General features: G+C 44.1%; 5 protein-coding genes across 5 annotated transcripts in view; all 5 read left to right on the forward strand.

Moving 5' to 3' along the window:
- LOC309622646 (protocadherin gamma-A3-like) overlaps window positions 1–2425 on the forward strand; it is a gene marked incomplete at its 5' end in the record, with an annotated part of 4009 nt that extends 1584 nt beyond the window's left edge. Inside the window, one exon of the mRNA XM_082378635.1 lies at window positions 1–2425. This exon is cut by the window's left edge and continues 1584 nt beyond it. Coding sequence (XP_082234761.1) covers window positions 1–909 — 909 coding nt within the window. The 3' untranslated portion in view covers window positions 910–2425.
- Window positions 2426–2522: 97 nt separating this feature from the next.
- Window positions 2523–7958, forward strand: LOC309622652 (protocadherin gamma-B1-like). The gene has a single exon (XM_082378647.1). It carries the CDS (start codon window positions 3713–3715, stop codon window positions 6149–6151), a length of 2439 nt encoding a protein of 812 aa, XP_082234773.1. The 5' UTR covers window positions 2523–3712; the 3' UTR covers window positions 6152–7958.
- An 11673-nt stretch (window positions 7959–19631) lies between these two features.
- Window positions 19632–22199, forward strand: LOC309622641 (protocadherin gamma-A5-like; the record flags this gene model as incomplete). Its single annotated transcript, XM_082378631.1, has 1 exon — window positions 19632–22199. The coding sequence occupies exon 1, from the start codon at window positions 19647–19649 to the stop codon at window positions 22197–22199; it is 2553 nt and encodes an 850-aa protein (XP_082234757.1). The 5' UTR covers window positions 19632–19646.
- A 3797-nt stretch (window positions 22200–25996) lies between these two features.
- On the forward strand, window positions 25997–28156 carry LOC309622658 (protocadherin gamma-B3-like; the record flags this gene model as incomplete). The annotated part of the gene is given in 2 exon segments (XM_082378652.1): window positions 25997–26872; window positions 26876–28156. Coding segments are annotated over 2 exon segments (2157 nt in total).
- A 10741-nt stretch (window positions 28157–38897) lies between these two features.
- On the forward strand, window positions 38898–46511 carry LOC309622654 (protocadherin gamma-B4). Its single transcript, XM_082378649.1, has one exon. The coding sequence runs from the start codon at window positions 41215–41217 to the stop codon at window positions 43624–43626; it is 2412 nt and encodes an 803-aa protein (XP_082234775.1). The 5' UTR covers window positions 38898–41214; the 3' UTR covers window positions 43627–46511.
- Window positions 46512–60948: the final 14437 nt, after the last annotated feature.

Raw genomic sequence — 60948 nt, forward strand, 5'->3', positions numbered from 1 at the left:
GAACTACTGGTGACAGCCAGTGACAGTGGGAACCCTCCACTCAGCAGCAACGTGTCTCTAAGCATATTCGTGCTGGACCAGAATGACAACGCACCTGAAATCCTATACCCCACCCTCCCCACTGATGGTTCCACGGGTGTGGAGCTGGCACCTCGTTCTGCAGAGCCTGGCCATGTTGTGACCAAGGTGGTGGCAGTGGACAGAGACTCAGGCCAGAACGCCTGGCTGTCCTACCGCCTGCTCAAGGCCAGCGAGCCGGGACTCTTCGCGGTGGGGTTGCACACGGGCGAGGTGCGCACAGCGCGGGCCCTGCTGGACAGAGACGCGCTCAAGCAGAGCCTGGTGGTGGCGGTCCAGGACCACGGCCAGCCCCCTCTCTCTGCCACAGTCACTCTCACAGTGGCAGTGGCTGACAGCATCCCAGACGTCCTGGCCGAATTGGGAAGCCTTAAGCCCTCAGCAGACCCTGACGACTCAGGCCTCACACTGTACCTGGTGGTGGCGGTGGCCGTGGTGTCCTGCGTCTTCCTGGCCTTTGTGGTCGTGCTGCTGGCGCTCAGACTGCGGTGCTGGCACAGATCGCATGTGCTGCAAGCTTCGGGAAGTGTACCAGTGGGCGTACCCGCCTCTCATTTTGTGGGCGTGGACGGGGTGCGGGCTTTCCTGCAGACCTATTCCCACGAGGTCTCGCTCACCGCGGACTCGCGGAGGAGTCACGTGATCTTCCCGCAGCCCAACTACGCGGACACGCTCGTCAGCCAGGAGAGCTGTGAGAAAAGCGAGCCTCTCCTGATATCTCAAGATTTACTTGAAATGAAAGGAGATCCCAAGCAACTTCAGGTGAGCTTATTTCTTTCTTTGAACATTATAAAGAACAGTTATGCCAGTGTGGTTATTATAAAGCTTTAACACACATTTATTTGAAAATAAAGCAATGTGGTCGTCATTGATTCTTTTGTTTAAATATATGTTCCTCTCTTCTTCTGGGATTGTGATGGGGCTGCACTTCCTGATCTGGTATGGCTGAGTGGGCCTAGTAAATAGTTCTGACCAATACATTGTAAATGGAAGTATGTGAATCTCTTCCCAAACGAAGTTCTAGTTGCCATTGTAAGAATTACCAGATTTCTAACTTACTCTTTGAAATTGTGACTGTGCCATCTATCTGGGTCCTTGAATAACTACAGTGACAGAAGAGCCCTGTGGTTGACTCAACATTGATCTGTATACCTGCAATAAGTAGACTTTTTTCATTTTAAATCACTGTGATGAAGTTTGTCACTCCAACCTACCTAATCTATCCTGATAAACAGGCATATATATATATATATATATATGATATATATATATATGATATATATATAAACACACATATATATATATAGTATTTTAGGCTATAATTATATGATGCTTAACTCCTTCCAAGACAGACCAAACTCATTTCATCCTGATGACATAAAAATGATAGGGTAAAAAACACAGACGTTGGTCAAATTCTTTTACCTGGCATGTAGTCCCTACTTTGTATACTTAAAGTGTGTGTGTGTGTGTTTGTGTGTGTGTATCCATATGGATTTCGGCCTTTTCTCTGAAGGTGGGAAGCTCAATTGCCTAAACTGTTATGAGCCTTGGAGTGGCAGTTCTTGTCCTTTGGGAAGGATTTTAAAATGTAAGGAGATATGTCTTAACCTGTATGAGAGGTTTCCAGACCATCCACTTCAACAATGGAATAGGAGTCCTACAACTTTCTTGGGCTAGAAATTGTTGGCCCATTTTGAAATTTATGAAATTATTTTCACCCGTAAAATCGCACCAGAGAGTCATCCAAAATTAGGCCAAAATAGATTTCATTAGGTCTCAAACAAAGGAATACAGCTCTCCTTCAGTGTGTTAGGAAGAGGTACAGTCAAAAGTGTGAGACAAAAGGGCCTGAACAAAATAACTGAAAGCAGAAAAGTGTATATTCTCACTCAAACCTGCAAATGCATCACAGAAAAAAGGCACATTACCTTTGGAATATTTTTTAGGAAAAATCTTTACAATATTAATATACCTTTCCTTGTAATGAGGAAAAAAAATTAAATGGCTAGGGTCAGGGGAACTTTATATGTTCAAAGAGAATTTTCTAAGAATTTCATATAAAACATAGCCTAGGTGGCTCAGTCGTTAAGAATCCGCCTGCCAATGCAGGGGACACGGGTTCGAGCCCTGGTCCGGGAAGATCCCACATGCCTCGGAGCAACTAAGCCTGGCGCCACAACTACTGAGCCTGCACTCTAGAGTCCGTGCTCTGCAATGAGAAGCCCACGCACCGCGGCGAAGAGTAGCCCACACTCTCTGCAACTAGAGAAAGCCCGCGCACAGCAACGAAGACCCAATGCATCCAAAAATAAATAAATTAATTAAATAAATTAAAAATAAAAAACATAGCCTACATATACCCTGGGAAAATGCACAGAGTACAAAGGCATCTACTTGTATGGATTATAAGAAGTCTCAGACATCCCATTTTAACTAAAAAGGATTTTTAAAGGATAGGCAAGACTTCATTACATAAAAAGGGAGGAGGGTTTATAATAAAAGGAACAGAAAGTATAAAGGCATGAAGTAGGGAAAACAAGGGAAAGGATGTCTTCAGAAAACAGATAATAATCTGTCTTGACTGGAATGTAAGAGGAGTATGGATTAGCACTGCAAAATAACAGAATAAATTGTTGAGTTTGTATTTAATTTGGTAGTGCATTTGAAATAAAGGTGTTTGTTTTAGTTACCCAAGACTGGTTCAAGAATTACAGGTAAGTTTCAAAATGGAGTGTCTAAGAACTCTCAATTCCTCTCCAAGATTTACCAGTGATCAAATCAAACTCATTACACTTATTAATGGTATAAATTTACTAGAGCTGAGAACTGGCATTAAGGAGTATTTGTGTATTCAGTCATATAGTAAAGAAGCACTGATTTCAAAGAAATAAATAAGCTTACACAAGGTTCAGTTTTATAAAAACATGTGTGTGCTCAAATACTAGATTGGTCTCTTTAACAAAATATCAGGCTCCTCTGTACTTAATGGGAAGATTATCTATGTTTTAAAATGATGAGCAATTTATTAAAATAAGTCTAGGGCTTTGACTCACTCCTTTTTTTGCAAAGATTAGACCTTTTTATCCACTAGCAGTAACCTAATTGGTTACATCCATACTAGTCATGCCAGTGTTTATAAATACAGTGGAATCACTGAAGATATTTTTGCCCCCAAAACTGAAAAAAAAAAAGCTGTATGCCTTATGAAAAATATTTAATGAAGAAAGAAGAATAAAATGATGGCAACACTTCAAAGATTATGAAAAGCTAGAAAATATCAGATTTAAAGGGAAAATTTGAATAGTTTGTTCTTTCCAACAAATAAAAAGACAAGATGTATAGGTTCAAGAGCTTACAGTTTGAGGAATAAATAGTTGGGCAATATACAGTTTTCTCAGACAACTTCCGGGTGCCACCGTTGACCAAAGGGAACATAAGGGTTCTCAGTTCTGCAGGAGTGTTTTCCTGCTTTGTCCTGTGCACATCAGAACGCAGAGGCACCTCCTGTGCAACCTCAAGCGCCTAACAAATAAGTCCTACCCTCAAATCACAAAAGTCCAGGGAGCTGTCACTGATTTTTTTAAACATCCCAGAGACATCTTGAAGAGCAGCTTCCCAAAGAGTTCAAGAAATGCTTAGCAGCTCCAGAAAAGCTGAAACAATGAGAAGTCAGGTACTGCTTCTCTTCCTGCTGTCTTTGTTGTGGAGGGCACTCTCCCAGGAGATCCAGTACTCGATTTCAGAGGAGCTGGCCAAGGGCTCGAGGGTGGGGAACCCGGCCAAGGATCTGAGGCTCAGTGTCCAGGAGTTGCCAGCTCGAAAACTGCGGATTAGTGCAGAGGAGTTTTTCAGTATGAGTGCAGAGAATGGGGATTTGCTAGTGAGCGTTAGGATAGATCGAGAGAAGATTTGCATGAGGAAATCTGAGTGTGCACTAGAATTTGAAACGGTCGCTGAAAACCCAATGACTATTTTCCATGTGAGTGTTGCAATTCAAGATGTTAACGACAATGCACCAAGTTTCATTGCAAAAGGCATTGACTTGGAAATCTGTGAGTCAGCCTTACCAGGGGTAAAATTCCTTCTGGATTCTGCACAAGATGCAGATGTAGAAAGTAACTCACTGAAGATATATTCCATCAGCCACAATGAGCACTTCTCTCTGTCAACAAAGGAAAGTCCCAATGGAAGTAAATACCCAGAATTACTGCTGGAAAAATCTCTGGACAGAGAACAGCAGAGCTCCCACCACTTAATCCTGACTGCCATGGATGGTGGGGACCCTCCTCTAAGCAGCACTACCCAGATCCGGACACAGGTCACCAATGCCAACGATAATGCTCCGGTGTTCAGCCGGGACACTTACAGGGTTAGCCTCCAAGAAAATGTGCCCCGGGGAACCTCCGTGCTGTGGGTGATAGCTACTGACCAGGACGAGGGCATTAATGCAGAAATCACCTATGCCTTCCTCAGTGCCCCAACAAGTACCAGCCTCCTCTTCATTCTCTATCCAAATTCTGGTGACATCACAACCGATGGTACATTAGACTTTGAAGAGACAAGTAGGTATATGTTGAGTGTAGAAGCAAAGGATGGAGGGGTACACAAAGCTCACTGTAATGTTCAAATTGGAATTGTTGATGAGAATGACAATGCTCCAGAGGAGACATTCATGTCCTTCTCTAGCCAGATTCTGGGGGGCTCAGACCTTGGAACCGTAATAGCCCTCATTAAAGTGCGAGACCAGGATTCTGGGCATAATGGTATGATGACATGCTATATTCAAGAAGGAGTTCCCTTCAAATTAGAATCCACCTCCAAGAATTATTACAAGCTAGTGATTGATGGTGCCCTAGACCGAGAGCAGAGGGCAGAGTACAATGTCACCATCACAGCCACCGACAAGGGCAAGACTCCCCTCTCCTCCAGTACAAGCGTCACCCTACACATCCGCGATGTCAACGACAACGCTCCAGTTTTCCACCAGGCCTCCTACGTGGCCCACGTGGCAGAAAACAACCCGCCGGGCGCCTCCATCGCCCAAGTTAGAGCTTCAGATCCAGACTTGGGGCCCAACGGCCACGTCTCCTACTCCATCGTGGCCAGCGACCTGGAGCCGCGCGCGCTGTCGTCCTACGTGTCCGTGAGCGCGCAGAGCGGCGTGGTGTTCGCGCAGCGCGCCTTCGACCACGAGCAGCTGCGCGCCTTCGAGCTGACGCTGCAGGCCCGCGACCACGGCTCGCCCGCGCTCAGCGCCAACGTGAGCCTGCGCGTGCTGGTGGGCGACCGCAACGACAACGCGCCCAGGGTGCTGTACCCGGCGCTGGGGCCCGACGGCTCGGCGCTTTTCGACACGGTGCCGCGCGCCGCGCAGCCCGGCTACCTGGTCACCAAGGTGGTGGCGGTGGACGCCGACTCTGGACACAACGCCTGGCTGTCCTACCACGTGCTGCAGGCCAGCGAGCCCGGACTCTTCAGCGTGGGGCTGCGCACGGGCGAGGTGCGCACGGCGCGGGCCTTGGGCGACAGGGACGCGACCCGCCAGCGCCTGCTGGTTGCTGTGCGCGATGGGGGACAGCCGCCCCTCTCGGCCACCGCCACGCTGCTCCTGGTTTTCGCGGACAGCCTGCAGGAGGCGCTGCCGGACCTCAGTGACCACTCTGAGCCCACTGACCCCCAGGCTGAGCTGCAGTTTTACCTGGTGGTGGCCTTGGCCTTGATCTCGGTGCTCTTCCTCCTGGCAGTGATTCTGGCGGTCGCCCTGCACCTTCGACGCTCCTCCAGCCCCGCTGCCTGGAGCTGCTTTCAGCCTGGTCTGAGTTCCAAGTATGGACCCGTGGTTCCCCCCAACTACAGTGAGGGAACATTGCCCTATTCCTACAATCTGTGTGTTGCCTCGCATTCAACAAAGACCAAATTTAATTTTCACAACGTCACCCCGGAAACAGCTACCCCTCCGGATCTCCTAGGTGAAGATCCTTTTATGGGTATATGTGCCAGTAATGAAGACCCCCAAATCGCTTATGATTCCTCTTTTTCCCATCACGTGAGTTTTTGCAGACTTACTTAAATTTTATTATTGTATTTTATTCTCGATAGTGCATCATTATTTTTGGTCCTTGTTCATTGTTCTAGTGGTGGTAGTGGGAGAGGAGGTATATTGGATGGGTGGAGATTGGTCCCTTGATTGCTCAGTAGTCTTGGCAGTTATCTAATTACTACTCAATTTGTACTCCTGGCATTTCTGTATGGTCAACAAATCCTGCTAAAGATAGCTTTTTCTTGGATGTCACCACCCTTAGTAATAACACTGCCCTTACTTAGTTGATGTGTAATACTCCTTTTTTTCAAGATTGTAAATGTATTGACAGTTCTTTCTGCCTAAGTTAATGTTCATCTTCGTCAAATACATTCTAGTTGTTTATCTTTTTTTCTGCGATGTGTATTTTAATATAGCCTTCCAATAATTCTCTTAGCACTTTTTTGCCTTGTCACATGCAGCAAAGACTGCCAGGTTTTACATCTGAATCACTAACTTTGGGTCTTTTTTCCCACTTCAAAATCTGTCAAGAATAATGTTCTTGACCATTCTTAAATAATTTATTTTTATACCCTTTCTACTTTGTCACTAGTATAGTAAGGAATGTAACAAACATTTTTTGTATGCAGAGCCTTTTCCATATTACTTTTTTTAGTATAGGTTTCTGAGAAGTGAGTCAAATTTTTTCAAAATATTTTATTTTACCTCCCAATCCCCAGCAATTTGTGAGTCTTTTGAGGATTGTGAAAAATACCTTTAATCTATTCTCCCAATTCTGAGAATTTTAAAACTCTGAATAGTTAATGGACTTTTGTGTCTGGTCAAAATTTATGAGTAATTTCTAGAAACTAATTATTATGTGAGTAATAATCTAAAGAACTGAGTACTTGCTGCTTTATTTCAGGTTTTCTCAGATTAGTAAATTACTCTAAGTATTCATGAATAAGAAAACTATGAAACATGCAATGATTATATACAATTACTCAAATATTTCCTTTTACTGGTTATTTCTAAAATCAAAACTAAAGTAAACTTATATATAATAGTAAGATAATACCTTCTGGATGTGTCCTAATGTGGAAAAGATCACTGAAACATCATTTCCTCTTTACAGTGCTTCAGTTTAACTTTTCTGTCTTCTTACCTTTATTATTTCCTTTTAAGATCAGTTATTTACCCATTGTTTTAGGTTTTGCAGCTGCATTAATGACTCATTCGTTAAGCATTGAAAAACTATTTCAGTGTATACTCTAGGAAAGGTGCTGTTCTAGAGTGAGGACTCACTGTGAACATGATCATCACAGATATAACCTGTGGCCTAGAATCTTCTTATATAAAATTAATGAGCAAATGTCCTTCCCAAACCTATTATCATATTTGCCAAGCCCATCTGCACAGGGGTAAGACTAACTCTTTGAACAGTAGATATTTTCTTACAAGGGAATTGAAAATTTGCCCCAGATTCTAAAGGGTCAACCCATGTGAGAAAACTTGTTTCTGCATAGGTTGGGACTGGAGCCCAGACCTGTCTTTTCATCCATTTATTCTTTCAGTCTTCAAGTATAACCTTGTTCCTGGGAGGGATATATATGTCCCTTATGCAATACACAGTAGTGAAATTGGGCTATGAGAATAAATAATGCAAAAACTTAAAAAGAGGTAGAAAAATTCTTACCAAAAAAAAAATTGTCTCTGAAAAAATAAATTATTTTATAAGTCTTATTGTACAGGAATCTTTGGATCACTTCTGGATTTTCATTGCAAATTGAACAGCAGGTGTTTGACTTTTATCATTTTGGGGAAAATAGAATAGGGGAAAGAAATGGTGTACACAAGTGATACTTTATTTACCAAGAATAGACTGCAGTAACAGGTTAGGACTCTGAGTGTCGCTGTTCACCAATCGGGGGAAGAAAAGAACCAGGAAATTAATCCAAACCACAAGATTTCTGCATCACAAAGCACTAGCTCTGGGGCTTTAGAAAGCTTCGAACTGGACCCCCGAGAGCGCCAACATCCAACGGTGAAAGCACATTATCTTGGACCCTGAAGATCCTTGGGATCCTCAGGCCTCCACCAAGGGGACACCCAAGAGCAAGCTATTCCGCCGCGGGGCTGTAATGGCGGCTTCTCCTTATTGCCCAGACTGCAGCCGGCTGATCGGGATCTGCGTTCTCTTGGGGGCCCTGTGGGAAATCCGGGCCGAACATATCCTCTACTCGGTGCCTGAGGAGCTGGAGAACGGCTCCTTCGTGGGCAACATCGCCAAGGATCTGGGGCTGGAGCCCCGGGAGCTGGCGGAGCGCGGAGTCCGCATCGTCTCCAGAGGTAGGACGCAGCTTTTTGCTCTGAACCCGCGAAGCGGCAGCTTGGTCACTGCGGGCAGGATAGACCGGGAGGAGCTCTGTGACAGATCTCCAAAGTGTGTAGTAAACCTGGAGATTCTCCTAGAGGACAAAGTGAAGATTTTTGGAGTAGAAGTGGAAATAATCGATATTAATGATAACGCGCCCAACTTTGGGGCAGAGCAAAGGGAAATAAAAGTAGCTGAAAATGAAAATCCTGGGACAAGATTTCCTCTTCCTGAAGCTTTTGATCCGGATATAGGGATAAACTCTCTGCAGGGTTACCAGCTCAGCTCGAATGGTCACTTCTCCCTGGATGTGCAAAGCGGAGCTGATGGGATTAAGTACCCTGAGCTTGTGCTGGAGCGTGCCTTGGACCGCGAGGAAGAGGCGGTTCACCACCTCGTTCTCACCGCCTTCGACGGAGGCGACCGGGTTCACTCTGGCACTACCAGGATTCATGTAACACTTGTGGATACCAACGACAATGCCCCAGTATTCACTCAGCCCGAGTACCATGTGAGTGTACGGGAGAACGTGCCAGTGGGCTCCAGGCTACTCACAGTAAAAGCCACTGATCCAGATGAAGGAGCCAATGGAGAAGTCACATATTCTTTCCGGAAAGTAAGAGATAAAATATCCCAGCTATTCCAGTTGAATTCTCTGACTGGGGACATAACAATATTGGGGGATCTAGATTATGAGGACTCTGGGTTCTATGATATAGATGTAGAAGCCCATGATGGGCCTGGTCTCCGAGCCAGAAGTAAGATACTGGTGACAATTCTGGATGTAAATGACAATGCTCCAGAAGTCACAGTTACATCTCTCACCAGCTCTATTCAAGAAACTTCTTCCCCAGGCACAGTAGTTGCACTTTTCAATGTGCATGACAGTGATTCAGGAGAGAATGGCCTTGTCACGTGTTCTATTCCAGATAATCTGCCATTCACACTTGAAAAGACCTTTGGAAATTATCATCGGTTGTTGACACACAGGACTCTGGATAGGGAAGAAGTCTCAGAATATAACATCACTGTAACTGCCACTGACCACGGAACTCCACCATTGTCTACAGAAACACACATCTCACTGAACGTGGCAGACGTCAATGACAACCCACCTGCCTTCCCTCAAGCTTCCTACTTGGCCTACATTCCAGAAAACAATCCTAGGGGAGCTTCTATCTTCTCTGTGACCGCCCATGACCCTGACAGTAACGAGAACTCAAGGGTCACTTACTCTCTGGCTGAGGACACGCTGCAGGGGGCGTCTCTCTCCTCCTATGTCTCTATCAACTCTGACACAGGTGTATTGTATGCTCTGCGCTCCTTTGACTATGAACAGGTTAGAGACCTGCAGCTCCTTGTGACAGCCAGCGACAGCGGGGACCCTCCACTCAGCAGCAACATGTCTCTAAGCATATTCGTGCTGGACCAGAACGACAACACACCTGAGATTCTGTACCCTGCCCTCCCCACCGACGGTTCCACCGGTGTGGAGCTGGCACCCCGCTCTGCAGAGCCTGGCTACCTGGTGACCAAGGTGGTGGCAGTGGACAGAGACTCGGGCCAGAACGCCTGGCTGTCCTACCGCCTGCTCAAGGCCAGCGATCCAGGACTCTTCGCGGTGGGGCTGCACACGGGCGAGGTGCGCACAGCGCGGGCCCTGCTGGACAGAGACGCGCTCAAGCAGAGCCTGGTGGTGGCGGTCCAGGACCACGGCCAGCCCCCTCTTTCGGCCACGGTCACGCTCACGGTGGCCGTGGCTGACAGCATCCCAGACGTCCTGACTGACCTAGGCAGTCTGAAGCCCTCAGCGGACCCTAATGACTCGGGCCTCACGCTGTACCTAGTGGTGGCGGTGGCCGCGGTCTCCTGCGTCTTCCTCCCATTTATCATCGTGCTGCTGGCGCTCAGACTGCGGCGCTGGCACATGTCGCGTCTGCTCCAGGCTTCAGGCAGCAGGTTGGCCAGCGTGCCCACCTCCCACTTTGTGGGCGTGGACGGGGTGCGGGCTTTCCTGCAGACCTATTCCCACGAGGTCTCACTCACCGCGGACTCGCGGAGGAGCCACGTGATCTTCCCGCAGCCCAACTACGCGGACACGCTCATCAGTCAGGAGAGCTGTGAGAAAAGTGGGCCTCTCCTGATATCTCAAGATTTACTTGAAAGAAAAGGAGAACCCAGTCTTCAACAGGTGAGTCAGATCTTGCCGCACTGAAACGTAGGCAGAGAGCTGCATAAATGTCTCCAATTACATATAAAAGACACTTCTTTTTTAGTATTCTTTAAAGTGCTTTAAAGTGGAAGGGCAGATGATCCTTCAATAATGATCAATAACAGTTACTACACCTAGTAGTTATTGATTACTTATCCTTTGTAATCTTCATTCAGTTATAGTGTCAGCAGCAATTTCTTAATTTTATACTTCTAACCCTCTCACGTCTTTATTTTTTTATTATTTTTAAACATCTTTATTGGAGTATAATTGCTTTACAATGGTGTGTTAGTTTCTGCTTTATAACAAAGTGGATCACCTATACATATACATATATCCCCATATCTCCTCCCCCTTGCGTCTCCCTTCTACCCTCCCTATCCCACCCCTCTTGGTGGTCACTAAGCACTGAGCTGATCCCCCTGTGCTATGCGGCTGCTTCCCACTAGCTATCTATTTTACATTTGGTAGTATACATAAGTCCATGACACTCTCTCACTTCGTCCCAGCTTACCCTTCCTCCTCCCCATGTCAAGTCCATTCTCTACGTCTGCGTCTTTATTCCTGTCCTGCCCCTAGGTTCTTCATAACCTTTTTTTTTTTGAGTCCATATATATGTGTTAGCATACAGTATTTATTTTTCTCTTTCTGACTTACTTCACTCTGTATGACAGACTCTAGGTCCATCCACCTCACTACAAATAACTCAATTTCGTTTCCTTTTATGGCTGAGTAATATTCCATTGTATATATGTGCCACATTTTCTTTATCCATTCATCTGTCGATGGACACTTAGGTTGCTTCCATGTCCTGGCTATTGTAAATAGAGCTGCAATGAACATTGTCATACATGACTCTTTTTGAATTATGGTTTTCTCAGGTTATGTCCCCAGTAGTGGGATTGCCAGGTCATATGGAATTTCTATTTTTAGTTTTTTAAGGAACCTCCACACTGTTCTCCATAGTGGCTGTATCAATTTACATTCCCACAAACAGTGCAAGAGGGCTCCCTTTTCTCCACACCCTTTCCAGCATTTATTGTTTGTAGATTTTTTGATGATGGCCATTCTGACTGGTGTGAGGTGATACCTCATTGTAGTTTTGATTTGCATTTCTCTAATCATTAGTGATGTTGAGCATCCTTTCGTGTGTTTGTTGGCAATCTGTATATCTTCTTTGGAGAAGTGTCTATTTAGGTTTTCTGCCCATTTTTGGATTGGGTTGTTTGATTTTTTGATACTGAGCTGCATAAGCTGCTTGTATATTTTGGAGATTAATCCTTTGTCAGTTGCTTTGTTTGCAAATATTTTCTCCCATTCTGAGGGTTATCTTTCATCTTGTTTATGGTTTCCTTTGCTGTGCAAAAGCTTTTAAGATTCATTAGGTCCCATTTGTTTATTTTTGTTTTTATTTCCATTTCTCTAGGAGGTGGGTCAAAAAGGATCTTGCTGTGATTTATGTCATAGAGTTTTCTGCCTATGTTTTCCTCTAGAGTTTTATAGTGTCTGGCCTCACATTTAGGTCTTTATTCCATTTTTAGTTTATTTTTGTGTATGGTGTTTGGGAGTGTTCTAATTTCATTCTTTTACATGTGGCTGTCCAGTTTTCCCAGCACCACTTATTGAAGAGGCTGTCTTTTCTTCATTGTATATTCTTGCCTCCTTTATCAAAAATAAGGTGACCATATGTGCGTGGGTTTAACTCTGGGCTTTCTATCCTGTTCCATTGATCTATATTTCTGTTTTTGTGCCAGTACTGTACTCTCTTGATTAGTGTAGCTTTGTAGTGTAGTCTGAAGTCCAGGAGCCTGATTCCTCCAGCTCTGTTTTTCTTTCTCAAGATTGCTTTGGCTATTCAGGGTCTTTTGTGTTTCCATACAAATTGTGAAACTTTTTGTTCTAGTTCTGTGAAAAATGCCATTGGTAGTTTGATAGGGGTTGCACTGAATCTGTAGATTGCTTTGGGTAGTATAGTCATTTTCACAATGTTGATCCTTCCAATCCAAGAACGTGGTATATTTCTCCAACTATCTGTATCATCTTTAATTTCTTTCATCAGTGTCTTATAGTTTTCTGCATACAGGTCTTTTGTCTCCTTAGGTAGGTTTATTCCTAGGTATTTTATTCTTTTTGTTGCAGTGGTAAATGGGAGTGTTTCCTTAATTTCTCTTTCAGATTTTTCATCATTACTGTATAGGAATGCAAGAGATTTCTGTGCATTAACTTTGTATCCTGCTACTTTACCAAATTCATTGATTAGCTCTAGTAGTTTTCTGGTAGCATCTTTTAGCATTCTCTATGTATAATATCATGTCATCTGCAAACAGTGACAGCTTTACTTCTTCTTTTCCAATTTGGATTCCTTTTATTTCTTTTTCTTCTCTGATTGCTGCCTCTCACATCTTTAAAACCATTTTCCTTTAAGCATTACTGAAAGGATAGATTAGAATTGTGAAATAGGAGGCAATTGTATATATTTATATTAAAGCATTCTCCCTTATGAAGCTGTTGTTGTGTCTGGATTGAGTATTTTAAAATTTCCTCTTTCTACACCCTAATGTACTTTGCTTGAAATTTACTTTTCTTTCCTTTGGGATAGGTATTTTCCATTATGATTAAACAATGGCAATTTATAAATATTAGGGAATATACTTAACATTTAGATATAACTTTAACAGGGATAGTTTCTCAACTGGATTGGTACATTTCATATATTGTGTTGTTGCAGTTTGTGAGATGCACCAACGGTGACTATGTGTGATTCCTTTGGTGCACTTCTGTGATTACCAAAAATATTGCCCATTTAATTTCACTCTTATTTAATAGGTTGCAGGAGTGATTTTAATAATTTCTAAATTACCTATTATGGTATCACTATGAGACCCTTTTCGATTTCTAAGGAAAACATAGCTTTTAAAAATCTTTCCTTTTTCATCTTGGGGGCCTCTTATACAGGTTGGATGACTTAGATTCTAAACTGATGTGATTTATGCTATTTAGTAAGAATGTCTCAGCCCTGGTCCCAAAAATTGCTCATAGGTATCTCTGTCACCGTTGGGCTCTGGGATGATCTGACTTGGGGAAAATATTCATGAACGTCTAGGACTGCAAAAATTAGTGAACTTTGGATACCTGGAAATTGTAGCGATAGTTTGTGGACTATGCCTCAATTCAGCTTAAGAAGGAGAGTTTGAGTTTCTAAATGCCTTTGTCTTCATGGGAAATTGTGGTGCAATACATAGAGTAAAACAGGAATGTGGTATGATACAACTAGCTGGCATGAGGAGAGGAAAGAGAAAATAATAAATGAATATAGAGAAACAAATCGTATCTGAGGATAGATCATTTAAAATGCTGAAGATTTAAAATATAATTTGGAAATATCAATTGTCTTGAAACTGTGACAGACGTATTTGGGTGCTGGCATTAAGAATACATTCCAGAATCAGAGTGATATATATTTTTTTAAATGCCTAGGAGGGCAGTAGATAATTTATAACTAATATCACATGGAAAATACATTTTTGTTTGGGTGGACACTGGGTTTCTTTTAGAAAGTAATATTTCTGGTTAAATAAATTGTTGCACAATTATATTATGGGCTACTACATAGCTATAAGAAATAAAAAATGGGAAACCTTTTTATGTACTGTTAGAATATGTTATCTTCAAGATATAATGAGTGATATATACACTACTATGTATAAAATAGGTAACTAATGACAACCTACTGTACAGCACAGGGAACTCTACTCAGTGCTTGGTGGGGACCTAAATGAGAAGAAAATCAAAAAAAGAGGGGATATATGTGTACGTATAGCTGATTCACTTTGCTGTACAGCAGAAACTAACACAACATTGTAAAGCAACTATACTCCAATAAAAATGAATTTAATAAAATAAAACACACCAAAGTCTTATAGCTCAGATTTCAAGGAAACTCAATAGAAGTTTCCTCAAATTTGATAACAATCAAAAAATTACATTTTATTACTAACAAATGGTTGAGAATTTGAAAGAAACCTCTGCAAACTGTCAAAAAATAAAAAGCAAATTTCCATCAATTAAAAAAATATATATAATGAGTGAAAAAAGCAAGATGCAGAACATTGTATATTGTATACTTCCTTTTGTGTCTAAAACCGGGGAGAATATTTTTAAAAATCCGCTGAACTATACAAAACATACTAATGGAATGATACACAAAAAACAGAGCATTCATTTCTCCTGGGAGAAATATGTTGTTGAAAGCATAGAGGGAGAGCCTATAAAATATGCCATATGTGCCTTTTGAATTTCGAACTGTATGAATGTATGCCTATTTAAAAGCAAATAAATACTCCTTGTAAATCCCCCCCCCCAAAAAAAGAGAAAAAAAAATAGTTCCTTGCAAAACATTTACAAGACATTAGTGCAGTTTCTGGGGAAAACCTCTGGGCGTCGCTGTAGGTCAAAAGAAGGGAGAGAAGATAATCAGAGACGCATTTGGGAACCTCTGAAAGGGTAACTTCCTGCTCAAACAAACCACACAGGGGAGGCCAGTACAGGTTTGGATAGAGGAAACGAAAGCAGGAAAAGTGACCCTACCGCGGATTTTGCTTATTCCTCCTCCCGACCAAGGAGCAGAGCAGCAGCGGAGGGAGACAGGATGAGGCCGAGCGCAGAGACGAGCGGCCGAGCGCGGTGGCGGCAGGTACTGTTGCCCTTCCTGCTGTCTTTGTTCCGCGGGGCTCTCCCAGACCAAATTCGCTACTCAATTCCCGAGGAGCTGGCCAAGAATTCGGTGGTAGGAAACCTCGCCAAGGATCTGGGGCTCAGTGTCCGGGACTTGCCGGCCCGGAAGTTACGGGTTACCGCAGAGAAGGAATATTTCATTGTAAACCCTGAGAGCGGGGACTTACTTGTGAGTGATAGAATAGACCGAGAGCAGATTTGTGGGAAGAAGCCTCTGTGCATTCTGGATTTCGATACTGTCGCTGAAAACCCACTAAATATTTTCCATGTATCAGTAATAGTGCAGGATATAAATGACAACACTCCGCTATTCAAACAGAGTAAGATTGACTTAAAAATTGGAGAATCCACTAAGCCAGGTAAAACATTTCCACTAGACCCGGCGCTGGATTCGGATGCTGGTCCTAATTCACTGCAAAGGTACAGCCTTAATGAAAATGAGCACTTTGATCTCACAGAGAAACAGACTCCAGATGGACGTAAATATCCTGAGTTGATTCTGAAACATTCTCTGGACAGAGAAGAGCAGAATTTTCATCATCTGGTCCTGACAGCTGTAGACGGTGGGGATCCACCCCAAAGTGGCACCACCCAGATCCAAATCCAAGTCACAGATGCCAACGATAATGCCCCAGTGTTCAGCCAAGATGTGTACAGGGTCAGCCTGCAAGAGGGCGTGCCCCCTGGCTTCTTAGTGCTTCAACTGACAGCCACCGACCAGGACGAGGGCGTCAACGCAGAGATCATCTACTCCTTTCACAATGTGGATGAACAAGTGGAACAATTTTTTAACTTAGACAGAAGAACAGGAGAAATCACGACAAAGAATTATTTTGATTTTGAAATCGCTAATAGTTACACTCTCACTATAGAAGCGAAAGATCCTGGAGATCTAGCAGCCCATTGCAGTGTCCAAGTCGAAATTCTCGATGAAAATGATTGTGCACCGGAAGTGATTGTGACTTCAATATTTACTCCCCTACCAGAGGATTCACCACCAGGAACAGTGATCGCCTTGATAAAAACAAGAGACAGAGACGCTGGAGAAAATGGAGAAGTTTACTGCCAAATCTTGGGAAAGGCCGAGTTTATATTGAAATCTTACTCGAAGAACTATTACAAGCTAGTGACAGACAGGACCCTGGACCGGGAGGAGATCCCAGAATACAACGTCACTATAATGGCCACCGACAGAGGCAAGCAGCCCCTCTCCTCTAGTATAAGCATCACTCTGGGCCTCGCAGATGTCAACGACAACGCTCCAGTTTTCCACCAGGCCTCCTACGTGGCCCACGTGGCAGAAAACAACCCGCCGGGCGCCTCCATCGCCCAAGTTAGAGCTTCAGATCCAGACTTGGGGCCCAACGGCCACGTCTCCTACTCCATCGTGGCCAGCGACCTGGAGCCGCGCGCGCTGTCGTCCTACGTGTCCGTGAGCGCACAGAGCGGCGTGGTGTTCGCGCAGCGCGCCTTCGACCACGAGCAGCTGCGCGCCTTCGAGCTGACGCTGCAGGCCCGCGACCACGGCTCGCCCGCGCTCAGCGCCAACGTGAGCCTGCGCGTGCTGGTGGGCGACCGCAACGACAACGCGCCCAGGGTGCTGTACCCGGCGCTGGGGCCCGACGGCTCGGCGCTCTTCGACACGGTGCCGCGCGCCGCGCAGCCCGGCTACTTGGTCACCAAGGTGGTGGCGGTGGACGCCGACTCTGGACACAACGCCTGGCTGTCCTACCACGTGCTGCAGGCCAGCGAGCCCGGACTCTTCAGCGTGGGGCTGCGCACGGGCGAGGTGCGCACGGCGCGGGCCTTGGGCGACAGGGACGCGACCCGCCAGCGCCTGCTGGTTGCTGTGCGCGATGGGGGACAGCCGCCCCTCTCGGCCACCGCCACGCTGCTCCTGGTTTTCGCGGACAGCCTGCAGGAGGCGCTGCCGGACCTCAGTGACCACTCTGAGCCCACTGACCCCCAGGCTGAGCTGCAGTTTTACCTGGTGGTGGCCTTGGCCTTGATCTCGGTGCTCTTCCTCCTGGCAGTGATTCTGGCGGTCGCCCTGCACCTTCGACGCTCCTCCAGCCCCGCTGCCTGGAGCTGCTTTCAGCCTGGTCTGAGTTCCAAGTCTGGACCCGTGGTTCTCCCCAACTACAGTGAGGGAACATTGCCCTATTCCTACAATCTGTGTGTTGCCTCACAATCAGCTAAGGCAGAATTTAATTTTCTCAGCGTCACCCCAGAAATGACTCCCCCTCGGGATCTCCTCTGCGAAGATGCCTCTTGGGTGCCAAGTAGTAATCTTGGAGATGCTGGGGTCCCATTTGCCTCAGGTACTATTTTAAAGGTGAGCTTTAATTTAATTCACTTTTTAACCTTGCGGTTTCAATGTTTCTTAACAAATCACCTAACCCGAGTAGAAGTCTTCAATTCATATTTTATTGTTTTGTGGGTAGAATTTAGGTGGTTTTCTGCCTTAAATATCTTAATCATATTTAAACAAATCTTTGACATAGGTTTTTCTATCTGACAGGTGAGATTTATTTATCATAGTTACAAGCTTTTACTTCATAAGATACTTCTTTTTCTTCCTCATCTTTACATTCCTTCCCTCTGAAAGTTTATTACTGTTGAGACCTTAAGTTATTCCTTTTTCCTTCAGGGTCTTTATATTAGTTTTATTAATTTTAGTTGTACTTCCTCTTAGAATTATAGTATTTAAGAGTAAAGAGAGCTCCCCATCTCACTAGTTTGGGAAACTGGGAACCAAAGAAAGGAAGAATTTTACTCAATGTCATGGCCTGTCAACAGCAGAGCATGGGTAGGACTGACATGAGCACCAGCACTCTTCGTATCTTTACAAGCTAAGTGTCTTGGGATCCCGGATCTATTTTAAAAGGTTGTGAAAAGTTTGAGGAATGCAGTGTCTGCTATTAAGAGTGTGTTTAATAAATGGGAGAAATCTTTCTCTCTCAGGCACAATAACAAATTGCTCTTGTGAAAAATTGTACATTGAGAAAAATTTTGCAACCCATTCTCACATTGTTTCCTTAAAACTTTATTTTTTGAATTTTCTAGGTATAGATGTAAAACATCTTTATTTTCTTTATTTTCCTATGAAGGTGTCATTAAGTAAAAATTGCTTCTCTCAATGGACTCTCTATAATGTCCACTTTTTTTTTTTTTTTAGTCATGAGGCATTTCTTTTTCTGTTACCATATAAAGGTGATAACATTAAATATCTGTCTTAACATAGAAAGGCCAGTCACTGCCTGCTCAATGATAAGTATCTGGACTTGTTTTTCTGTAAGGGTGATGAACTAAAGCCCTTTCTGCCATAGTCACTCTACTGATTTTCCCCAGGTGTCTGTAACTGTAAAACATCTAACTCCAATTTAGACATGGTAATAGGAAAATATAAATAATGCATAGTTAATCCGACTCAAACTCTCAGTCTGATATAGTGTAGCTGCCATGTTCTTAGTGTGAAAACCTTGAAACTTTCTTGAAGACCTCACAAGTAACAAAAAGCAAAAAAAAAAAAAAAGTCCCTTTATTTCTCCTGCATATGACAGCTAATGCAATTTGCATAATTCAGTAGGCCTTTTTTCAAAGGTCTACTGAGAGCTAGAATTGTTTTCTTGACATTCTTATGTACAAATGGGCATATTTTCATAAATATATCCTAATTAAAAAATGAAATCTTAAAACCTGCGAAAGAATTCTGATGTCCTAATTAAATGGACTCAATATAGGTAAGAGGTAAACAAAGGGCATAGGCTCAATGGCACAGTAAATTAAACTTTTCTAAAGAAGTAAAAAATAATCTAATAATTATATTAATCTCAGAATTAATCTTGTGGAAGTCTTTTGCTATTTTAGAATTAAATCTTATTTAAATATAAGGAATGTCATGTGGTAATATATTAAGGATACAGAAAATTATTAGAAATAAAATATAATTAAACATATTTGAAATCAAAACAGAATTGATGTAGTAACTAGTTAGGACTCTGAGCGTCGCTGTTCACCAAAGTGGGAAAGAAGCTGCCGCTGATGCGATCAGACTCTGTTCCTTCCGCACTAAGCACGCGCAGACCAGACAAGCTCCCGGGAAAAGCCGCCCACCCGCGCCCCTCTCCCATTTCCGCAAGGGATTGTGTTCCCCTTGGCTTTAGATAAGTAAGGAAACAGCAGGTTGGAACCAGGACTAAGAGAAAACTGGTCGGAGAGAGGCAATGGCGGATCCACTGAGGGGTTGGGGCTGCAGAGAGCTGGTCCTGCTCTCCATGCTGCTGCGGACGCTGTGGGGAGCCGGGGCCGGGCAGATCCGCTACTCGGTGCCAGAGGAGCTGGATAAAGGCTCCTTCGTGGGTAACATCGCCAAGGAGCTCGGGCTGGATTCCTGGGAGCTGGCGGAGCGCCGAGTCCGCATCGTCTCCAGAGGTAGGACGCAGCTCTTTGCTCTGAACCCGCGAAGCGGCAGCTTGGTCACCGCAGGCAGGATAGACCGCGAGGAGCTCTGCGCTCAGAGCGCGCGGTGTCTGGTGAGTTTTAACGTCTTGGTTGAGAATAAAATGAAAATGTATGGGGTAGAAGTAGAAATAATCGATATTAATGATAACTTCCCGCGTTTCCGGGATGAGGAAGTAAAAGTAAAAGTTAATGAAAACGCGGCTGTGGGAACGCGGTTAGTACTTCCCTTTGCTCGAGATGCCGATGTGGGTGTGAACTCCCTCCAGAGTTACCAGCTCAGCTCCAATATGCACTTCTCTTTGGCCGATAAAAGCGACACAGATGGACAGAAATATCCAGAGCTGGTACTGGAACAGCCGTTGGACCGAGAGAAAGTAGTTGTTCACGACCTCCTACTCACAGCTTTAGATGGTGGAGACCCCATACTCTCTGGTACCACGCACATCCGCGTGATGGTCCTCGATGCGAACGATAACGCGCCCCTGTTCACTCAATCCGAGTACAGAGTGAGTGTTCCAGAGAACATAGCTCTCGGCACTCGGCTGCTCACACTAACCGCCACGGATCCAGATGAGGGAATAAATGGGAAATTGACCTACTCTTTTCGCAATGAAGAAGACAAAATTTCAGAGACTTTCCAACTTGATTCCAACTTGGGTGAAATCTCAACTCTGCAATCACTGGATTACGAAGAATCCAGATTCTATAACATGGAAGTGGTAGCTCAGGATGGAGGTGCTCTTCTTGCCAGCGCTAAGGTACTAATCACAGTTCAGGACGTGAACGACAATGTGCCTGAAGTGATCCTCACCTCTCTCGCCAGTTCCGTCTCTGAAGACTGTCTTCCCGGAACGATAATTGCTCTGTTTAGCGTACATGATGGTGATTCTGGAGAGAATGGTGAGATTGCATGTTCTCTTCCCAGGAACTTGCCTTTTAAATTGGAAAAGTCAGTTGATAATTACTATCACTTACTGACAACAAGAGCCCTGGACAGAGAAGAGATCTCAGATTACAACATCACAGTAACTGTCGCTGACTGTGGAAATCCACCACTGTCTACAGAAAACCACATCTCCCTGAAAGTGACAGACATCAATGACAACCCTCCCGTTTTCCCTCACACCTTATACTACACCTACATCCCAGAAAACAACCCCAGAGGCATCTCGATCTTCTCTGTGAACGCCCATGACTCTGACAGCGGCAACAACGCCCAGGTCACTTACTCTCTGGTTGAGAACAAATTTCAGGGAACGCCTCTATCATCCTGTGTCTCCATCAACTCTGACACTGGAGTCCTGTATGCACTGTGCTCTTTCGACTATGAGCAGGTTAGAGAACTGCAGCTGTGGGTGATGGCCAGTGACAATGGAGACCCTCCACTCAGCAGCAACGTGTCACTGAGCCTGTTCATCCTGGACCAGAACGACAACGCACCTGAAATTCTGTACCCCGCCCTCCCCACTGACGGTTCCACCGGTGTGGAGCTGGCACCCCGCTCTGCAGAGCCCGGATACCTGGTGACCAAGGTGGTGGCAGTGGACAGAGACTCAGGCCAGAACGCCTGGCTGTCCTACCGCCTACGCAAGGCCAGCGATCCAGGACTCTTCGCGGTGGGACTGCACACGGGCGAGGTGCGCACAGCGCGGGCCCTGCTGGACAGAGACGCGCTCAAGCAGAGCCTGGTGGTGGCGGTCCAGGACCACGGCCAGCCCCCTCTCTCGGCCACCGTCACGCTCACGGTGGCTGTGGCTGATAGCATCCCAGATGTGCTGGCGGACTTGGGCAGCCTCAAACCCTCTGCCGACCCTGACGACTCGAGCCTCACGCTCTACCTAGTGGTGGCGGTGGCCGCGGTCTCCTGCGTCTTCCTCGCATTTGTCATCGCGCTGCTGGCGCTCAGACTGCGGCGCTGGCACATGTCGCGTGTGCTCCAGGCTTCCCTCAGCGGGTTGGCTAGCGCGCCCGCCTCTCACTTTGTGGGCGTGGACGGGGTGCGGGCTTTCCTGCAGACCTATTCCCACGAGGTCTCGCTCACCGCGGACTCGCGGAGGAGCCACGTGATCTTCCCGCAGCCCAACTACGCGGACACGCTCATCAGCCAGGAGAGCTGTGAGAAAAGCGAGCCTCTCCTGATATCTGAGAAGATAAACGCAAAGGAAACAGAGCTAAGAGTTGTTCGGGTGAGTTTTCTTTTTTCTGTACCTATGCTTGGAGCAGTTTCTTCATTTGTTTCCATCATTTTTCTGCCCCATTCAAAATCGGTTAAGTACGTAAATAGTGAATCATTATTTGCTTTATTTACAGATTAACTTGATTTGATCATTGATGCTTTCTCCATTTGTTTTCAAATTATATTTTGGTTTTAATGTCTTTTTTCTATAATATGTGGATATTTTAGAAACTATAGCTGATATCCATAGGCTTAAGTGAAACAAGTATTTTAAAAGAAAGTGGTTATACATAATCACTGTATCCTAAGGCTTTCTTATACCAGAACTGTTTGTTAATAGAAGAGTTGTTTGATTAGAACATCCAAATTGTTAGATGTAATGTTCTCTTTTGAATATTTGCCTAAACACCAATAGCACATATGTTTTGGAAAAAGTATTGTGCAGTATTGGTGCTTTAGTACCTGCTGTTTTTGTAAGGGTACTAATAATTTGCATAAATCAGTGGAAGAATATAGAAAACTTCTGCGTGATCAATATCAGAAAGACAGATTAAATTTATAGTGATGATAATATCTGTGGCATTCTGAAATCTGGAAAGTTTGGATTAACCCATGTAATAATTGGACATGTGTAATTGTTTAGAGAAGAAATCAAAGGATCCTTTGAATTATGCTTTAGAATAAATTCTGTGATGCAGTTTAAAATCTCCAAATAATTAGATACCAGTTCATTAAATACATATATACCCTACACCTGGCATCTTCTGGTTACACATAACCCCTCCACTTTTCAGAATTAATATCGACCTGAATGTTTGCATTTCTGCAAGTGCAGCTACAATTCTGCTTTATTAGAAGAGTTTAAGATTTGTATTTGGAAAATCAATTCAACTAATGAAATAAAGTAAGGCAGGACAAGAAAAATTAAGGATAAAATTATCTGTGTTTGTTTGGGCCTCCTCCCTCCCTAATGTGCAGTGTACATCTGTATTACACATTAACCAGAGCTCCTCAGAGATGAGAATGCCTGCTTGACTGTATTTTTTCTTTCCATATTTTTTCTTTCTCCTGATGCTAGCACTGTAACTTCTTAAAAGAATAGTGTTCTTTTCCAGCTCTGTAGAGGGTCACGGTGACTTTCTGCTAACTTTGTACGTACTTACCTGGACTATGTATCCTTGGTGAACTTTACGCAGAATATCAGTATATCATTTTGATAAATGATCCTTTGTCTCACAAATGTACATGACTGTGCCTTCAACTTCTAACAGACGGAGCAGTTCTCAGAGCTTTCTGAGAAGCTGCTTCCTGGGTTATAGTCCTCAGTTCAGCTCGAATAAAATTCCCTTTTTTTCTTCTTAACTTGATAAGTTAATTAAATTTTCACTGACACAACTTTAAAATCGTTTGGAAATTTAAAAAACTATTTCTCAGGGATGTGCTCATCTTAAACTATGAGATTTTTCTTATGAAATGCTGGTCTGTGTGTCTCAAATTTCATGAATATGTCTTGTGTAATGGAAGAACTATGTACGCTATTCATTTTTGCATATGATTTGCTGAAGATGATTTTCAGATTCTTATTTTAAAAAGATTTTTCAATCTTTAAAATTTTGTACTTTCAACAACTTGAACATCAGCTGCAAAGTATGAATAAATGGGGAAAATGACAATAAAATATTATTAATGGAATAGTAGGTTACATTACTCAACCACATGAAAGGGTTACCATACATTTGGGAACCTAGGACCACTTAATTTTTATTTTTTAAACATTTATTTGAAGGGAATCTAATTATATTTATATATGGGCAATTCTGATCTCAGGGTACAATGTGCAGACTCACTGAATAGTGAATTCATCCAAAGAGTAACAAGAGAATCTGTATGATAAATACTGAATACTGATATCATTCACTCCTACATGAAAACTCACTTTTCCATTATTTTTTAAAGAAAAGATTACTGTATAGATTTGGATATGTGTTCTGGGTTAACTTTTTCATGCAATGGGAAAAAATACCTTTTATATCTCTATAAACTTCAATAGACTTTACATAATAAAATGCTTGATCTACACACCATGAGTGTATATACTATATATAGTATACTCTTAAATATTTGAATCTTTAACTTCATATGTGTTCTGAAAAGATAACTTTCCTGTACTAATTGAGGTGTTCACACAGTGTTAAAAAAAAAAAGGCACTTGCTCAGTCATATTTTGGAGCAGTCTTGAGTCAGTAGTGTTTTTTTATGTTTGTATAGAGATGCCAATGTGTTTCTGTCTAGAATCCTGGATAAATGTGCTTTTCCACTGTAAAATGAGTTCTACATTGTTATACATCTTCCAAGTTTTAGACTGACAATATATTATGTAGTTTAAAAAAAACAATTTCTGAATGAAGATTTCTAGTTTGGAAATGGAATTAATACTCTAAGACACCTATCAGAAACATGGAAACTGAAGTGCTTATTGCTAAGGGAAGAGTGTCAATAACAAAGAGTTGAGATGATCAGATAGTAACCCGGAGACCAAGGAAAAGTGTACAACATAGATTACTTTCTTCAGAATACATCATTATAAGGACTCATACTTCACCCCCAAAATCCAAGTAACTCACCATTGCTAAGCTACTTGAGAAGAAACAGTACAATTAAAGACAATGGTAATGTAGTGTGGACAAATAAAATTAGTGGAATAGTTTTAAATCATAGTCATTTAATTAAAAATAGACACAGAAAAGTGTCTATTTTTAATTAAATGACTATGATTTAAGGAAAAGAGAGTTTCTTGCTTCTTTACCATACTTCTATTTCATAAGGACAACCAATCGCCTTGCTATCTATCAGTTATTTTGGAGAGAAGATTATAAAGACAGGAGAAAGCAATGCATAGGATGAAACTAAAAGCTGTGAGATTTATAACTTTTATAAGTTGGAAGAAAGGGAAATAGAGTGAAATGACAATACATATCAAGCTGATATTTCAAGAATTTTCATATTACATTTTCTGCCACAACCAACACTTTCATTTGTATCACTTTCTACATATTACTTTATTTGGTCTTCAATTTTACTAAGGTACGCAGGGAAGATGTTATTATGGCCACTGTATGAAAGTGGAACCTAAAAGCATGACGATGCCAATAAACATCTTCAGCAAGATACCTCTGGCTTTGAGGAATAAAAATCACCTGATTTGGATGGATAAAGTTCAAGTTCAAAGAAATGACAGCGAGAACAAAGATACAGTACATTTTAAAAATGTTAAAATCCTTATAACATGGGACGAATGAGTATCTGTATGAAGACACAGTAGACTTGTCTTCTAGCCGGCTCTGTATTTGGAACCAATTTAGTAATCACTAGTGCAGTTCTGCAGCCGAGGCGCGGGGTGCAGCTGTTGGCTAGTACCGAACCAAGTATCCAGCTCCTCCTGACGCAAAGGAATCGCCTGCGGACCGCGGAATCGCGCGAACTGTGCACTCCCTGAGGTTTTCTGTGGCAGAAATATCTATCCTAGAATCTGCTTGCCAAGACGTGTCCAAGGAGTAGCTCCTGCTCAGAAATTCTTGGGATCATTTAGCGATCGCAGCTCTTCGGGATCAGAAAGGCAAAGGCGCAGAGAGCGGGATGGGAAACCGCTTGGGGTCAAAGTGCCAGGCTGGGCGGAGGCGAATTTTGTTTCTCTTCCTGCTGTCTTTGTTCCGCCTGGCGCTTTTGGAGCAAGTCTGCTACACTATTCCAGAGGAGCTGGCCAGGGGCTCGCTGGTGGGGAACCTCGCCAAGGATCTGGGGCTTGGCGTGCGAGATTTGCATACACGGAACCTGCGGGTTAGTGCAGAGAAGAAATTCTTCACAGTGAGCACCGAGAACGGAGACCTACTTGTGAGCGACCGTATAGACTGAGAGCAGATTTGTGGCAAGAAGTCGATGTGTGTTCTGGAATTCGAAATGGGCGCTGAAAAGCCTTTGAACTTTTTTCATATAACCGTGGTGATTCAAGATGTCATCGACAACCCACCGACCTTTAGCCGAAGTGTCACTGAGCTGCAAATCAGTGAACTGGCCCTAACTGGAGCCACGTTAGCCCTGGAATCTGCACAAGATTCAGATGTAGGTGTCAATTCCCTGCAGCACTACTACCTCAACCCTGACCCTCATTTCTCTTTGATCCAGAAGGAGAACCCAGACGGCAGTAGGTACCCAGAACTGGTAGTGCAGGCTCCCCTGGACAGAGAAGAGCAGTCCTGCCACCACCTGGTCCTCACGGCTGTGGATGGGGGTGAGCCAGCCAGAAGCTGCACTATGAAGATCAGGGTAGTTGTGGCAGATGCAAATGATAACCCCCCAGTGTTCACCCAGGACATATACAGGGTCAGTGTTCAAGAGAACCTACCCCTGGGTTCCTCAGTGCTAAGAGTGATGGCCACTGACTTGGATGAGGGCATCAATGCTGAGATCACCTACGCTTTTATCAATATTGGTAAGGCAGTGAGACAACTGTTCAAGCTGGACAGTAAAACAGGGGAACTCACCACTGGTGGAGGACTGGACTTTGAAGAGAGAGGGAGCTACACAATTGGGGTGGAAGCAAAGGATGGTGGACGTCACACTGCGCATTGCAAACTACAAATAGATATTTTGAATGAAAATGACAGTGCTCCCAAGATAACCCTGGATTCTGAATCTCAATATATACAAGAAGATGCTGAGCTGGGGGCTGTGGTTGCCTTGATCAAAACACATGATCTAGATTCTGGATTTAATGGGGAAATCTTATGCCAACTAAAAGGAAATTTCCCATTTTAAATAGTTCAAGATAAAAAAAACACATACAAGCTGGTGACAGATAGAGACTTAGATCGAGAGAAGACTCCGGAATACAATGTCACTATCACAGCTACTGACAAGGGCAAGCTGCCCCTCTCCTCTAAAAGAAGTGTCACCTTGAAAGTCGCTGATGTCAAGGACAATGCTCCGATTTTCCACCAGGCCTCCTACATGGTCCACGTGGCAGGAAACAACCCGCCCGGCGCCTCCATCGCCCAAGTTAGAGCTTCAGGCCCAGACTTGGGGCCCAACGGCCACGTCTCCTACTCCATCGTGGCCAGCGACCTGGAGCCGCGCGTGCTGTCGTCCTACGTGTCCGTGAGCGCACAGAGCGGCGTGGTGTTCGCGCAGCGCGCCTTCGACCACGAGCAGCTGCGCGCCTTCGAGCTGACGCTGCAGGCCCGCGACCACGGCTCGCCCGCGCTCAGCGCCAACGTGAGCCTGCGCGTGCTGGTGGGCGACCGCAACGACAACGCGCCCAGGGTGCTGTACCCGGCGCTGGGGCCCGACGGCTCGGCGCTCTTCGACACGGTGCCGCGCGCCGCGCAGCCCGGCTACCTGGTCACCAAGGTGGTGGCGGTGGACGCCGACTCTGGACACAACGCCTGGCTGTCCTACCACGTGCTGCAGGCCAGCGAGCCCGGACTCTTCAGCGTGGGGCTGCGCACGGGCGAGGTGCGCACGGCGCGGGCCTTGGGCGACAGGGACGCGGCCCGCCAGCGCCTGCTGGTTGCTGTGCGCGATGGGGGACAGCCGCCCCTCTCGGCCACCGCCACGCTGCTCCTGGTTTTCGCGGACAGCCTGCAGGAGGCGCTGCCGGACCTCAGTGACCGCCCCGCACCCCCTGACCCCCAGGCTGAGCTGCAGTTTTACCTGGTGGTGGCCTTGGCCTTGATCTCGGTGCTCCTCCTCCTGGCAGTGATTCTGGCGGTTGCCCTGAGTTTGCGACGCTCCTCCAGCCCCGCCACCTGGAGTTGCTTTCAGACCAGTTTTTGCTCCAAAACTGGACCCGGAGTTCTCCCCAACTATGGGGAAGGGACTTTACCATATTCCTACAATCTGTGTGCTGCCACACATTCTTCAAAGACTGAGTTTAAATTTCTCAATATAAAGCCTGAAAATGCTCCACCACAAGATCTGTATAATGAAGCCTCTTGGCTTGAAAGTACCAGTAATGACAATCCCCAAATTACTTGTAATTCAGTCAATTTGCAACAGGTGAGTTACTTCAAAACCTTTTCCTCCCATAAGTATAATTAGGTTTCGATTCACTATTTTAGAGGCCAAAAAGTATACAGGCTAAGTATGCCCTGTTTTTTGTGCGGTTTTTTTTTTTTTGGTGTTTTATTGATTTTTTCTGGACATAGAATGGGGATGGGGAGGCTGTTAGAAATTCTTTGTTCACTAATCTGTGTTGCAGTTGTTCTTTCATGGAATGTCGCTTAGTGATGATCTTGAAATTTCTGTTAATTCTAAAATAATATGTCCTGAAACATTTTAATATGCTAGTATCTCACATTCTCATTGTAGGACCTTATTTATATATAATCTAGACAATTAAGTGGTTTACATAGTTTCAGTGTAGTCAATCCTAAACTATGTTTTATATGTAATATAAATATAAGAATACTTTTTCACTGTAGCCTATATATTTTCACTTCCTTTCCATGTTCTTGAGGGTATACACAAATATTGGCTAAATTAGGGCAGTTCTTAATCTATATGTTGATAAAAATAGGTAATGACTTCTAAAAATGGCAACTCTTGTGACCTAGTGGTGGATTGGTCCCAAACATGTTTGTGGTTGTTGGTACCCTTATTGAAAATGAGACAAATATAAATGATGGTGGAGTGTGGATTTCAAGATTTATAGAAAAGTGTAAACGTATTTGTGTTCTCCAAGGCCATAAGAAGTGTCACAGAAATAAGTGTCATTCCAGGGAACATATAAAAAATTGCAAAATACGCTATTTTATTCTTCCAAATGCTTTTCATTCTTGGGGAGAGAAATATTGAGTGTCATCTATGCAGATTTAGCAGAAATAAGATCCTGTGTATAATGGTTTCCACAGAACCGTGCAGTATTAAGTTAGGACTCTAAGCGTCGCTGTTCACCAACCCGGGTAAGGAAAGCAGTGAGAACTCGAGTTATATCCTCAAAGCACAAAGCACATCTTACACCAAAGCTTTGCAGCTGCGCAACGCTTCGCATCTGATCGCTGCTTGTTTATGGACCTTGACCTCCAATTCTGAGAAGCCCCAAATTGATGCGAACCTGTTCACCCTACTCGTAATCCCCGGGAAGTCCAGAACGAGCCAGTAATGGCGGCTCTGCAAAGGCGCCGGCACTACAGCGTGTTGGTCCTGCTCTTCATGCTCCTGGGGACGCTGTGGGAGGCCGGGGCCGGGCAGATCCATTACTCCATTCCTGAGGAGCTGGACAAAGTCTCTTTCGTGGGCAACATTGCCAAGGATCTCGGGCTGGAGCCCCGGGAGCTGGCAGACCGCGGAGTCCGCATCGTCCCCAGAGGTAGGACGCAGCTTTTCGCTCTGAACCCGCGAAGCGGCAGCTTGGTCACCGCGGGCAGGATAGACCGGGAGGAGCTCTGCGCTCAGAGCGAGCCGTGTCTGGTGAGTTTTAACATCCTTGTTGAGGATAAATTGAATCTTTATCCCGTGGAAGTGGAAATAGTGGACATTAACGACAATGCACCCCGATTCGTAAGGGAAGAATTGGAAGTGAAAATTATCGAAAATGCAGCCTTATCCTCTCGGTTTCCGCTAATGGAGGTCTATGACCCGGATGTGGGAGTGAACTCTCTCCAGGGCCTCAAGCTCAGCGGGAATAGTCACTTCTCAGTGGACGTGCCAAGCGAAGCCGATGGGCCCAAATACCCGGAGCTTGTGCTGGAGCGCGCCCTGGACCGGGAGAGAGAGGCCATTCACCGCCTGGTCCTTACTGCCATGGATGGCGGTGACCCTGTCCGCTCAGGTGTGGCTCGAATTCTGGTTACTGTCCTAGATGCAAATGACAACGCTCCAGTGTTTACTCAGTCTGTGTACCGTGTGAGTGTTCCTGAAAATCTGCCGGTAGGTACGCCAGTGTTGTCGGTAACTGCCAGGGACCAGGATGAAGGAGCCCACGCGGAAGTAACGTATTCTTTCGTGAGGATAACAGAAAAGATCTCAAAGACTTTCTGCTTGAATGTTTTGACTGGAGAAATATCAACTTCTGCAAATCTAGACTATGAAGACTCCAGCTTTTATGAGCTGGATGTTGAAGCCCGGGATCGGCCAGGTCTACAAGACAGAGCCAAAGTCTTAATATCTATCTTGGATGTGAATGACAATGTACCAGAAGTGGTAGTTACATCTGGAAGCAGGTCAGTTGCTGAAAGTACACTGCCAGGCACAGTGATTGTTCTTTTTCAAGTATATGATCGAGACTCTGGACTGAATGGCCTGGTAACATGTTCTATCTCAAGAAGTCTGCCGTTTGAACTGGAAAAATCAGTAGACAATTATTATCGATTAGTGACCAATACAGTTCTAGATCGAGAACAGGTGTCTTTGTACAACATCACTGTGACAGCCACAGACAAAGGAATGCCATCTCTGTCTACAGAAATGCTCATCTCCCTAAATGTGGCAGACATCAACGACAACCCGCCTGCCTTTCCCCACACCTCCTACTCTGTCTACATTCCTGAGAACAACCCCAGAGGTGCCTCCATCTTCTCAGTGACTGCAAACGACCCTGACAGCCATGAGAATGCCCACGTCACCTACTCCCTAGCTGAAGACACCATCCAGGGGGTACCTCTATCCTCCTATATCTCCATCAACTCCGACACTGGCGTACTATATGCATTGCACTCTTTTGACTATGAACAGTTCCGTGACCTGCAATTGAGAGTGATTGCAAGTGACAGTGGGGACCCACCGCTCAGCAGCAACGTGTCTCTGAGCATATTCGTGCTGGACCAGAATGACAACACACCTGAGATTCTGTACCCTGCCCTCCCCACCGACGGTTCTACTGGTGTGGAGCTGGCACCCCGCTCTGCAGAGCCCGGATACCTGGTGACCAAGGTGGTGGCAGTGGACCGAGACTCAGGCCAGAATGCCTGGCTGTCCTACCGCCTGCTCAAGGCCAGCGAGCCAGGGCTCTTCGCGGTGGGGCTGCACATGGGCGAGGTGCGCACAGCGCGGGCCCTGCTGGACAGAGACACGCTCAAGCAGAGCCTGGTGGTGGCAGTCCAGGACCACGGGCAGCCCCCTCTCTCTGCCACCGTCACGCTCACCATAGCTGTGGCTGATAGCATCCCAGATGTCCTGGCTGATCTGGGCAGCTTGGAGGTCCCGCACGCCTCTGATGCTTCAGGCCTCACGTTGTATCTGGTGGTGGCGGTGGCCGTGGTTTCCTGTGTCTTCCTCGCCTTTGTCATTGTGCTGCTGGCGCTCAGGCTGAGGCGCTGGCACACGTCGCGTGTGCTCCGGGCTTCTGGAGGCGGACTGGCAGGCGTACCAGCCTCTCACTTTGTGGGCGTGGACGGGGTGCGGGCTTTCCTGCAGACCTATTCCCACGAGGCCTGGCTCACCGCGGACTCGCGGGGGAGTCACGTGATCTTCCCTCAGCCCAACTACGCGGACACGCTCATCAGCCAGGAGAGCTGTGAGAAAAGCGAGCCTCTTTTGATTCAGGAAGATTTTTGTAAAGAGCAAGACTCCCTTGTTCAGGTGAGGTTATTGCTTTTATTGTTCTTATTCGAACAGGAAAAACTAAAATTCTCTTTGATCAGTGCTTAGTTTTCTTAGTCTTTTGCAGTGAATCATATAGTTTTGAGAAGGTTTTTCTTTTATATCAGTAGAGGTCTATTAAATCTTAGTTTTCTCGAATCTCACCAAAAAAATCGTAATAACGTATGCCCTGAATTTCCTTTACTCCTCTCCTCTTGGCAAGCTCTTTGTGCCTTGGGTTGCTTACATCTCACTTCTTAGTTGTTTTCTTTCTTTTTTTTCTATTATGTGGCATATCTGAAGTTCTTTTTTTAAAAAATTTTAGTTAAGGTATTTTTTAAATACATTTTACTTATTTATTTATTTTTGGCTGTGTTGGGTCTTCGTTTCTGTGCGAGGGCTTTCTGTAGTTGCGGCAAGCGGGGGCCACTCTTCATCACGGTGCGCGGGCCTCTCACTATTGTGGCCTCTCTTGTTGCGGAGCACAGGCTCCAGATGCACAGGCTCAGTAGTTGTGGCTCACGGGCCAGTTGCTCCGTGGCATGTGGGATCTTCCCAGACCAGGGCTCGAACCCGTGTCCCCTGCATTAGCAGGCAGATTCTCAACCACTGCGCCACCAGGGAAGCGCTGAGATGCTTTATTTTTATACTGTGGAAAAAACTGAATCACAGCCTCTATTTAAAAAGATCAAGATCATTTTTTCTCCCAGTGTTAACTAATAGCAAGTGTTTTCTAAAGTGATGGAATTTATGAAATATTTTCCCTCTTTACTACTTAGGAATCAAAAATTATTTTTATAAAAGATAAGAATAATTGATGTGTGTACCAGGAAACATGAATAATATTAGAAGATGTTAGAAGACATGAATGATATTCCTGGAACTATCTGTTATTCTTTTCAGGACAGTCGCAATATCTGTAGTCTTCAAATTAAAGTTTAGGTTAAAAAGACTTGTCTTATCTACCTCACACAAACTCTGGGAAAATAAAATGATTTTATTAAAAATTTTTTCGAAGTATAAAGTAGTATAGTGAACAAGTATTTGTTTACATCACCGTTATTATAATTTTGGGTTGTTAACAAATAAATATAAGCACCTGATGCTGTATGCCTACTACAGTGTTTTTTTCAATCTGTGTGTTTGATAGTATTTAAAAATGAAAATGAATTTTTAAATGTGGTAATTAGTGTCCACTTACAAGATATAGCTCTAAAAATAGAGGACTAGTGAATGCGAGAATGAAGGATTAATAGTATTCAAATAAGAATTTAAATGATTTAGCATATTTAACCCAGATAAAATAAAGCTTTTGTTATGTAGGAACCCTATTCAAATATTTAAGGAAAGAAGGGTTGTCATTTAAAAGAATGATTAATCTAAATCATCATGGCCCAAAGGTGTGAATGAAACTATGGCTTGGTGAGTAGAAAATAGCAAAGTTTTCAGTTAAGTTGTTCTAACAAAATGGATTTCCTAGGAGGTAGGAGGTTCTATTATTGGTGCTTTTCCAAAGGACATTGATTGTCCTGGGATTAATGGCATACAGGAGATAATATTGATATAATTTGGTGAGTTGTTGAACTTCATGATAGCCAAGGTATTTTCCAATCCTGAGCTTAGGATTCTAATATTTGATAACACAATGGCTTTGCCACTTGTGCATCTAAATTTGGTATGCACATGTAAAGTAGACAATTCAGAATATATCTTGAAAATGAGTGAGAACTTCCTTTGTAATCTGAAATTGTCAGTTTTGTAAAGAAAGATAGTACTGAGTTGATATCTTTAAGTTAGCTGCTAAAGGATAATTAATGCATGTTTTTCTAAATCGACATTTACTTTCAGCAATTATTGTAGAATTATTTATTTCAAGATTCCAAGTGTATATGACTAACCAAGAGATTCCAGTCATACACATTTCAAATATAATTTGTTTGGACATTTGTGATATCATTCTTTAATGGTTTAATCACAATTTAATAGAATTCAGGTTTTAAAGAACTTGAATCTTGGATATTGGTCATGGGAATCAGATGGTCTTTTATACAAATATTAAGATTTGTTTCATACACTGTGAGAGTGTAAATGTTATTTTAGTATATTACCAATTCTGGATGATTTAAACTAATCTTTTACCTCCATTGTTAAAAACAAAACTCACTAACTGTTTCATGGTTGGTAGACTGGTTTATTTTATTTCCTTATCTGCTGAGTAACTGGGATACTAGGTAGTTTACTTTATTCTCTTATCTGAATTACCCATGAGCATTTCATTTAAACAAATAAAATATTTCACTGACAGAAAAACTCTTAGATTCTACTCTCACAATAGTTATTCATTCATGTGGATTGAACAAGTGTTAAATCCTGGCAATCATGGACTTTGCTAAGTTGTGACTGAGGCTCTTTGACTTACATGTTATAGATCATTATTTAAAAGATAGGCAATCTGAGATTTTGAGCATATAGTGACTTGGAAGCACCAGGAAAAAAATCTACCAAATTATTGGGCTATTTTATCACTTGTGAAAACCACCCATTCTGATCAAGTGTTTGGAATGGACGTCAAAGGGGAAGAAGTAAAATCTCAGAGAGAATCATTGGAAGTAACCTACATCTTTGCCTGGGAATGAAAACCTAAACAGAACTCCAAACAAATGGTTCTTCAGGAGAAAAAATGTCCCATAAAGAAAGGAGAGAAAGTAAATAACTCACTGTCTGGGAAGACGGATAGACTTTTCATAGAATTTTTTAATGTAAGTAAACAAATGAAGGTCAAGATTCTTCCCAATAACTCAATCAATAATAACATACGCCCTTTAAAAATACAACATTATTTCAATTTTATACAGTAGTTATATTTAAACATCTTGGTGGTCGAGTAGAAATTTTTAATATTTAATTTTATGTTGTAGAGTAACTTTAAAAACTTGATTGTGTCCTTTATCTAAATCTTATTTATTTAGCTCCAAAGAAGGTACCCAGAAGTATTGTTAATCAAGACTTTTTAAAAACAGAATAAGAGACAAATGTGAGATGACGCTATGAATTTTGAAGTATCAGGAAGAAAAAAAATTATGACATTGGGAGCCATAATATATGGACATGAAAGTTTTGTTTGAAAATATCTGCAAGTACTCATGATCTTTAATGACCATATACTTTGCTTACATCAACAAGAAATTCAAGATTGCTACTAAACTAATAGTTTTAAACTCCTGGTTATGTAATTAATCTACAATACTCATATTGGTTCCTTTGAACAACAAAAAAAGTTCTTTTATCTACTTGGTGAAAGCAGATATGATATGAATTATTTTGATAGATTGAAATGGCATTTCATTCAAAGTATTTTCTGTATTTTGAAGTAATGCCATCAGAGACCAGAAATAGATTACTTAGTTAGGAACTTCTCACCAACTGAGCTAAGCTTTTACAGTGTCACTTCTAGTTCTCCCTTCTGGTGCTACTATCTACTCCCCAGAGCTTAAAATAATTTACAAAGCAAAGTTATTTCTTGCCAGGTCTTCATTTCAGAACAGGTCACTCTCTTCTGCAACTATGTGGAAGGAATTTGTTTTATTTCTGCCAGCTGAGAGTAACCTCAGATCCATCAACAATTGAGTTTTACTTCATTAACATCAGTGGAGCAGTGAGTACCTCTAAGGAGCCTCTCAGGACAGTCCTGCATCTATCCTCAAAGGCTGTTTAGAGACCCATCTCTTCTCAACTATAGGGTAGGGTGATTATTTAACTTGCATAATGAAAAGAAACAGTGAAGCCAACACTCATTTCCTTATGAATCCACAGCCAGTAGAATCTGCAAATTTCTGCCTTCTGTACAAAATGAGTTGCTTCTATAGCTGATTGTAGCTGCTTGGCTTGTCACCTCATCTCTAATGGCATTTCTTGAGCATAAAGCATCAGCCAAGGCCAACAATGATTCCCTTTTTTTCTTCTTAGGAGACTCGGAATGAGGGTATTTGTATTCCTACATTGGTTCTACCATTATATAGTCAAGGATAAAACAATTCCCTCTCATTTTTAAAATCATTCAAGTGAAGGTATTGGACTAAACAGTCTCTAAGATTCCACTCAATGAAAAATGTTATTAAATTATCTCTCTATATGTTAAAGAAAAAATGGACTCTCTGCCTTCCATGGTGGTGTCTAGAACATAGTATATGTTCAATATTATTGAATTAACTTAAAAATATATGCTGATATAAACATTTTCTACATAACATCTTTCTTATGTATACACATCTTTTAAAAATAAATCATACTTGTTTTATCTGCAATGACTGATTTTTATCTATGTGCAATAAGGTGTGAGGCAATGTCTAAGAATCATTTCAAAATTGCAATGCAGAACAGAGAATTAAAAACAATCTGGGATTAATAAACATCCATCCATGAACATTGTTGCATTAATTCACAGTTTCTTAAAATTTAATTTTAAATGATATCAGAGATGTATGAATTGAAGAAATATAAATGGGAGAATTTTGAAGGATGAAACAACTTTCTGAAAAATCAGTTATTTTGCTTCAATATGGTGCAGTAACTTAGTAAGGACTCTGAGCGCCGCTGTTCACCAGCCAGGGGAAAAATGGTTCAAAAGATCTGCCAGAACCACTGAGCTTTTACAGCACAAAGAAACGCCAGACTGAGACAAACTCTCTTCCAAGCTGCACTAAACTCAGGCCTCTATACCACTGGATTCTGGGCTCCTTTTCCGAATACAGAGGGCTCCACGCAGACATACTGGCATCCAGAAACACAACAGGAGATAGGCCAGTGTCTAAACATCAGCAGGACAAGAATGGCGACTCGGGAGAGGGGCGGGGACTACAGAGGATTCATCCTGCTCTCCATCCTCCTGGGGACCCAGAGGGAAGTTTCGGCAGGACATATTCTCTACTCCATTCCGGAGGAGACAGACACAGGGTCTTTTGTGGGTAATATCGCCAAGGATCTGGGGTTGGAGCCCTGGGAACTGGAGGAGCGCGGAGTCCGCATCGTCTCCAGAGGTAGGACGCAGCTCTTTGCTCTGAATCCGCGAGGCGGCAGCTTAGTCACCGCAGGCAGGATAGACCGGGAGGAGCTCTGCGCGCAGAGCGTGCGGTGTCTGGTGAACTTTAACATCCTGATGGAAGATAAAATGAATCTTTACCCTATAGAAGTGGAAATAATGGATGTTAATGACAACGCTCCTAAATTCCTGACGGAAGAAATGAATGTGAAAATAATGGAGAATACAGCTCCTGGGGTGCGATTTCCTTTAAATGAGGCTAGGGATCCGGATGTGGGCACGAACTCTCTCCAGAGCTACAATCTCAACCCCAATCGCTACTTCTCCCTGGTTGTGCAAACTGGAGAGGATGGAACTAAATATCCAGAATTAGTGCTGGAGCGGGTGCTGGACCGGGAGGAAGTGACAGCTCACCACCTCCTCCTCACAGCCTCTGACGGCGGTGATCCACCCCGATCCGGAACCGCCCGCGTCCAAGTAACAGTGGTGGACGTGAATGATCATGCGCCAGTCTTCTCTTTGCCCCAGTACCAAGTAACTGTCCCTGAGAACGTGCCAGTGGGCACAAGACTACTCACTGTAAATGCTATCGACCTGGATGAGGGAGTCAATGGGGAAGTGACATACTCTTTTAGGAAAATAACTCCAAAAATTCTACAGATATTCCAGCTGAACTCCCACACAGGAGAATTATCAACTTTAGATGGCCTAGATTATGAAGATTCTGGCTACTATGAAATGGAAGTTCAAGCTCAGGATGGTCCTGGTAGAATGACAAGGGCTAAAGTACTGATCACAATTTTAGATGTGAATGACAATGCCCCGGAAATGACTGTAACATCTGTAAGCAGCTCAGTCCCTGAAGACACTCCTCCTGGAACAGTAATTGCTCTTTTCTACCTTCAAGACCGAGATTCTGGGAAAAATGGCCAGGTGACCTGCACTATTTCAGAAAATCTGCCTTTTAAATTAGAAAGATCAATAGACAATTATTATAGATTGGTGACAGCAAAAAACCTAGACCGGGAAAAATTCTCTGTATATAACATCACACTGAAAGCCACAGATGGTGGAAGCCCGCCCTTGTCCACAGAAACTCACATCTCCATGAATGTGGCAGACACCAACGACAACCCACCTGCCTTCCCCCACTCCTCCTACTCCATCTTTGTGCCTGAGAACAACCCCAGAGGCACCTCCATCTTCTCTGTGACTGCACATGACCCTGACAGCAATGAAAACGCCCGTGTCACATACTCCGTATCTGAAGATACTCTGCAGGGGCCATCTGTATCCTCCTATGTTTCCATCAACTCCAATACTGGTGTCCTATATGCATTGCACTCCTTCGACTATGAGCAGTTTCATGACCTGCAATTGAGAGTGACTGCAAGTGACAGCAGGGACCCACCACTCAGCAGCAATGTGTCTCTGAGCATATTCGTGCTGGACCAGAATGACAACACACCTGAGATTCTGTACCCTGCCCTCCCCACCGACGGTTCCACTGGTGTGGAGCTGGCACCTCGCTCTGCAGAGCCCGGATACCTGGTGACCAAGGTGGTGGCTGTGGACAGAGACTCAGGCCAGAATGCCTGGCTGTCCTACCGCCTGCTCAAGGCCAGCGAGCCGGGACTCTTCGCGGTGGGGCTGCACACGGGCGAGGTGCGCACAGCGCGAGCCCTGCTGGACAGAGACGCGCTTAAGCAGAGCCTGGTGGTGGCAGTCCAGGACCACGGGCAGCCCCCTCTCTCTGCCACTGTCACACTCACGGTGGCTGTGGCTGACAGCATCCCAGATGTGCTGGCCGACCTGGGTAGTCTCGAGCACTCCGCCGACTCTGGCGACTCCGGCCTCACGCTGTACCTGGTGATGGCTGTGGCTGTGGTGTCCTGTGTCTTTCTTGCCTTTGTCGTCGTTCTACTGGCCCTCAGACTGCGGCGCTGGCACATGTCGCGATTGCTCCAGGCTTCAGGAGGCGGGTTGGAGGGAGTGCCTGCCTCTCATGTTGTGGGCATGGACGGGGTGCGGGCTTTCCTGCAGACCTATTCCCACGAGGTCTCGCTCACCGCGGACTCACGGAGGAGTCAAGTCATCTTCCCGCAGCCCAACTACGCGGACACGCTCGTCAGCCAGGAGAGCTGTGAGAATAAGGATCCCTTGTTAACATCCATAGATTTTCATGAATGTAAGGATAAAACCCAAAGTGTTCAGGTGAGTTCAGTCATTCATTTATCTTTATATTCTTCGAAGAACTATATTTTGTGTAAATTTCTTTATTGTTTTACGAAATAAGTGATTTGAAGATGGATTTTTAAAAAAACCTTTCAAGTGGTAAAGCAAGATTAATCGTTTATTTCAGAGGTGATTCTTTAACATGGAACGCTTATTGACATAGGTTTTGGCATCATATTTATAGTGAAAACATATCGACAAGATTGTGAATAAGTGGATAATCGCATTTTTATACCTTCTACTTATGTACCACATGGTGTTCTTACTTCATGTATTTTATAAATGAGAATGAATTGTTAAGTCTTTCTCATTGCATGAGGTTCGTAAGAAAGTACACCTCCATTTTCTCAGGACTCTCTTTAGATCAGATCTATAAAAGGCTCTTGAAAAAATTTTCAGTCTGAAGACTTTTTTTCTGTGCCTTGCTTCTGCTTCCATGTAACTCCCCTTGGCGGCCTTGAAAACTTCCGTGGCTTTTGACCTATTTAAACCATAATTGTCTGTTAAAGTCAGGTCCTGGTAGAAGGTTAGATTGATGCCCAGAGAATGAAATGTGTGTGTGTCAGGCTTCACTGAGATCTTTATCAATGACAGACATGGAGTCTGATACCACACTAAAGGTCATTGTCCAAAACCAATAAAATGTGACATCAAAATGCCATTCAAGTGTTATAAGTAACATTTGTGAAATAGGCCATTGCATGTTTTTACCCCAAATTCTAATGTGCTGTGTTAGTGATGCAGTCATTCAAAGTGTGTATGTGGGCTCTATAAGTGGGAGATTTGGGATGCTGGCTTTATGAAACAACCATCTCATACACTCAAGTCCTAGACCAGTAGTGAATTTTACTTATTGGGTCTGCTGAAAAATTCAGTTAGAAGTAATCTAGTCTGCAATTAACTACTTCTATACTTGTTATATAACATTTTAGTATAACTCAATACATCAGTTGATTAGTATCAGGAAGTAGTTGATGACAAGGTAATCTTGTTTACCGGGACCTTTTGAGTATTAGGTAAGAGCACATTTTTTCTAGCATAATGTTGTGTTAGGTGGTGTTTTGCATATAAAGGTCTGTGCAGTCCTGTAGGAGTATATTTCATACATTCTGCAGTGTTCAGATGTACGATCACTTGGGGGAGAGGATAATGTTACTGACACTCTATGAGGCAGAAATGTGGCTATCAGGTATTTTGAAAAAGAACCCCCCAACCAAATTTATTAGATCATTAAAAATATTTTTAAACAAAGGGGAGAAATCATCGCTAACTTCAGTGAGCTATTGCAAATAAACTTTCTAGGGACTATTTCCTTCAACTGTCATTACGGGATGTGATAAGTACAGAAGTGGGAACAAGTGCCTCAGTACATAGACCATGCTTAGTGAGTTTGTGTTGCAAAGCAAAATATATTATTCCCCTGGTGGTTTTGAAGATTCATGTTGCATTTTGTACCCAGGAAAATAATCGTGCAATGGGAAGGAGAGGGATAGGCTCTTTTCTAAAAGGCTGCATCATTTCTTTAAGTGAGATATTGGAAGTTAAAATCAAGTAATGTTACTATAAAGAAATCACTGAAACTATTTTGGAAGAAGAGAGGTAGGTATAAATTGTGCCCTTTTAAAAGACAATTTCAGCATTACTGTTGCTCTCTGGAAAAACTGAAATGAATTAGGTACTAAAAAGGTAAGGAAAAATAAGGGAAAACGCGACGAGGAAAAAAAAGATAAAACCTTATCCAATATATTGATAATTAATAAGTATTCACAATTACTATGCTCTGAGATCGTTTAGGCCAAGTCTGTGTTATAGTTATCATTCTATTACTAGTGCGGATTTGAAAGTCGGGGAATAATTATGTCAGTATATAGATGTTTATATATCAAACCTACCTGATTTACCTAAAAACCTGGAAAGTTGGGATAATGACGTTTCTAATAGTACAAATTAAACGTTATTAAATATACAGACATCTAAAAAAGGTTTTTCAGCTGGACACACGGTTATAATTATTTTAGCTGTTTAAACGTTAGCAGCGGGGGCTGCAGTTTCCTAGTGCGGACTCTGGGCGCCGCTGTTGGCCAAAGTGGAGAGCTTGGTGCTGGCGACCTCGCGCAGACGCAGCGCACTTTCCCATCTCAGACTCGCTAGCCTTTCCACCGCTTCCTCCTCTGGAGAAGAAGAAACCCTGCCTGACCCCCCACGCCGGAATAAAGCTGTTCGGAGCTCCGGACAACTGCAGCACAGAGATTGTTTGTAATCCGGCGTCTCCAAGCCGGTGAGCAAACTGAGGGGAGCAAGAGGGATGGGGAGCGGAGCTGGGGAGAGGGGCTGGGCTGAGAGGCGGCCAGTGCTCTTTCCGTTCCTGCTGTCTTTGTTCTGCCTGGCGCTCTCTGAGCAGATCCGCTACAGGATTCCCGAGGAGATGCCAGAGGGCTCGGTGGTGGGGAACCTCGCCAAGGACCTGAGACTCAGTGTCCACGAGTTACCGACTCGAAAACTGCGGGTCAGTTCGGAGAAGCCTTACTTCACTGTGAGCGCAGAGAGCGGGGAGTTACTTGTTAGCAGCAGGCTAGACCGGGAGCAGATATGCGGGAAGAAGCCAGCTTGTGCTCTAGAATTTGAGGCTGTTGCTGAAAATCCATTGAACTTTTATCATGTGAATGTGGAGATCGAGGATGTTAATGACCACACACCAAAATTCACGCAAAATTCCTTTGAGCTACAAATAAGTGAGTCCACAAAGCCTGGGGCACGATTTATTTTAGGATCTGCCCATGATGCAGATATTGGTACCAACTCACTACAGAATTACCAGCTCAGTCCTGATGATCATTTCTCACTTGTGATTAAAGAGAAATTAGATGGCTGTAAATACCCTGAGCTGGTACTGAAGACACCTTTAGACAGGGAAGAGCAGATATCCTACCACTTGACCTTGATGGCCTTGGATTTCGGGGATCCACCCCTAAGCAGTACTGCACAGATACAAGTCCTAGTGACTGATGCCAACGATAACCCTCCAGTATTCAGCCAAGAACTATACAGGGTGGAGCTTCCAGAAAACGTGCTCCCAGGCACCACTGTGCTTCGAGTGATGGCCACCGACCAAGATGAGGGTGTCAATGCCGAGATCACCTTCTCTTTCACTGAAGCAGGCCAGATTACCCAGTTTGACCTGAATTCTAATACTGGGGAAATTACTATTCTAAATGCGTTAGATTTTGAGGAAGTCAAAGAATATTCCATAGTTTTGGAAGCAAAGGATGGTGGAGGAATGATTGCCCAGTGTACCGTGGAGATAGAAGTCCTAGACATAAATGACAATGTCCCAGAAGTGATATTCCAGTCTCTACCAGATCTTATTATGGAGGACACCAAGCTGGGAACACACATTGCTTTGCTCAAAATCCGTGACAAGGATTCCGGACACAATGGAGAAGTTATTTGTAAATTAGAAGGCGATGTTCCATTTAAGATACTCACTACTTCAAGAAACACGTATAAATTAGTGACAGATGGAGTTCTAGACCGCGAGCAGATCCCTGAGTATAACATCACCATCACAGCCACTGACAGAGGCAAGCCGCCCTTCTCCTCCAGCTCAAGCATCACCCTGCACATCGGTGATGTAAACGACAACATGCCAGTTTTCGAACGGGCTTCCTACGTGGTCCACGTAGCAGAGAACAACCCTCCTGGCACCTCCATCACTCAAGTCCGTGCGCTGGATCCTGACCTGGGACCCAACGGCCACGTCTCCTACTCCATCGTGGCCAGCGACCTGGAGCCGCGCGCGCTGTCGTCCTACGTGTCCGTGAGCGCGCAGAGCGGCGTGGTGTTCGCGCAGCGCGCCTTCGACCACGAGCAGCTGCGCGCCTTCGAGCTGACGCTGCAGGCCCGCGACCACGGCTCGCCCGCGCTCAGCGCCAACGTGAGCCTGCGCGTGCTGGTGGGCGACCGCAACGACAACGCGCCCAGGGTGCTGTACCCGGCGCTGGGGCCCGACGGCTCGGCGCTCTTCGACACGGTGCCGCGCGCCGCGCAGCCCGGCTACCTGGTCACCAAGGTGGTGGCGGTGGACGCCGACTCTGGACACAACGCCTGGCTGTCCTACCACGTGCTGCAGGCCAGCGAGCCCGGACTCTTCAGCGTGGGGCTGCGCACGGGCGAGGTGCGCACGGCGCGGGCCTTGGGCGACAGGGACGCGGCCCGCCAGCGCCTGCTGGTTGCTGTGCGCGATGGGGGACAGCCGCCCCTCTCGGCCACCGCCACGCTGCTCCTGGTTTTCGCGGACAGCCTGCAGGAGGCGCTGCCGGACCTCAGTGACCACTCTGAGCCCACTGACCCCCAGGCTGAGCTGCAGTTTTACCTGGTGGTGGCCTTGGCCTTGATCTCGGTGCTCTTCCTCCTGGCAGTGATTTTGGCGGTCGCCCTGCACCTTCGACGCTCCTCCAGCCCCACTGCCTGGGGCTGCTTTCAGCCTGGTGTCTGTGTCAAGTCTGGACCCGTGGTTCCCCCCAACTACAGTGAAGGAACCTTACCTTATTCCTACAATCTGTGCGTTGCCCATACTGGAAAGACAGAGTTTAATTTTCTAAAATGTAATGAGCAGTTGAGTTCAGGACAAGACATACTTTGTGGTGATTCATCTGGGGCCTTATTTCCACTTTGTAATTCCAGTGAGTCAACCTCCCATCAGGTGAGTTTCCTGTAAGTATAACCTGCTTCTTATGGTCTAGACAGTTCTCCATATTCACAAGAAAATACAGGCGTATCTCTGTTTTATTTCGTTTTGCTTTATTGCGCTTCACAGATACTGGGTCTTTGTTTTTTGGTTGTTGTTGTTGTTTTGCACGTTGAAGGTTTGTGGCAAGCCTGGGTCAAGCAACTCTATTGACACCATTTGTCCAACAGCATTTGCTTACTTCATGTCTTTGTGTCACAATTTGTGTCACAATATTTTAAATCTTAAAATATTTCAAACTTTTTCATTATAGTTGTCATGGCGATCTATATTCAGTGATCTATTTTTAAAATTTATTTGTTATTTATTTTTGGCTGTGTTGGGTCTTCGTTTCTGTGTGAGGGCTTTCTCTAGTTGCGGCAAGCGGGGTCCACTCTTTTTTTGGGGGGGCGGGGCCACTCTTCATCGCGATGCGCGGGCCTCTCTTGTTGTGGAGCACAGGCTCCAGACGCGCAGGTTCAGTAGTTGTGGCTCACGGGCCTAGTTGCTCCGCGGCATGTGGGATCTTCCCAGACCAGGGCTTGAACCCGTGTCCCCTGCATTGGCAGGCAGATTCTCAACCACTGCGCCACCAGGGAAGCCCATCAGTGATCTTTGATATGACTATTGCAAAAAGATTATGTTCGACTCACTGAAGGCTCCAATGATGGTTAGCACTTTTTAGCAATAAAGTATTTTAAATTAAGGAATGTACATTTTTTTTAGATATAATGCTATTGCACACTTAAAACATAACTTTTATATGCACTGGGAAACCAAAAAATTTCTGTGACCCGCTTTACTGTGCTATTCCCTTTATTGTAGTGGTCTGGAACCAAACTCAAAATATTACCAATGTATGCCTAGATACAATTTTTCGATCCAAACATTGTCTTAAGAGTGTAGTAGCCAGTCAAAAAGCTGTCATACCATTCTTCCAGGGAGGTTGAATTCGGAGCAATTATGTGTCCTTTAGTGGTGTCTTACCAGGCTCAGATTTACAAAGCAGTGAAGTTGTGGTTTTATCTACAAGGGAAACATTAGGCAATGTTATAGGGTCTCCTGTAAAGCTACTGAGATTTTTCCCTAAATTTTTCTTCCACAGCTTAATATATGGTGTTTTTTTTTCAGCTTGGACATACTGTAAATGTAAAAGTAGGCAGTCATATAAATAAATCTTTAAAGAAAAAATATAAGCTAAAATTAGGTATTTTTCTTAATTGATTTAACTATTATGGTTTCCATACTAATCTGATATTTTGTTTTCTATATTTACTTCTCTTTTGTTTCAAAAACTCCTAGAATACCGTCTCTTAACCTGTATTTTTATGTAGATGGGCCTACTGTAATTGTATTCATTGTACTGTGTGTGTGTGTGTGTGTGTGTGTGTGTAAAATCATTTTATTTATCAGTAGATTCACTATGTTCACCAGAAGATAAAAGCATGTTCTCCTTACTTGCCGTATAGGTTTTTCAGGATTAATCTGTATTGATGCTCATTCTATAGGCTTCCTCTATCAAAGAAAACACAATGTTTTGGCTTCTATTATTCCTCTCACACACACTTCTATGTAATTTTTAAAATGTCTTCTTTTTTGCAGCCCTAAACTAATATAGCTAGAGGTCTTCTAGTCATTCTACTATCTCTAGGAGAAAAATAGCATGTTGAATTCTTCAAATTTTAGACAAGACTGACAGTCTCATGTGCATACAAGTACATACACAAGATGATAATACATTGTATCGGGCCTTTGCTAGATTTCCCTTAGCAACTGCTTCAGTTAATGGCCACTGTACAAACTGCTGAAGAAAAGAGACATTTATTCTTGCACTGGCACTTTTTGACTCCTTAGTGATAATTTTGTGGTTCTTTTGATCAAAGTTCTAGTTAAGGTAAAGTTACCTTTAGATTATATGTATACCTTTAAAAGTTAACTAAGTCAGCTTTAAAATGTAATCATCTCTCATTGGCAGAAGAATAGGATGGAAATTTGCTTTTCATTGTATATTCATCTGTATCTTTCAAGTATTTTCTATTCAAATAGAAAATATATAAAATTTAAATAATCTCTGATAAAACTTGAAAGTAAAAGCACATATCCTGGTAAAACATCACAATATTAATTTGAAAACATTATTAATGTGTAATTAAAATGCCATTTTAAAAAGAATATTAAAAGGCAACAACTCTACAGAAAGCTTACTATAAATATTAATTTGTTTAAACCAAATAAAACAACTTCTGGGTCAGTCATCTCCAATAGGTGTATTTTAGTCTAAAAATGAATTAATTTCCAGTGATAACTGTAATTCTTATTTGATAATAGATATTGAAGATATTAACAATAAATCTTAGAGCATAATAAGAAATAAAATTTTATTTTTAAAAGAGTAAATATATTCCAGAAATTTGAGTAATTTAATATGACACTAACCCCAAAATCTGATCATTTAATAATATTTTGTAAGACTTTAACCCTACTTCATCCCACACTTCTTGGCAATTACTTTTAAAATATGAATTCAGAGATAAATTATTCCAAACTATAAAAAGCAAGTAGTAATTTTTCCCTAAGTAATGTAGCACGCAATATTACAAATCTAAGTGAGTGCAGTAACTGCCTAGGACTCTAAGCGCCGCTGTTCACCTACTTGGAGATAAATGTAACCAAAAACCATCCGGATACTCTGGGCTCCCACCTCACAAAGACCCGCAGATCTCACAAACCAACTGCAGGACTGCAGCAAAATTCCGCCCCTAAATTTGGGAAACTCCAGCTTTCCATAAGATGATCTGCAAAGCTGCAGCAACAAGGTAAAGAAGACATATATGCCCAGTGAAGATTCTGAGTGGATTCCTTAGTGAAAGAATAATGGCCACTCCAAAGAATTACCGAGGACGCGGCGAGCTGGTACTGCTGTGCGCGCTCCTGGGCACGCTGGGGGAGATCGGGAGAGGACAGATCCGCTACTCCGTGCCTGAAGAGAGCGACAAAGGATCCTTCGTGGGGAACATCTCCAAGGACCTGGGGCTGGAGTCACAAGAGCTGGCGCAGCACGGAGTCCACATCGTCTCCAGAGGTAGGACGCAGCTCTTTGCTTTGAACCCGCGAAGCGGCAGCTTAGTCACCGCGGGCAGGATAGACCGGGAGGAGCTCTGCGCTCAGAGCGCGCGGTGTCTTGTAAATATTAACATCCTGGTTGAGGATAAAGGGAAACTTTGGGGAATAGAAATAGAAATCACTGATATCAACGATAATAACCCGAAATTCCAGGTCGAAAATCTGGAAGTAAAAATTAACGAAATTGCTTTGCCCGGAACACGTTATCCACTCCCAGAGGCTGTTGACCCCGATGTGGGCTTGAATTCCCTGCAGAGCTATCAGCTCAGCCCCAATCACCACTTCTCCCTGGACGTGCAAACTGGGGACGATGGAACTATAAGCCCAGAGCTGGTGCTGGAGCGCGCCCTGGACCGCGAGGAGGACGCTGCTCACCATCTGGTCCTCGTCGCCTCCGATGGCGGCGAACCGCGTCGCTCCAGCACAGTGCACATCCGAGTGACAGTGTTGGATACAAACGACAATGCCCCGGTTTTTGCTCAACCGGTTTACCGAGTGAAAGTCCCAGAGAACGTGCCCCCGGGCACCCGGCTGCTTACTGTAAGCGCTAGCGACCCGGATGAGGGAACCAATGGAGAAGTGGCTTATAAATTCTGGAAAATTAGTGAAAAACAATCTCCGTTATTCCAGCTTAATGGAAATACTGGCGAAATATCAACAGCAAAGAGTTTAGATTATGAAGAATGTGCATTTTATGACATGGAAATACAGGCTGAAGATGTGGGGGCACTTCTGGGACGGACCAAAGTGCTCATTTCAGTGGAAGATGTCAATGATAATAGACCCGAAGTGACCATTACATCTTTGTTTAGCCCAGTCTTGGAAAATACTCTTCCTGGGACAGTAATTGCCTTCTTGAATGTGCATGACCGAGACTCTGGGAAGAATGGTCAAGTTGTCTGTTACACACATGATAACTTACCTTTTCAATTAGAAAAATCAATAGATAATTATTATAGATTGGTGATATGGGAATATTTGGACCGAGAAAAGATCTCTATGTATAATATAACAGTGATGGCCTCAGATCTAGGAACCCCACCTCTATCTACTGAAATTCATATTGCCCTGCACGTGGCAGACACCAACGACAACCCACCCATTTTCCCTCATGCCTCCTACTCAGCCTATATCCCTGAGAACAACCCCAGAGGTGCCTCCATCTTCTCTGTGACTGCCCATGACCCTGACAGTGGCAACAATGCCCAGGTCACTTACTCTCTGACCAACGACACCATCATGGCGGTACCTCTCTCGTCTTATGTCTCCATCAACTCTGACACTGGCGTCCTATATGCGCTGTGCTCCTTTGACTATGAGCAGATCCAAGACTTGCAGCTACTGGTGACAGCCAGTGACAGTGGGGACCCTCCACTCAGCAGCAATGTGTCACTGAGCCTGTTCATCCTGGACCAGAACGACAATGTGCCAGAGATCCTGTACCCCATGCTTCCCACCGATGGCTCTATGGGCGTGGAGCTGGCACCCCGCTCTGCAGAGCCCGGATACCTGGTGACCAAGGTGGTGGCAGTGGACAGAGACTTGGGCCAGAACGCCTGGCTGTCCTACCGCCTGCTCAAGGCTAGCGAGCCAGGACTCTTCACGGTGGGGCTGCACACAGGCGAGGTGCGCACAGCGAGGGCCCTGCTGGACAGAGACGCGCTTAAGCAGAGCCTGGTGGTGGTGGTCCAGGACCACGGGCAGCCCCCTCTCTCTGCCACCGTCACACTCACCGTGGCAGTGGCCAGCAGCATCCCAGAAGTCCTTGCCGACCTGGGTAGCATCAGGACCCCCACCAACTCTGATGATTCAGACCTCACACTATACTTGGTGGTGGCAGTGGCCGTTGTTTCCTGCATCTTCCTCGCCTTTGTCATTGCGCTGCTGGCTCTCAGACTGTGGCGGTGGCACAAGTCGAGTCTTCTCCAGGCTTCGGGCGTCGGGTTGGCAGGCCTGCCAGCCTCAGGCTTTGTGGGCATGGAGGGAGTACAGGCTTTCTTGAAGACCTATTCCCACGAGGTCTCCCTTACCTCTGATTCGCGGGGGAGTCACGTGATCTTCCCGCAGCCCAACTATGCGGACACGCTCATCAGCCAGGAGAGCTGTGAGAAAAAGGATTCCTTTTTAACATCCAGAGATTTTCATGAATGTAGGGATGAAGCTGCTTCTGTTCAGGTGAGTTCAGTTCTTTGTTTACGTTTATGTCTTAGAGGAATTATATTTTTTATAAATTTAAGTTGTGTTTTGAAACATGCATTGTGAAGAAAGTTTAAAAATAATTTTTTTTTTATAATAACACCAGGAAGGCCATTAGATTCCACTGGTGCTTTATGGTGGAGATAGGAATGTAAGACCCAGAAGGACCAAAGCGGTCTTTATTATTCATAATATTATTAATACCTCCCATTTGTTGACCAAGAGGCACTTTATTTATTTATTTATTTATTTTTGGCTGTATTGGGTCTTTGCTGCTGCTTGCGGGCTTTCTCTAGTTGCGGCGAGCGGGGGCTACTCTTCCTTGCGGTGCGCGGGCTTCTCATTGCGGTGGCTTCTCGTTGCGGAGCACAGACTCTAGGCACGAGGGCTGCAGTAGTTGTGGCACCGGACTCAGTAGTTGTGGCGCACGGGCTTAGATGCTCTGCAGCATGTGGGATCTTCCTGGACCAGGGCTCGAACCCGTGCCCCCTGCATTGGCAGGCGGATTCTTAACCACTGCGCCACCAGGGAAGTCCCTTAAAAATAATTTTTAAGGTGTACCATAAAGTTTTGGGTTTGTGTTAGTGATACCATAAAATTGAGTTCTAATCAACATAATTGTTTTATCTGCTTTCCAAAGGCTTAGACAAGATTGTTTAAATATGAACTCTTGACCTCTTAAAGCCTTCCATATTTTACTGCAATTATCACTTATTGACTTAAGAAATAGTTACCCAATCACATATGGTCAGTTCGTTTTATATATAGGAATATATGTGTGTGTGTGTGTGTATATATACACACATATATATGTATATATATAAATTAGAACTTACAAAACATTATTGAGGCTTCTAAACCCTTGTATTAGCTTAGTAAAAGTAAAATACATCTCAGAATTTTTAGGATTCTTAACATTGCAAAGAATCCTAAGAATTTTTTGCTAAAACTAAAACTAGGATGTTGAAATTTTCTTCACTTTAAACCTCTTTTCTGAGCCCTGCATCTGGATCACTACAGTTCAAAGCTTTAATACTTCTTATATTTCAAAACAAACATATTTTAAAGGGTGGTGGTAGATGAGACTGGTCCCTAACGCACACACCACTGCTTTTGTGTGTCATTGGTCACCCAGGACTCATACCAATGGAGACCTAGAATCTAAAGCCTAAAATGGCCATTGTCCCCTGCCGCCATCAAATTTGCAATAACGTGTCATTTTAAGTTGTTGAAAATGACTTTTGTAAAATACAGAAGAACACATTTCATTAGAATTCCAATGAGCTGTTTTGATTGTACAGCCATGTGAAATGTGCTGTGTTCTCATGGTTAGAGTTCAAGAGTGTTGGTTTTAAGAACAGAAGTTAACATGTACACAAACTCTAAACAAGCCAATCAAAAATGATTCAATTAAAAATGATTAAAATTCAATTAAAAATGATTCCGTCTGGACTATATGACTTCCGTATCCCTTGTTATAGCATTTAAATAAAACTAACCTCTGATTTGTCATCAGATGAGAGTGGAAATCACAATGAATTATTCGTTAGTAATTAAAAGGACATTTCCCAGGGATTGTGCTATGTTCCCTCCAATTTTGCGTATACAGTGGGTAGGAGTTAACTTCATATTTTCTGTAGTGTTTGGGTGTACAGTCACTTGAGGAGACAACTATTTTGTTGACACTTTGCAAATTTAAAAAGCGTGTGGAAAGTTGCCCCAATACTCTTGCTCAAAGCATTCACTAATTGCAAAAAAATTTTTTAACAAATGGAGTAAACTAATTAGAACAGGTGTCACTACATTCAGTGAATTTATGTAGATACATTTACCATGAGTTCAATTCCTCCAATTCTGAAGCCATTACTTTAGTATAACATAAGTACATAGATAAGGAACTAATGCATTCTATTAGAATATCCCTTTGTGACTTTGTATTGAAGGATAGACTAACATTTCAATACATTTTAAGGATGAATTTATATGTGATATTGGGTATGACACAAGCCAGTTAATTCTGAGATATGAAGTAGGAGGTACAGTAAATAATATCCTGGCTACATCATAGGGACAGTTTTTTTGAATGAATACTTCTTGAGATAGAAGAGTAAAAAGAAATTATTTTGTAAAGAGAGTGTTGAGATTATCAGAAGGAGATGTTTGAGGATTGGTACAAAATTACACAATTTTACAAAATAATTTTCAACAATATTGATTTCTCTAATATATGTGATATGAAATAGCATTAAGTATGTAGAAATGTTGGGAGTAAACATAGGAATCAGTGAAAGAAGCTTAAAATTTTTTTATATATCATGGCTAATAAACAGAAATGATTCGTGAAATTAGCAGACAATAAACTCTCTGAGGGCAAGACCTGTGTCTTATTCTTTGTTATATGGCCACTGACAAGGACAGTACTTAGCACAAAGCAAAAGTTCAATGTATGTTTGTAGAATGGTGAAATAAATGGACCAATATATGTAAGTTTGTATACAGGCCCAACATGATATTTCTAATAATTTGGAAACAAGAGAAAAGATACCTTAAGGAAGTCTTGATAATTTAAGGTATTAAATATATTAACATAAAAATATGGCTTATTATATTAGGCACACGGTTATAATTATTTTAGCTGTTTAAACGTTAGCAGCGGGGGCTGCAGTTTCCTAGTGCGGACTCTGGGCGCCGCTGTTGGCCAAAGTGGAGAGCTTGGTGCTGGCGACCTCCTCGCGCAGACGCAGCGCACTTTCCCATCTCAGACTCGCTAGCCTTTCCACCGCTTCCTCCTCTGGAGAAGAAGAAACCCTGCCTGACCCCCCACGCCGGAATAAAGCTGTTCGGAGCTCCGGACAACTGCAGCACAGAGATTGTTTGTAATCCGGCGTCTCCAAGCCGGTGAGCAAACTGAGGGGAGCAAGAGGGATGGGGAGCGGAGCTGGGGAGAGGGGCTGGGCTGAGAGGCGGCCAGTGCTCTTTCCGTTCCTGCTGTCTTTGTTCTGCCTGGCGCTCTCTGAGCAGATCCGCTACAGGATTCCCGAGGAGATGCCAGAGGGCTCGGTGGTGGGGAACCTCGCCAAGGACCTGAGACTCAGTGTCCACGAGTTACCGACTCGAAAACTGCGGGTCAGTTCGGAGAAGCCTTACTTCACTGTGAGCGCAGAGAGCGGGGAGTTACTTGTTAGCAGCAGGCTAGACCGGGAGCAGATATGCGGGAAGAAGCCAGCTTGTGCTCTAGAATTTGAGGCTGTTGCTGAAAATCCATTGAACTTTTATCATGTGAATGTGGAGATCGAGGATGTTAATGACCACACACCAAAATTCACGCAAAATTCCTTTGAGCTACAAATAAGTGAGTCTACGCTGCCAGGCACGCGATTTATATTAGAAGTCGCGGAAGATGCAGATATTGGCTTGAACTCTCTGCAGACTTATAAACTCTCTCTTAGCCCTAGTTTCTCGTTGATCAATAAGGAGAAACAAGATGGTAGTAAATACCCGGAACTGGTATTGGAGAAACCCTTAGATCGGGAACAACAGGGTTATCATCGTTTAGTCTTGACGGCCTCAGACCGTGGAGAGCCACCCCTAAACGGCACTACTGAGCTCCGGATCCAGGTCACTGATGCCAATGATAACCCCCCGGTATTTAGCCAGGACGTATATCGAGTCAGCCTTGGAGAAAACATGCCCCCAGGCACCACTGTGTTGCAGGTGTCAGCCACCGACCAGGACGAGGGCGTCAACTCAGAAATCACTTATTCCTTCTACAGGACCGGGCAAGTCTTCGGTCTGAATTCAAAGAATGGGGAAATTACAACTCTAAACACACTGGATTTTGAAGAAATCAAGGAATATTCTATCGTGGTGGAAGGGAGGGATGGCGGAGGACTGGTTGCACAATGTACAGTTGAAATTAACATTCAAGATGAAAATGACAACAGGCCAGATGTTACGTTCCATTCCCTAGTCGAAATGATTCTGGAAAACGCAGTGCCGGGAACGCTCATTGCTTTGATCAAAATACATGACAGAGATTCCGGGGAGAACGGGGAGGTTAATTGTCGATTAGAGGGTGAAGTACCTTTTCAGATAATCCCTTCGTCCAAACATTCATACAAGTTGGTAACAGACGGGACCCTGGACCGAGAACAGACACCGGAGTACAATGTCACCATCACAGCCACCGACAAGGGCAAGCCGCCCCTCTCCACCAGCACAAGTGTCACCTTGCATATTACTGACGTCAACGACAACGCTCCTGTTTTCCACCAGGCCTCCTACGTGGTTGACGTGGCCGAGAACAACCCGCCTGGAGCCTCCATCGCGCAAGTCAGCGCCTCCGACCCCGACCTAGGGCCCAACAGCCACGTCTCCTACTCCATCGTGGCCAGCGACCTGGAGCCGCGCGCGCTGTCGTCCTACGTGTCCGTGAGCGCGCAGAGCGGCGTGGTGTTCGCGCAGCGCGCCTTCGACCACGAGCAGCTGCGCGCCTTCGAGCTGACGCTGCAGGCCCGCGACCACGGCTCGCCCGCGCTCAGCGCCAACGTGAGCCTGCGCGTGCTGGTGGGCGACCGCAACGACAACGCGCCCAGGGTGCTGTACCCGGCGCTGGGGCCCGACGGCTCGGCGCTCTTCGACACGGTGCCGCGCGCCGCGCAGCCCGGCTACCTGGTCACCAAGGTGGTGGCGGTGGACGCCGACTCTGGACACAACGCCTGGCTGTCCTACCACGTGCTGCAGACCAGCGAGCCCGGACTCTTCAGCGTGGGGCTGCGCACGGGCGAGGTGCGCACGGCGCGGGTCCTGGGCGACCGGGACGCGGCCCGCCAGCGCCTGCTGGTTGCTGTGCGCGATGGGGGACAGCCGTCCCTCTCGGCCACCGCCACGCTGCTCCTGGTTTTCGCGGACAGCCTGCAGGAGGCGCTACCGGACCTCAATGACCGCCCCGCGCCCTCTGACCCCCAGGCTGAGCTGCAGTTTTACCTGGTGGTAGCCTTGGCCTTGATCTCGGTGCTCTTCCTCCTGGCAGTGATTCTGGCGGTCGCCCTACACCTTCGACGCTCCTCCAGCCCTGCTGCCTGGGGCTGCTTTCAGCCTGGTGTCTGTGTCAAGTCTGGACCCGTGGTTCCCCCCAACTACAGTGAAGGAACTTTACCTTATTCCTACAATCTGTGCGTTGCCCATACTGGAAAGACAGAGTTTAATTTTCTAAAATGTAATGAGCAGTTGAGTTCAGGACAAGACATACTTTGTGGTGATTCATCTGGGACCTTATTTCCACTTTGTAATTCCAGTGAGTCAACTTCCCATCCTGAAACTCTAATGGCGGTGAGTTCCATTTAAGTGTCTACTCCTTTTCATCATCTTCACAATTTTGTTTATTCATATGAAAATATATTATATTTTTAATCTAGTGAGTTGTCTTAGGAATATTATAGCTCATCAGAAAGCTGTATATCCAATCTTCATGGGGAATGGTGACTTGGGTAAGCATGTGACGTAAAATAGAGTTATGTTACTCAGTTCGGATTTACAAAGAAGAGAGAGTATGCTCTTTGCTTTGCTGCAAAAGTCTTTTGCCGATTTCTTATCTTTTTTCTAAGCTAATGAAATTTACCTATTGATTTTTCTCATTCTTTATTTAACATATTTAAATGTTTATTATATATAAGTAAACATCAGATTTAAAGTAGGCAATCAATTCATTCTTTAAAGCAAAAAAAGTACTACTAGGTATCTTCTTTCACTGATTTCATTGGTACAGTTTCCATCCCTTTCTTATATTTATTCCTCATGTCTAGTTCCTTAAATCTACGTATTTGTGAGTCTTTGAAGTCCTTAAAATTTTAAGAAAAAATACTGTGTGATGTGTGTGTGAGAGAGAGTGACTCAGTGAATTCATCAGAAAGTCGAAGTCATTATCTAAGTTCCTTCAAGTTTTCTTGAATACGGAATTCTCTTCTTCTTTATAGTTAACATAAGGAGATACTTGGTAAAAGAAAAGGAAATGCTGTTGCCTCCATAACGTGCTCTCATTCCCAACCTACATGTTTTGAAGAAGAAAGGGGGGAAGGTCACTGGATTTGTTTTATTCCTTGGAGCCCTAAACATTAGTGACTGGAGGTTTTCTCATCCTTCTTCTATCTGTAGGAGGGAAGGAGAATTCTGAATTTTCCATTTTAAAGGCAAAACCTACTAATTTCAAGCACATACAAAGATCCCGTTACATAAGTATCAGTCTTTTTGCTAGGAACTGCTTCAGTAAATAGTTTCTTTACAAACTGCTGAAAGAAATTTCTTATTGTGGTACTTACTTTTTACTTTTTGTGGTAATAATTCATTCTACATCTTGTGTTCTTTTCCCCAAATTATTACATAAATTTAGATGACCCTTTTAATAGGAGGCTTAAAATTAGGTTAAAATTGCATAATTTCTTGATGGAAGAATTGAAATGGAAACTTACTTTTCAATGTATGTTCATCTGAATCTTCCAGATGCCATAAGCTGTGCATGCACTATGAATTCACACAGAAAACTAAACATTAAAAAATTTTAATAGCATAAAAGTTTAACAATCATAACTATGTAAAATTTAAAAACCCAATCCATTTAAAGTTTAGCAATATTAGGTGATAAAATCTAGTACCATTGCCTAATTAAATTTTTGTAAAGAAAATCTTAAGGAGACCTTACTCCAGGAATTTCACTATGAAAATGAATTAGCCTTATAAAATAGCTTCAAGGTGAATAATCCATATATTCATTCAATATGATTATGTACTATACATATATAAGCATACATATAAAATTAAGAAAAATATGAATGTATTTCCAAAGAGGATTGCACATTCTAATTACTTCAGAAAATAAATAATGACCTATAGAAAGTATTTGAAACATTATAAAAAAGGAAATTTGAATAATTTACATATCTAGAGAGAGAGAACAAAATTCTAGCAAAAATGAGAGTTAAGTTTGTTTGATACCAAAGTGACATTTAATAGAATTTCATTCCACTTCATTTCCAACTAAAATATCCACAAATGGTAATTGCATTTGAAATATGAATGCACGACACAATTAGAGAAATCTAAAATCATAATCGTTAGAGAGTAGTGTTTTCTTTTTCAGTCATCTATAACAGAAGTATTGCATATCTCAATACTTGAGTGGGTGGGTGTAGTAACGGCTTAGGACTCTGAGCGCCGCTGTTCACCAACTCTAAGAAAAGCTCAATCAGCGCTCCGTCTCGATATTAGGATCTGCAACTGCACAAAGCCGCTCGGATCCCACAAACCGACTCCGGGGCTGCAACATAACTCAGCCTCTTAGCCTGGGGCACTACGGGTTTCTCCTGAGAAAAAAGATAACCATAATCTGCAGGAGGAAAACAGAGCCTAAGGAATCAGCGATCACAGAAATTATTCTGAAAAAAATCTTTAGTGAAGCAACAATGGCCGCTCCAACGAATCGCCTGCACCACAGAAGACTGGTCCTGTTGTGCCTTTTCCTGGGGAGGCTGTGGGAGACCGGGGCTAGCCAGATCCGCTACTCGGTACCTGAAGAGACAGAAGAAGGCTATATCGTGGGGAATATCTCCAAGGATCTGGGGCTGGAGCTCCGCGAGCTGGCGGAGCGGGGAGTCCGCATCGTCTCCAGAGGTAGGACGCAGCTCTTTGCTCTGAACCCGCGAAGCGGCAGCTTGGTCACCGCGGGCAGGATAGACCGGGAGGAGCTCTGCGCTCAGAGCGCGCGGTGTCTGGTGAACTTTAAAGTCCTGGTTGAAGACAGGGTGCAGCTTCACGGAATAGAAATAGAAGTAACTGATATCAACGATAATAATCCGAAATTCCAGGTCGAAAATCTAGAAGTAAAAATTAACGAAATTGCTTTGCCCGGAACACGTTATCCACTCCCAGACGCTGTTGACCCCGATGTGGGCTTGAATTCCCTGCAGAGCTATCAGCTCAGCCCCAATCACCACTTCTCCCTGGACGTGCAAACTGGGGACGATGGAACTATAAGCCCAGAGCTGGTGCTGGAGCGCGCCCTGGACCGCGAGGAGGACGCTGCTCACCATCTGGTCCTCGTCGCCTCCGATGGCGGCGAACCGCGTCGCTCCAGCACAGTGCACATCCGAGTGACAGTGTTGGATACAAACGACAATGCCCCGGTTTTTGCTCAACCGGTTTACCGAGTGAAAGTCCCAGAGAACGTGCCCCCGGGCACCCGGCTGCTTACTGTAAGCGCTAGCGACCCGGATGAGGGAACCAACGGAGAAGTGGCTTATAAATTCTGGAAAATTAGTGAAAAACAATCTCCGTTATTCCAGCTTAATGGAAATACTGGCGAAATATCAACAGCAAAGAGTTTAGATTATGAAGAATGTGCATTTTATGACATGGAAATACAGGCTGAAGATGGTGGGGCATTGAAAGATCGGACCAAAGTGCTCATTTCAGTGGAAGATGTCAATGACAATAGACCCGAAGTGACCATTACATCTTTGTTTAGTCCAGTGAGGGAAGATGCTCCTCAAGGAACAGTAATTGTTCTTTTCAATGCACATGACCGAGACTCTGGGAAGAATGGCCAAGTTGTCTGTTCCATCAAGGAGATTCTACCTTTTCAATTAGAAAAGTCAGTAGAAGATTATTATAGATTGTTGACAGTCCAAAATCTTGACCGAGAAAAAACCTCTGAATATAACATCACAGTGACCGCAACAGACAGAGGAACACCATCCCTGTCCATGGAAATTCACATCACCCTGCACGTGGTCGACGTCAACGACAATCCACCCTCCTTCTCTCAAACCTCCTACTCAGTCTATCTCCCTGAGAACAACCTTAGAGGCACCTCCATCTTCTCGGTGACAGCCCACGACCCCGACAGCAATGAGAACGCTCGGGTTGTTTACTCCTTAGTCGAAGACACCATCCAAGGGGCGCCTCTCTCCTCCTATGTCTCCATCAACTCCAACACTGGTGTGCTATACGTGCTGCACTCCTTTGACTATGAGCAATTTCGCGATCTTCAAATGCAGGTGAGGGCAAGCGACAGCGGGGACCCACCTCTCAGCAGCAACGTGTCACTGAGCTTGTTCGTGCTGGACCAGAATGACAATATGCCAGAAATCCTGTACCCCATGCTTCCCACCGATGGCTCCACGGGCGTGGAGCTGGCACCCCGCTCCGCAGAGCCCGGATACCTGGTTACCAAGGTGGTGGCAGTGGACAGAGACTCGGGCCAGAACGCCTGGCTGTCCTACCGCCTGCTCAAGGCCAGCGAGCCAAGTCTCTTCACGGTGGGGCTGCACACGGGCGAGGTGCGCACAGCGAGGGCCCTGCTGGACAGAGACGCGCTCAAGCAGAGCCTGGTGGTGGCGGTCCAGGACCACGGCCAGCCCCCTCTCTCTGCCACTGTTTCGCTCACCGTGGCCGTGGCTGACAGCATCCCCGACATCCTCGCTGAACTAGGCAGACTTGAGTCTCCCGCCAGCCCTGACGACTCAGGCCTCACACTGTACCTGGTGGTGGCGGTGGCCGCGGTCTCCGGCGTCTTCCTCGTGTTTGTCATTGTGCTGCTGGCGCTCAGGCTGAGGCGCTGGCACACGTCGCATCTGCTCCAGGCTTCAGGAGGCAGGTTAGCGGGTGTGCCCGCCTCTCACTTTGTGGGCGTGGACGGGGTGCGGGCTTTCCTGCAGACCTATTCCCACGAGGCCTGGCTCACCGCTGACTCGCGGGGGAGTCACGTGATCTTCCCGCAGCCCAACTACGTGGACACGCTCGTCAGCCAGGAGAGCTGTGAGAAAAGCGAGCCTTTGTGTGCTTCAGATGATTCCAGGTTTCCTATAGAAGACACCCCTTTGGTTCCAGTGAGTTCAATTTTTCCTTTACTTAAAAAAAAAATTGGTTTTCTATTTAAGTGTTGGCACTTTAGGATAAGTTGATATTAACATATTTCTCACTGTAAATATTTCTCACTATTAACAATTTCTCGTTTAAATTTTCACTGGGCCTAATTTTTGCTCTAACATCTATAGGAGGCATTTTTTGGTTACATCGTTGATATAATTTTTGCTTTCTCATAATGATTAACCTAAGGTCAGTGAAAACCTTCCTCTTGGGACTGCTCTCATTATCAGGCATTGGGCGTGGCTCTTTGGGTGAGGTTGCTTCAGTGGTTACCACGGTTCACTACTAATTCTTAGGACTGGTTTCCATTCCTGAAATTTGTTACTATTGTTATCTCCAATGGCCACATTGTGAAATTCTTACTCTAAAAACATTTCTGCAGCTGATGCTATTTTTGTAAGGGTAAATTAATAAGAAATGCATTCTTCTTGGAAAAACAACTGAAAGCCCAGACTCAGTACTTCTTTTCTGTTTCTGTGACAGGACAACACCCCTTAGAGGTGACGTGTTTCCGTTCACATGTTTGTAGAGGTTGTTTGCATTTAAAGATCATTTCAGAGGATAATTCGAACTTCAAATATCATCCATTTCCAAATCCTAGAAAGGGATGCTTTATTCTTTTAATAGTGAAAAATTTTAACATCATTTGTTCTCATCCTCAGAGCTGTTGATTTCCTAACACTATAGTATCAGATTATTAATAATTTGAAACCTCCTATAGTTTATGCTTGCTGAAGAGGGGTTTCTTAGACTGGACCCTGTGAGAAGACAAAACATAGGAAATAAAAATTATTCTTCAACTGTTTTTTATGGCTCAATCCTCCAACTTTTGAGGCTAGAAATAAGTCTGGTTATGAGAGATGATTTAGGAAAATATTCTCAGGAACTGCTATGGAGATTCTAAGAATATTTTACTGGCTTTTAGACATAAGGAAAAGAATAATGTATTATGTAATGTGATTTTAAACACAATGTTATTTCAAGTAATAAATGGCATTGTAGGAGACTTTGAAAATAAGCTTTGAAATTGACTCAAAATTCTATTCTGAACATGCTGAATATGAGGGCTAACATGTCTGGAAATCCATTATGACATACAGACATTATAATTATTTCAAATACTCTTTATTTCTAAGCTAGTAGGAAAAAAGCAAAGCATCCTTCAGGGTCATATTTTTAACCATGCAGTAGGAAAACTGTCACTTAAAGTTTCTGTCTTGGGGAGTAACCTTTAGTACTTAGTATACATAAATATTAAAATATGGTTAATTTGGAAAAAATGTAATAACAGATATTGACAAAGGCTTGTATGTCATGGTAGGTAACTACTAGTCTCTGCCATAAAAATGTCACTTGCCTTTAAAAACAGAACACAAGGTTCTTTGGATCGATGACTGGGCAGACTGGAAAATGCTGAGTTCCAGTTTTCTTAAATGAGGCAGGACTTTTGCATCGGTAACAGATTATATAATATAATAGGATTAAGGATAAAATTCTTCCTCATCTTCGTGTCTAGTCTTTAAAGAAGAGGTAATTAAAATATCTTGGATTTGCTTCAAGATAATGAGGGAATTAAATAAAGAGTAAGCAAAGATGACCTTGTGTTGATCATCGTTGTAGTTGGGTGATGGGTATATGAAGGTTCAATAATAAGGCTCCCTACTTTTGTATAAGTTTGAAATTTTCCACAATAAATTTCTTGAAAAACTAAGTATGCAGCCATCTGCCGTATACTCTGTTAAAACTGAAATTTGGGGCAATTACATAACTATATATATACACACACACATTCTGGAGAGAAATTGTATTCAAGACGAAAATGTCAGACTGCGGTTCCACACGAGGCCTCTGGGCGCCGCTGTCGGCCAGTGCAGGGCAAGCGCTGACGCTCGGGATTCCTCAGCCTCCAGTCTGCGATTTCCTGCGCAGCCCCCACCACAGAGAGAGGGAAACCTGCTCACGCACTCAGGCTCCTGGCCGGGAAGGCTCTGCCCAGCACAAACGGATTCCCAGCTCCGCCTGTCCTGGGCCGAAAGCTCTTCCAGTGACGCCGTGGATTGCATTTTCTTTGGC

The sequence above is a fragment of the Balaenoptera borealis genome (assembly GCF_965194805.1).
Source record: "Balaenoptera borealis genome assembly, chromosome: 2".
NCBI lineage: Eukaryota > Metazoa > Chordata > Mammalia > Artiodactyla > Balaenopteridae > Balaenoptera > Balaenoptera borealis.

Bases quoted from the DNA above. Each gene is read 5' to 3' on its own strand.
- LOC309622652 (XM_082378647.1), top strand. From the start codon at position 3,713: ATGCTTAGCAGCTCCAGAAAAGCTGAAACAATGAGAAGTCAGGTACTG.
- LOC309622654 (XM_082378649.1), top strand. From the start codon at position 41,215: ATGGGGAGCGGAGCTGGGGAGAGGGGCTGGGCTGAGAGGCGGCCAGTG.